The sequence below is a fragment of the Ruditapes philippinarum genome, unplaced genomic scaffold (assembly GCF_026571515.1).
Source record: "Ruditapes philippinarum isolate M1 unplaced genomic scaffold, ASM2657151v2 ctg3265_1_1_1_1, whole genome shotgun sequence".
Taxonomy (NCBI): Eukaryota; Metazoa; Mollusca; class Bivalvia; order Venerida; family Veneridae; genus Ruditapes; species Ruditapes philippinarum.
This window is the reverse complement of record NW_026855611.1, coordinates 260,382-332,470: the sequence shown is the minus strand read 5'-3', so window position 1 is coordinate 332,470 and position 72,089 is coordinate 260,382. Positions and strand designations below refer to the sequence as shown.

At 31.7% G+C, this 72,089-nt stretch overlaps 2 protein-coding genes across 2 annotated transcripts; both read right to left on the bottom strand.

Annotated features, from left to right (window-relative positions):
* Window positions 1–2,414: 2,414 nt before the first annotated feature.
* Window positions 2,415–14,988, bottom strand: LOC132743877 (heat shock 70 kDa protein 12A-like). Its single transcript, XM_060732456.1, has 7 exons — window positions 14,934–14,988; window positions 7,081–7,259; window positions 6,081–6,232; window positions 5,124–5,345; window positions 4,627–4,783; window positions 4,303–4,437; window positions 2,415–3,927 (listed from the first exon to the last, which is right to left on the bottom strand). The coding sequence occupies exons 2-7, from the start codon at window positions 7,217–7,219 to the stop codon at window positions 2,999–3,001; spliced, it is 1,734 nt and encodes a 577-aa protein (XP_060588439.1). The 5' UTR covers window positions 7,220–7,259; window positions 14,934–14,988; the 3' UTR covers window positions 2,415–2,998.
* Window positions 14,989–20,151: 5,163 nt separating this feature from the next.
* On the bottom strand, window positions 20,152–27,495 carry LOC132743876 (heat shock 70 kDa protein 12A-like). Its single transcript, XM_060732455.1, has 7 exons — window positions 27,404–27,495; window positions 26,290–26,431; window positions 25,046–25,194; window positions 24,322–24,543; window positions 22,932–23,076; window positions 22,634–22,771; window positions 20,152–21,524 (listed from the first exon to the last, which is right to left on the bottom strand). The coding sequence occupies exons 2-7, from the start codon at window positions 26,426–26,428 to the stop codon at window positions 20,590–20,592; spliced, it is 1,728 nt and encodes a 575-aa protein (XP_060588438.1). The 5' UTR covers window positions 26,429–26,431; window positions 27,404–27,495; the 3' UTR covers window positions 20,152–20,589.
* Window positions 27,496–72,089: the final 44,594 nt, after the last annotated feature.

Here is a 72,089-nt window from a genome sequence, read left to right as displayed (position 1 = left end):
ATGCTGTTACATGGATAAAGCATTTTCAAACTACTGAGGGAGGTGTGTTGTGTAGCAGAAAAACAGCAAAATTCTTTTAAAAAAATAACGAGTTGATATGCATGGAATTTACTTTTAGAATTGTTAGCATTATCTAAAAAGACTATATTTTTTAAAAGAATGTGTGAAATATCAAATACAGTCAAACGTGTTTCAAGCGACCGCGCAAGGGAAACACCAAAAATGGTCGCTTAATGAAACGGTCTCTTAAGACAAAGCATGATACAAAAAGTCAAATTTTGTACATGATATATTTCTTTTGCGGGCGGAATGTTTTTCAACTTCATTTATATAAATGTTTAATAATTAGAACGCTCCGATAATCTAAATGGATGCTAATATAAAAGATAACTCTCTGATGTTTATTGACAAAACTGTTTTAATCCATTACGTGAACATTTGACATTTTTCCAGAATTTTTAAACTTCTCCGTTGCTTTTTCCTTGTCTCCAACACGAAAACCATAATAAAAGAAGATGTTTTCTTTGTGCAGTTTTCATTCTAGATAAACAAACTACATTTAATTGTATGCTGATCAAGTTCAAGGTCAATTCAATGCAATCTAAATATCAACAGCGAAGCGTATACACAATCTCAGTACGAGCGACGCGTTGCATTGTTTTATCGATATTATTGGATAATACACGTCACGCGTATACTAAACTTCATTTGCATACTCTAAAACGTTTTGGAAATAGAGTTTGTCACACATTAATATATTGTGTTTTGATTGTTATCACGAGGTGGCGTTCTTTCTTTAACAACACAAACACCTGACAGGTAGAAGTGGTCCTTTAATGAAAATATTGATCTCAATTAGCTGTCTTCGCCGGTCGCGTTGAGCAAAGTCGCTTTATACATTAATGATATAGAAAGAAAATGATGGGGGTAATTTAAGACAAACGTCGCTTACTACACGTGGTCGCATGTACCAGTTTGTCTGTATGTTAAAGTTACAAATGCCTTATGTTTTTATAACATATGTCAAATTAATCATTATGTTACCGAAAGATTGAATGTGGCTTTTCCTCTGTGTCCAATTATTTGTGCTAAAAATGTTATTATATTTTGGTGATAATGTCAAATAAGCTGTCTGTTCTATTTAAATTATTAAACCTTATGACTGATGAAATGTCCAGGTGATTATTGTTGTTATAAATTCCATGTTGCTATGATACATTATTTTGTATTGTAACCTGATTGGCCATTTTGTTATTTAAAAAACAAACGTTTACATTCTATTGATCAGTGTAAAACGAAACCATTTTTAGAAATTTTGTAAAGAAAATTTGGACAGTTAGAATTTGGATTTCCAAGAGATAACTTTGTGGCTTTCTACTAACAATATATGTTACTGTTTATAATAGCTATTTGTTAACGACATGATAACCTGCGCATATGTTATATTTTATTTGTGGTACTCCATTAAGGAAGAACCATTAAACTATAAAACGTGATATTGTGTTCGTGATTCAATCCACCTTCGGTAAAACAAACTTAAGCGCATAAAAGTACACTTTGGATGATTATCCCGTCTCCTTTACAATAGGAAGCAAGAAAACTATTGATACAAATTTCAAAGTGCGCCGAGATGAAGTAGCAAAAAGCACTGTACACCGACTTTGGGGCCTAAGCGTTCGATACAGTTTAGTTGTGTTTGGAATTAAATTGAAATCAAATTAAAAGTCATGGGATCCTAATATCTTAATAAAAAAGATCTTCAAACAGTATAAAGCCGTAGATAAGAAGGTCCCATTTGGATTTTTGTCAGTTGATTTAACGCCGATTGTACCAAATATGTTGGCCGTATCTGGGCAGTAGATCCTCCTAAATAGCTTAACTGGATTTACAAATTTCTCCGCCAACGATCATTTAATAATTCGATAATATCCCGTGTGTATGTTGATTATTTAGCTTCGATTTTATGTCTTAAGAATAATAAACACTGCTGATACTAATTGTATTGTTAATCTCTCAAATTACAGAATCGTTCCAATTTTTATATCACTAGATACTTTAAGTTTTACGTATCGAACGAGTACAATACAATTATATAAATGTACGGGTAGCGATCGGAGTTCCCAAGACTAATGTCGAAAGATAATATTACTTTTTCAAAGGTCATAATTTTAAACACATATCCTGCTGGAACGGAAAATGAAAAGCCTTTAGCGAAACAAGCTACATATCCGTGCAGTTTGAACAGACTCTATACTGTTGGTACCTCAATTTTGTATTTTGATAATGAAACTCCCTTGGTATTCAAATGGACTGTTATTAATACAAAGCAGGGAAATCCTTTACACAAATTCAACAGGATAATTTAACTAAAAAATATTTTAAAGAAAGTACAACAGAAACAATCGTTTTCGGTGTTATTTTGCTTTTATTCACTACACATAATAATAAATTGATAGATAATTTGTGTTAGTTTGCACTCCTGATTAATACATAATATAAGACTTAAAATGAAAGCATATACTCTAGTACATAAGCAAATGTTGAATACAATTCAATCATACTAATGGAAAAATCATTCAGACAGAAATTCTGATCTTAAGCTTTAACTAAATAATTATAGCAATTTAAGAGTTAAAATAATGTAATCATTTAGTACATACATAATTTTTTAACCATTCAGTGCATTTTCTAACTTACAAGTATGATAATAAGAATAATTATAGTTATAGTAAGACTCATAGATGTCGCATTCAAATGCCATCAAAATGTTTATCGTCCACGACAATGCTTTACAAAATTAAGATATATAATATACAAAAAGCAATCTTAAGCAATATTATGAAAGAATTGTGATATTAACGCAATGTGCTTCAAGCTATAAAACAAAACAATAATTATGCTACATGTATCCAGTATATATGATTGATCTTACTCAACAAATTAAACAATAAAAGCTATATATGTCTGTTCAAGTGTTCTGATTTTGTTTGGTTATATTCTAACCAAGGAAATCGACAGATTTTAGCATAATTTCACCAGATTCCTTGTCAACGACTTTTACAACAATATCGGTCCCTCCAAAAATAAAACTTGTTCCAAATTCATGTTTTCTTCCAGAACTTGTGTCAGAAATAGGCACTGTTAATGTTCCAATGCGCTTACATCCATCTTCCGTTGTAAGTTGCGGATTAGTTGTAGAGGATGCATACACATTGACATTAATAGCAGTTTGATTATCGGTAATAGGTGTGCTGATCATTTCTGGTTGTTCTTCATCCACCTTGACGGACTGCCCTGCTTTAACATGAGTTTCAAAGATATCATAACATCGTAAGTCACCATTATCATCCTTTTCAACTCTTCCTTTTGCATGTTTGCAGCTTTCTCTGTATCTATGAGTTATTTTCTCCCCGTATGTTAACTTGCACACCCTTTCAGTTATTGCTGTGGGTTTGTGACCAAAGATGACAGCTCCTTTTAAGACTGCTAATCCTGCTTCGTCTGGAACGATTACTTTCAGGTGTTTGAATGTTGACTTAACATTCACTTGCAACACCGATGATTCAGAAAATCCACCAACCATTAGAATGGCATCACAACTATCAACTGAGGATTTTGTCAATATATTTTCAACATGACTTATTATTTTGCGAACGGTTGGTTCAAAAAACTCATTGAAGACATCACCATCGATTCTAAACTTATCTTTTAAAACCTGGACTTTGCTTTCAAATCTAGACTGTCGTACTAATTCCCTTAAATCCGTTTCTGTGAATTCATGACATAAGTCAGACAGGATAGCAGGGAAACGGATAGTCACGGATCTTGTAGATTGAATAGGTTTGCGTTTTTTGCTTTCAAATTCACGAAAAAATTCAATGTAGTCCTCTAAATGTAGACTTCTGAATTTTGAGATGACAACCGGTCCTGTAATACGATTGATTTGAAACCCTTACATCTGAGATATCATTTCTATTATATTGATATGGTATCAAGTACAAACTGAAACATATCTAAGTTCATACAAGGCTTAATCAAAAGATGAAAAGGTTATTCAAAAGAAGTCTGAGTTTACACCTCCGACAATTTATCCAAATTGAAAGTTCGTATTTGTTTTATTTTCATTTTCGCGATAAAGGGCATAAAACAAATTTAACGGAATGAGTAGGCAGCTTAATAATCTTTTGTGAAAATTTTCTCACTAAAATTTACAGTTACAATTACTGTTACATATTCACTTCTTATTTAAAGAAATATGGTTCATTGTCAAGTATTTTTGTGTGTCAAATATGAGTTACCTACCCACAATACTTGATAGAAACGCTTCAAATGCTAGATCTACTTGAGTTCCTCCCCATGCACCACCGCTTGCTTTATGGAGTTCCTTCAAGTTTCCATCGTCAGTTACTTCATGTACAGTTATATCAACTGTTCCGCCTGTTAAAGGAAACAAACAATTAACCATTCAAACATCTTTTACTCTTTAAAAGAAAATTAACAGGCATATTGCTCTCATTAAAAAAATACAAATGCTTTTTACATAAAACATGTATGCAAAAGTTTATAAAACTAGAAAACGGTTGGTGTTAGCGTTTCCATTTTTAGTAAAACATTTAAGAAGAATACCTCCTGCGTCAAGGACGAGATACTTTGTTCCTGATGACAACTGGGAAATAGATGCAACTTCTTGCTTGGTATTCTTTGTCACCGGAAGATGACGACAATAAATTGATGCGGCTTCAGGTTCAAGACATAAACGAAGGTTCTTTCCTGGAATCCCAGCCTATAAAATCAAAAGTTAAATTAGACTTGATAAAGTAAATATTCTAATGAGCTTAAATCATTAACATAATTATCGTATGAAAAGAAAAATACACACCTATATATCAATATAAGGCCGTAACAGGTCGCGACTTAATGCGGACAGTGATTGAATATAGATAATATATATTTAGTTTCCTTTATAAGTAGCGGTTCGAATTCAATTCAAAGTTTTTGAACTTTGTAATATACTTGTGTACATCTAAGGAAATTTATAGCGTTTAACTTACTATAACAGTTTAATCGCTTTGATTATAAACAAAAAACAGTTAATGTTGCAATATACTTTCACATTCATATACCTGTTGTGCTGCCTCCCTCATAAACTGTTTAGCTGCATCGTTCCATATTGCTGGAACAGTAAGAACCCAGTGTATATCAGATTCAAAATTTTTTGTATCAACATGACGGCTCAGAGTATCAAGGACATCCTTTCTTAAGAAATCAATAGCAAGCGAGAAAACCCTCATTGCCGGAAGTTTCTTACCAGTCTCATCTTCTAGTATATCACATCTTGTCATGCCCTAATACATTAGATAGAATAAAACTATGAAATGAGATGAACGTATATGTCCTTGTTTTGAAACTTCAATAGAAGATGAATATCATTTTATATCATTCTGTTATTTATATAATGATATACGCTGCCTATATATTTCAGAAAATTGCTACCAACATTTGATAAATTTTACCCCTGAATGTCTAACAACAATGCCATTTGAAACAATGCAATCCATTAGATAAAAAGCGACGTTATTTGAATATTTGTCAATAAATATTAAAATACTATTTTTGTTGATTATGTATACATGTCTGTATCACTCACTGTCTATGTTTTTTAATTATTTTGATTTTGTAAATGTTTTAGGGTCAGAGACCAAAAGACTTGCCAATAAAATTAAAATACCACGGTCATCAACTCATATGTACGTTTTATTTACATTTGATAACTTTCATATACGTGATTTCACTATAGATTACTTCTTGTAATCAAATTTACTCTTAGCTTTGAAATATGCAAAAAAAGTTTCACCTGTGTACGAAAGTAATTGTCTAGCAATAGACCAGTCAATTTGTCATGGTTAGAATAGTCACTTCACAAGAAATATTCTTTATAACTGATAAAGTGTTCCATTTTGTCCCGGTCTGTGCAGACAGGCAGGAAAATAGACATGGATGGATTGGATATATTTCTGCATACGTATGCGAGTTCATATGTTCGTATGCTTTATATATGTGGCATTCATGTTCATATATACCTTTACTCTAAAAAGCGTCATTTTAAATCTTCTGAAGAAGAACCACTGGTGTTGTTTCCTCTGCTCGCATATTTCAGCATAATTGTCCTCAGCATCATAGCCGAAAGAATGTGGCGTTTTTCCATCAGAATTTATAAGAATGCACGTTGGAACTGAAAACAATAGTTTTGATTGGGCATTATCAGAAACAAAATAAACTTTACAAATAGATTGACAAAGAATTTGTATAAGAATAACGACATTTGACTTAAAATTATTATATTGAGATTTTGATTTATAATGAAAATAGCCCGACATTATTCAAAATAAAAATAATAACAATGTAACTTTTATAGAACAAATTATTGACTTGAAAAGGAAAACGCTGTCTGAATATGTGATCTGAGTGTCGTTGTTTCAGAAAGAAACATCATAATTACGGTATTAGGAATAATCCGAAAACGTCATATTTAAATTGTCTTATTTTTGAAAAGTTATTTCCTACAGGTAATTAAAACGCTATTAGGCTGGAAGTATTGTGCGCTGCTTCTCATATTACACGTCATTTTTCTAGGAAAAATCGTCAAATAACGAGGGAGAAAATCATATTTTTTACATAACAACAGTTCTAAAATTGATATTCTAAAAGCTGATGTTATTGCGCGTTTTGTTAAACTTCCTCGCAGTTATACGCCTCTTAATGATTGATCTGACAAAACATAATAGCGCCCGCTCGTACATAGGACCAGCGAATAATATATTATTTAAATGCCCATTGACACTTATATTTCAAAGCTAAAGAAGGAATACATTTTTATAAGATATAATATTTGACAATATGTAACCTTCGCATTTGTCTTAAATGGTTTAATTCGCCCCAATTAAAAGTTCCTTAAACCTCATCCGACATACCATTACACATATAATATTAGTTTCATAATGAAAATTTTGTTTAAGACTGTAGTCATATTTCAGCATTTCTATATTCTAAATATATAAACTGAAGGTGGCAGTATTGTACCTTTAAGGGATAAAGTTGAGTGTGGAGTAGTCTTTGGTGTTATCTTCAGAGGATCTCGATCATAGTCAGTCTTGTATGAAAACGCCCATCCTGAGTATGTTGTCCCAAAATCAATGGCTACCACAACTAACAGGCTCATTGCATGTATGAACAAAATTTCTGTTACTCTACTCTATATCCTGTAATGACATTAACAACTGGTTTCAAAGGGGAAAAAAGAAAAAAGACGGCTAAATGAAACTAAAATTAATTAATGACGTTGAGGTTGATACCAATTTCATTTCCTATCGATTGCTAATCCCAACTCGAGAAATAGTTAGTTATATGATAATAATTTTGTCGCGGTTGATTGATCGATTACATGTGACATTCGTTCTCGATCAAACACGTTTATCAAATCGTTTCCGAATGTAACGATCGGACACAAGCATAAGGCATCGTTATAAAATGTCCATTGAGGAAGAGAAAGAACTTTATTAATCATGCGATTTGAGGAAGATAGCGAAGTACAGATACACTATTGTTCACCTGTATTTAATATTGATTATGTACTAAATCAAAATTATAGACATTATGTTATTAACATATTCTCAAGTTGCAAAATGAGAAAATGAATTCAAAAACGACAATGTGTTCGTATAAGATGCAATCGAGCAGGTAGAATTAAGTACAAGTGTGATGGCTACCCGTAATCATAATTTAAAAACAAGGTTTGGAAATAAAAATGAATGTAGAACGGTAACAACCTAAAAAATATTTATTTCGGAAATTACTAAACCCTTCATTATATTATTGTCATGACCCCTAAAATCATCAAAGAATTCACTTAAAAACAATTCTTTAAGTAGTGTGCTATTAGACAACGTTTCACCTTATTAATACTAACATACAATTGTATTTTTCAATAACGACCTCATGAAGATTGTTCTCTTTGAACATCTCGAAATTTATTTTTACTTTCTTCCAAGTATTTGTATCGAATGATAATATATGCAATTTACTTATGAAGACTAATGCATGTCAAGATAAATTACTTTCAGCATGAATGCATGTTATAACATGATTATCTGTTTTAATGTAAACCCCATTTTATGAATTTTACTAATTTACACATTATCTGGAAATAAGAGTATAAATGATCTCCGTGTGTAAACATATGAGATATTTAGTTAAGATAAAATTAATATAGTTTTAATGAACTCATAGATAAGTCGGTTTGTTTGCAAATACATACTTGTCAGCAAATGTCCCCGAGGCGCAATACCTCCCTTAATATTAAGAATTATCATTAATGTATAAAATGCTAAAATTTGTTCGAGTCGCGAATGAATTTGCGCTTTATTGTTAATTTTCTTGTACACATTTTTGTTTCTTGGATTAACTTCAAATCACTGGGCTATTTTTGATAAGCAAAGTAATTTTAAATTCCTTTTGGATTTTATAGATAATTCTATTTAATATATTTTTATCTATAAACACACACCAAACCAACCAGGGTAACAATCCTATAATACTGTTTATTATTATAGGACAGGGTCAATATAGGTTACTATTTGGTATTTTAGTTTATTTATTTAACTTTAATTAGTATAGACTCAGGAAGGAAAGAGGGAGTAAGAGAACACACAATAATTAATAAATACCAATAAATTATCAGTGAATCCAAGTACTCGTTGAGCAAACAAATTCAATCAGTGCACAACAGAATAAATATTGACACTAACAATTGTGTACTGGTCAATATATAAACAACTCTTTGTTTAACAAATACATACAATAAAACATACATTTAATAATATTATCAAAATTGATAAACATTTTATTTTCAAAAAATACAGTCGGCTAATTCTATCGTTTAAAACGATGAATGATATATATGTTTCAATGTTTAGAAACACAGGCAACTGTCAAAAAATGAAAACACTGGTAACTTCCGGTGATCCTCATTCCAGCTCGTTGTTGATAAGTTCACGGTTAATTCTAGGATTAATGAATCAAGGAAAGATTATGATATGTGCTATCAATTAACACTATATATTAAGGTGGCCGGCCAATAATAAATGTTTGAACTCTTTTAATTAAATGGGGCTGTGGTGTACCTGTCCTTTCTTTAGGATCTTTCGACGTTCTACAGACGTCCGTAAGACAAGCGGCAGCGTTGATCGTCATCATCTTTGTGGGTCCCTCGTTGGGCGCCAATGGTGATCTCGGCTATGAATTTCAATATAGCATGACGGGGGAGTATGCCACGGATCTTTCATTAATTAGATCACTCGTATATCTTATACCAGGACTTATTGATAAGACATGAGCTTCTTATTAAGGAGGGGATAATGATAATCTCTATTATACCCTGACCTTTTACGAATATGAACAAATCACTGGTATTATGTGTTCTGTTTATATCTAGGCAGTAGCTTATTAAAGTGAACAAAGCAACTAACTTTTGCAAAGTGGTCAAAGTTGTTCAAAGGCAGTGATTATAAATCTGGTTGTACTATCAGAAAAGATGAATTTTGACATTTGCAGTTTTAAAAATATTTTTTGCATGGTCCTATTACCTACTACTTTCTAACTCTGTCATGAAGGAATTTTTACTAAGCGGACTTTAAAGGATTATAGGCATATAAGTTTTAAAACGTTGTAGATACCACATTTCCTAGAAAAAGAAACTAAAATGATAATAATAAAACTCAACAGGCTACTTACTGCCTAAGGTTAAATATTTTTCAAGGAAGTAAAAACTATTGATAAGACTGTATTCAACGACAAATAAATTTTACTGAGGGTATTCCAATTTGCATAGGAATGAGTAACATTTACAGTTAAGCTGCTACCTTACCACTTTCGAATTTTCAAGTCAACATCTGATAGAGATTTTGATACGACTAATTACTAATACAGACCAAATAATGGCTGTTGTCTTTCCTAGTAATAGCATTTACTATTACATTAGTAACATTAATTCTAGCGTATGACTTGATAAGAAAAAACCTTTAACAATTATAATAGTAAAATTATAATCAAAGTTGTATGTACCCTTTTTATTTTTACCATACTTTATAGATATATTTTCCCATTTATACCAATTTGTTTTTCAATAATAATATTTAAATGAGTCCAAAGGTATATATGTTTATTATCAATGTATGTAATGTCTATACCTTGTTTATTTTATCTCTTAGAAGGTCATCACTTACAAAACTTAATAAATATTCTGTGTAGTATTTCATGTACATGTAATAGTTCTCTGCTTTTGATCAGATAGACAGCAAGTCTAGGTAACAGCTATTGGCAGCATGTATAAACAGATTTTAGAGTTGCTATTGATTTAGTTCAATGCATAAAAAGACCTTAACCTATGTCACCTTACATATGATTAATAATAAAAGGCTAAATCACATCCTATGACTCAAAATACCTCCCAATGAAGGTAAACAACAGAGATGCTAGGATACACTGAATATTTATTTCAACAGTAAAATGGTACAAATTCACAAGTTTTTAGTTATACAACGGAATTATCGATAGTAAACTTTGAATTGTTTCGTGGTTATACACATGGTCAAAAATATGTGTTTTTCTACAACCCGACATAGTCTTTTAAAGAAAGAAGGCACATGCTAACAGTTCAGTTCCCTTTATTCGTGTTGCCAAAAGTGACTTCCATGTACCGCACTCTAGTACTATTTGCTGAATGTAAAAGATATGTGCACGAGCAATATCGTGTGACGTTTGAAGGCACACAAACCCTATCGTTCAAATCAATATATTGTGGTGTGTGTCATTATATATGGGAATCATTCCCCTATGTTAATTCACCAACTTAGTTTTTGCATATTATTGTGCTCTTTATCAGTATAAACGTTGTAACATTGTTACATTATATCTTAATCAATTTTGCATTACTAGAATATCCTGTACTAGAATACGTTTTTACAGAATCAGAGGATGTTCAAAGTCAACTGTAATGCAGCTGATGTATGTGAAATATTTTTGTACCAGCAAGAGTTACCTCTCTTTATATTCTGCTTTCGCGAAAATTGGCTCCGCCTATTAATTTTCATCTATTTCCTTGATAATTCCATATATGGAAGTTGCAAAATCGTTTACAAATGTTAATCGCGTTATAATGTAAAAGGAAAGTGTGGTGTTGTAAACCTGAGTGTGTCAAGTTGATGCAGTTACATTTCAACGTCATGATGCACAGCATTAAACGTATTGTGTACGTTCTATCGTTTACATTGCTACATGACGCAAAATTGAAGTTATACAATTATAAATACAGTTTTCAATTTATATAAGTTGCATGTTTACAGCTTCCATTTTATCAAATCGAGACAATCAAAAAGCTTAATACCAGTGCAGTATGTAACTCTCGGATCGACAATTAGATTTTTACTAATCTGTTTAGTAGAACCGAAGTATGCATTGTCAAGTTTCAAAAGCTGGATTTTTGGCAACGAATAGCCTCCATAGGATTTTGCGACCGATACACGAGTATATATTCAATCTACTTTACGAACGGAGATAGAATAGATATGTAAAATGTCCAATTGCACTTTCGATTTTTGCAATTTATAATTCTTAGTGGTAAAACACAACCTCGGTCATCTATTTTTATGACAGTTTGGAGACCTTTTTATTGAAAAGGTGTCAGACCTTAATGGTATATTCATACATGCACAGTGCGTTAACTGGAGTGCAACACTCTTGATACCACAGTGTCTGTCATGAATAACATAGAGCATGCTGGATTTTTTTTCTTCTAGGGTTTACTTATTATGACGACAGGGACATCAATAAAACGTCATTTTCAGAAACACGTTCATTGGTTACTTTTTCTGGGGTTTCGTATTGTGATGGCAGGGAACATGTTTTTACCTATTTGCCTATTATACAAAAGAGAATTAAAACACTCGGCAATCGTGTTTCGATACTCTTTCTATTATGTATCATGTTTGAAACAGGGACCCTTTCATGATCGTTGAATGCCTACAATCATACGCCCAACATAAATATTTTTTGTCATGTGATACTTAATAAGGAAGTAAATTTTAGATTGTTTTCGACGAAATCAAAGTTGGCGTGTACCCAATATTAGATTTAATACACATTGATGATAAAGATAAAGAATGTGAAGAAAATAAATACTTAACAAAAATGAAGAAATGACAAATAATATATTTGGTCAAATTAACTAATACTAAGTGATGAAATTCGCCAAACTCGTAACCGGCGGAACCGATTGTTGGCATTTCCTAATCGTGTCTACCCAAGTAATTAATGTTATCTATCGCCCAGGAACAGTTCTTAAGTTTGACAAAATTGTATTCAAGTAAGTCATGGAAGTGAAGACTCTCCCTAGAGACAGTATGTCTTAAATTATGTTTGAAGTTTAGAACAGTAATATAAATACAAGCGCTTAGTATAGTCCAATCAAACGCGGGAATTAAATCAATAAAATATTTTCAAAGGTGGTAAATTTTATTTGCATGTACTTGTAAACTGTTTCCTGAAAACAACTTTATTTCTAAGTATTACGTTTCTAAAAGTATTCTTTACAAAATAACCATTATGCATTTTCGAATATAAGTGTTTACTATAATATATAGATATGTAATTTCAAATCATGTTTTTCGCAGCTACCATCTCTCCAGCAAGTCATGTCTAGAGGTATGGTGATATATGTCATTTGCGTAATTTGCGAATTGCAGAGGCCCATAAGGTTTTAAATTGACTGTTGTACAGCTGACAAGTTTTGGAAATAATTTGGCACAAATGATCACCGTTATGACTAAATTAGCAGAGCAAACCAATAATGTAAGACTATAACCAATAATTAAAGACAATAATCAATGTTAATATAAAAATATGTATATCTCATCTGATCATTTCATATTAAAACAAGAGTGTTTGAAAAATACAATTACCCCCACCCAGATTCATTTCAGTAACTTTTTTTCAAAAAAGGATTATCCATCCATTCACTAAGATATGGGGAGTAAAATGCCAAACAAATGTTAACACAATTATATGATTTGACAGAGTAATGAAGTTTGTTATTGTGCAAAATATAAGTTGACATGTCATTGCTATTTAATAACGTAGATAACGTATATTCAACTAACCAATAAATATTTATCAAATATATATAAATGCAAGACCTTGACTTCAACCCATTGACCACCAACTCCTTCCAAACTTTAAGGACCACCTTTGGTATATTCCTTGTAAATATGAGACACTGGTAAAAAAAATACAAGGACTGTATAAAACAAAGAAAAAAAATGTAAGTAAAAGTGAACTTGACCTTGTAACTCCTAAAACTTGACCTTCAAAAGAAGAACAACATCAGTCTATCAAGCCTTCATAAGCAAATTTTTTGTACCCCTAATGCTTACCCACCGAATCTTTACTCAAACCAAAGGAAGACAACCATGTCGGATATCTTCCCTCTAAATATGCAAGGAATGTATCTAAAAATAAAGGTTGTACGGGCAAAATTGTAAATATCTTTAGCAATAGTTACATGAATCCAAATAACCCCTAACTCATTATAAAGGAAGAAAGCTATGCAAGTTATCTCACTATCAAATATGAAAAAAATCTGTCAATAAATAAAGGCTGTATGGGCAAAAGTGTACAAATCTATTTTTAGCACTGATGATTTGATCCAACTCAATTCGAAGGATGGAGACCACACAAGTTATCATTCAACCAAAGTATAAAAACCTTCGTAAAAAAACGACTGTATATTTAGATGTTTAGAAATCAATTATCGGCAAGCTTTACTTTGATCAAATGACCCTAACCAAATCAAAAGGAATAATATATCATGCAAGTTAGCTACCTGAAAAACATCTGTCAATACATAAAGGCTGTATGAGCAAAAGTGTAGGTTCTATTTTTAACACTATTGAACATGACCAAACTGACCAAATGTATAAGACTTCTTAATTTTATTTTCCTACCAAATATAAATACATCTGCAAACAGATTACACTGTAAATTTGTAAAAAATCTATTTCTGATATTGGTGACATTGACCTTAACTCAAATGACTCCTAACTTAATCAAAAGGGGAGGACCTCCCTAGAAATATCCGTATGAAACATAAAAGAAATCGATTTCAAAATAAAGACGTTATGGGCTCAATTGTTTAATTTTTTTCTACAACAACGATCTTTATTCCTCATATTGTTATAGGACAATTTAAGGTATCTACCTACCAAATATGGAAGATTAACCATTCAAGGCCCTATTTCCAAAGTGATAAAAGTCAAATAATTTGGAAAAATTGATGTCACAATTATATAATTTGGCGAAAACATGAACATTGTATTGTTAAGTGATTGTGTATATTACGAAGCGATTAGTATAGATAGAATTTAAGATATATAGCAAACTTGCCGGTTAATGTTAACCATATCCATTTTCGAAATGGTTTAAATAATTTGGAAAAATGGAAGTCTTAGTCATGTTACTTGCACAGATCCTAAAATTTGTATAGAATGGTAAGTGTGTAAAATATGAAGCCATTGGTACAGGTAGAGGTAGAACCTTAGATAAATCCAACTTGCCTGTTTAGATTAACCTTGTACGAATGTTCTTACAGGCTACATTTAGGATTTCCTTTTTAACTTTTTTTTATCCTTTTTCAACCCCATAATAACATTTTCAACCCCAGAGTACATTATAAAATTACAGTTTGTTCGAAATTAATCTCGCCACATAATGTCAGGTTGTAAAAACCCTTATGTCTTCTTGGTTTGCCCGGACAGACGGACGGACTATATGTCCGGGGCATATCTTCATTTGAAACATAGGTTATCCAATATGTATATACTCACATTGCTATCAGGTCCGCCTAATCCGAAAGTTTGAAATAAAGTGTAAAAATATTTATCTTGACTTATACATGCATTTGTTATCTAGGATGAGGCAAAGATTAAATTCCTATCATGATTTATCGCACGGTTTATCTTAAAAATTTCAAGTGAATGTCATATGTATTTGCAAACCATATTTTTAAAAAGGAAACTGGTACAACAAAACTACATAATAAGTGTTGTCCCTCTTACCTAATTGCATTGCAGAAGCTTAGTGTATATAAAACAATATAAACAATCCGGCCAGAATGTAAAAAACAGGTGAATATATTAAGTTAAATGTAAAACAAAAATAAAACTTCAACACATATTCACACCTTTGGGAAGTAGTGTAACGCTTTTTCGGACGAAGTCCGTCTGAGAACTCTGAGAGACCGGTAGGGACTTTTCTCATTCCCAATTTCATCGTGAAGTTTTAAAGTTGAAATCCTCAATTCGTGAAGTGGAAATCATGAATAATTATTCAAGAAGCTGGAATCGGGAATTCATTAAGTTGAAATGTCTCCGACAGTATTTCGTAGAGAACAGTTTGAATGCTTGTAAAATTTACAGAGGAAATTTCGATATTATAGATAGATAAACTTTATTCATACAAAGGCAATATGCCCATCAGTACACAGTAATAATACAATCAGCAGTTATATATATTTGTTTATTGATAAAGCATATATTAATGTGTACATGAATACGTATGTGTACGATGTACTTTCGGAATCACAACAGTTACATTTAGAAACATAAAATGCAGTGTTTCCTTGATCTAACATTACATATTATTATTACAAAAATCTTAAATAACATGTGGAAGTAAAATACATTTATGTCGTCTGGGTTAACTTTTAAAGAGACATATTGTTTAAATTTAATAAGAAACAGACCTCTACCATTTCTTTCTTAGAATACCTTAATTATGTTTTCTTGCATATCAGACTGGCGTTTCCGTGAGTTTTACCCATGCCGGGAATTTCATCTGGCAGGGGGGGGGGGTGCCAGATGAGTCGCGTGCTGCTCAATGTCACGCTTGGGATGACGTCATTTTACCGTTATGAATGAAGTTGTAATTCATACGCTGTTGTAAGAAAGTAGTTACGGTTGTAATGATATAAATTTCCATTGAAATTAAAGATAAAGAATTTAAAATATAATTGAATATGGTAGAATATGCAAGAAAAAATATCTGACATATGTTTGCGGTTCGGATCGGAATATCCTTCCCGGTAAATTGTCCACAGCGTTCAACAATATATCAAAAATTAATGTCGAAAAATATGCTATGATTAGTTAATTCTGTTTAATAAAGAACACTTCAACCGTCCATTTTTTTTGGCATATTTAATGCCAGAAGAATCGTTTAGATGATTACTTTGAATAATAGCGCAGTTAAATAAATGTATAATTTGTCTTAACCATTATTTGTATTGTTATATAGGGCCGTTGATATAATATCTTATTGCATTGGATTTATATGATGTTGTTTAAAATTTGTCTTTAGTTTTTCAATCAAATTGGGAAATATGATGAAAGTCGTTGACATTTTTATTCCTTCTAATGGTTTCTTCTTCTGTAGGTATAGTTTCACGTGTTTTAAATGACCGGGATTGTCTAACATGACCAGACCTGTGAATGTTCAAAAGAAAGATACCCCATACATGTCACTCTCATAAAAGTGTTTTCTTTTATTTTAACAAGTCTCGCTGGAAAAGATGGATCGACATAATTTGACATTTTTATGAATAGTTGACATTTATATGTTCTTAAAACAATGTGTAGTTAGAACTGGTAAAGCAACCAATCTCCATATATGAGTAAGATAATAGTCAGCCAGTATAGTTGACTAAAAGTAATACAAAGAAGTGCTACACTTTAACTTAAACATAATAATTGATAACAGTGAAGATAATATGCATTTACGGATATTATCAAGTTAAAACGCTCAACGTTATGCGTGACTCAGGGCACAATGGACAATTTTCTTACTTCAAAGAAGTCCCTAGTACTAGTTTCATTTAAAAAGAAAAAGTGTTAATGTACCTTTTGTCGTACATATAAATCTGCAGAAGCTCCACCCCCGCGAACATATATAGTTCATCGCCCTGAATCTCCGGCTCTAAATATGTCCATGTGCTTTGTAGTTGTAAATGCAAGTCTTTTTTAGAAACAGATGCATTTTCCCTTTATTATTGAAGAGAAATATGTACTTAATTTTTTCACATTAAATTTGATTAAAAAAGCAGTATGTATATACGCTATATAAAGAAGACAAGGAGATTGTGATGATGTTTTTCCTTCCTTTCAAAGATAACAACTACGAAATGTAACTGATATAGATAGATATATAATGCTCTAAATCTATCACCAACATCTATTCAATTTCAATTTTCTTTCGTGAGTTGCAAATGACCAGTTTGAATACAAAATGTATGTTTGATATTGCAGTATAAAGAAATAAGATTGCTTATATAAAGGTAATTTCAACACGTTAATCGTAACATATATTATTAAGTTACATTTATTTTTATATTTTATTAATTGTTTCCGACGAGATATAACAAAAATGGTCCTAAAATTATCGAGAGACACATACACACCAAAGTCTTATAATTCTCATAATCGAATTGTCTTTCAGTCTTTGAAGCAGACTTCGGCTTTAGCCAAAATACATAATATAAAGAGATAAAAAAGTTCACAACACGGCGAAACTAAAAATAAAGTAGGCTAGGTTTGTATATATATATGGACTATGGTCGGTAATAGTAAATGCAATATGGTGCTCATTCCCCCTAACACCGCTTTTTAAAGAATTTATCATATTTTATGATGTGCTCGTAGGGTTAAATACCATTATCATATAGGATCATAAGGCGATGATCGCGCGGAATCATTCTCTTTATCATGAAACTAGAAATGTGTCCATAGGACACGTATGCCCCCACATTCAACTGTCTTATCAGTCTACTGGACAGTATGAAAGACAGACAGACAGACAGACAAAGGAATTTATTTACGACTCCCCATACCCCTGAGTAGTCTGGGCATAAAAATGACATTTTACCCATTATTAGGCTGCAAGAACTTCAAATCTCAATTTTGTCTCCTAACATATGCTGAAAAGAAATAAATATCAATAAAACCTCCATAGACAAGGGCTATAATTGAATTAATCCCACATTCGAAATCCCCGTTACACTACTTCTGATTAACACGCCTTTAAAGTGTTTTGCCTCTAATTCAAGCAAGTTTAGAGGTACATGTGACATAATATTTTGGACGGTTTGCACTAAGTCAATGGCTAATATTACAATTAATGAAAAATAAATAAATATACAAACAAACACTCGGTACACATGCCGACCAACTTTTCTATACAAGTTACATGACTCTAGGCTAATTACTTTTTGAGCTTCGCACGACTCAAACTGAAAATTGCAAAATTGTACTAAGTCAAGGGCAATAACTCAATCCTACCTGAATTAATCCACACGCAAAATCTCAGATGCACAACATTGCATGCTGATAGACATTTCTGTAAAGTTTGTTGACTCCATCGCAAGTATTTTTGGAGCTATACATGTCACAACAATTTGGAACGAACGGGCGCATGGACGCACGGACGAACATAAAAGGCCAAATCTTAAGCCCCCCATCCCCCACCCCAAGAAGGGAAATAAAATGCTGATGGTGTTGATTTGCGTTTGGGTACATATAAAAAGACTTTGCAAAAATAATAATAACATACATTATTTTCCTGTGCTCTTTCTGTGCACACTTAACCACTTACATTGATATTATATATAACGCCTTCCCAATTATATTGTTCAGCTTATTTGAAAAGTCTTAAATATTTTTGTTTCCTTTATCAGTTAAAACATTTTTGTCAGTTGACGGTATTCTATATATTCTTCAAAGTGTAGGCAATGCATTAGGAGGGTTCTGATCTAATTTTCTGACAATCGATAATTGTGGTAAATTATCAGAATTATTCATTGAAAATACCATTTTGACGCGTTTTAAACCATTTGAAATTTCGAATACAAGTTCAGGTGAAAACGGATACTCAAATAATTAAAGGAAATGCATCTGAGCTCTTCTTTCCCCCACCGGAAATGTTGGAAAATCGCCATATGACCTTTGCAGTGTTCAATAGGAAACATTGATTTCCACGCTAACCCCGCCCTAATAAAATAAGCCCCCTCCCGAAAAAACTGGTGAATAGCCTTAGCAATATTGAACTGTTTTCATTTCATTCAAATTTATGCAAGGGCCTTTTCATGAAAAGCTTAGTCATAAGTCTAAATGAGGGTTGACACCGCCTAGGTGAGCTATCGCACTCATCAATATGCAGCATTTTGTAAACTTTAAATGAAATGAGTCAATGAAATGCCTTTAGTTATTGAGTTTCAAAGATGAGTCGTAGTTTATACCACATCTGCCAATATCTGGTTCCGCCAAATTATTTTAAAATGATAAACCTTTGCCACTAGCACACGGTCAGTCCAGCTAACACATCTATACAGTCTGACCAGGTTCTATGCTATTGTTTAGGGGCGTCACGTTTATCCGTTTAATCGGGTTTGGTCGGATTTTAGCCAAAAATCTGTTAGAATATATCCAGTATTCGGTAACCGAGGTAAGTATATTACCAATGGCCAAAGAAGTTTTAAAAAATTACATCACTATGACAAAATAAGACATGTTGTGTTTAGTTACGATGCGCATACAAGTGATTTTCTAATTGCATGCTTTCTTTTTGTGTACAGTTCGGTACGGCTATTGAGGCAAATAATAGCTTTTTAATAGGATATCTTTTGTAATCTTGTTGAGCACAACATGTCATATCTAAAAAATGAAGACTAAAGGTTGTTTAAGATCTAAGTGTTCTTTTTTTTTGTACGGACGGTGAAACGTTTATCACGTTTATAAGGTCGCCGTTTAAACGGATATAATATTTGCTGACCATGACACCTCAACTATAATATGCTAAAATTTAATATTGATATCCTTTTATATTCAAATGGGCTGCTGGAGAAATCCATTACATAAATTCAGGAGGATAAAAGCTTGTCTTATTTCTTTTTAAAATAGTGAAATCAGGATTACCTACTCATTTAAACAAATTAAATTTTGAGTAGAAAACAAAAGCAATTGTTTCGTGTTATTTCCCTGTAATTCGCTATATTTAATTTTCTAATGAAAGCAAATATTTTGTGCTTCTTTACACTTCTGATTATACATATGCATTTGGAAATATTGATTTCAATAAAGTCATAATAAATGGCAAAACATGCTTGCATAGTGTTTTGCATCAATTGCAGTTCACAAAGTTCGACAATGGTTCCTTAGAAAAGTGTACATCGTTTAAGACAGAGGAAAATTCATTTCTCACGTGAACACAGTCCTAAACAAAACTGAAAGTACCTGATATATGTGTTGTTTGTTGCAAGTTAATATTTCAAGCTTGTTTCACAAAATTAGTTGATATTGAAGCAGTGTGCCGTAAAAGAGAGAACCACGTCAATACAAGGAAAAACTTTACGATCAGCGATCAATCATACCGTCACATAAAGCAATCAGAAGTAAATAAAACTTCTGAAAGTGTTCTTCTTCAACCTATAATATTTCATCCAAGAAAATCGACGGATTTCAACATCACTTCACCGGACTCTTTGTCAACGACTTTCACGACAATCTCCGTGCCGCCAAATATAAAAATAATTCCAAATTCATGTTTTCGTCCAGAGCTTGTGTCCGGAATGGGAATAGTTAGTTTTCCAATCAGGCTGCATCCGTCTTCTGTTGTAAGATGTGGATCTGTCGAAGAGGATGAATATACCTCGAGTCCAATATTTGGTTGATTATCGGTAATAGGTTTCAATATTTTCTCTGGTTGTTCCTCATTCAATTTGACGGACTGGCCTGCTTTAACATGAATGTCAAACAAGTCGTAACATCTTAAGTCCCCATTATCATCCTTTTCAACTCTTCCCTTTCGATGTTTGCAGCTTTCTCTATACCTATGGGTAATATTTTTCCCATATGTAAACTTGCATATTCTTTCAGTTATTGTTGCAGGTTGATGTCCGAAGATGACAGCTCCTTTTAAGACTGCTAATCCTGCTTCGTCTGGAATTACTACTTTCAGATCTTGGAATGTGGACCTAACATTCTGCTGCAACATCGGGGATTCAGAAAATCCCCCAACCATTAGAATGGCAGCACAGCCTTGAACTGCAGGTTTGGACAATAGATCTTCTACGTGACTTATGATGTTGAGAACGGTTGGTTTAAAAAAGTCAAAGTAGACTTCAGTGCTAATTCGTATCTTATCGCCAGTAACTGTGCCTTTGCTGTTGAATTTTGACTGAAGAAATAAGTCCTTCAGGCAATTTCCTCTCATTTCTTCACAAAGTTGAGACAGGGAAGGTATCATGCGGATTGTCACTTTTCCATCTGGTTTTGTCGGAGAAATGTGCCGTTTATCGCCGTCAAAGCTGTGACAAAATTCAATATAGTCCTCCATATGTTGCCTTTTGAATTCTGAGACAACCTCAGGACCTAAAACATATTATTTAAGTGCACGTTTTTACCGTGATATTTAATTTCTATTGAAACACAAAACAAGCGAATGTTAAGGTAGACCATGGGTAATGGGCACCATAAGGAACTGTAAAATTGACAACATAGGACAGTTATATGTCTTCAAGGTCACCTGTATGCAAAATTTAAATAAAATTTACCGTGTGGTTTATGAGTTATGGATATATTTCTGAACTAAGACTTTGCCGTTAGAAGGGCTTATTTTCAGAAATGATAAAACTGTAAATAATCTGTAATATCATCATTATAAAAAATGTTTTTCTATTGCTCATTGTTAAGAAACAAATAATAACATTCAGGTAACACATTACACAAGCAAAATGTTTGTTTCTAAACAAAATATTCTTAATATGTATAAAAATGTTTCCCTACCCCACCCACTTTTAACACTAATTTTACCATTTCCCTATCTAAAATGCCTTATTCAAAATATCCCTAAAATTTACCGAAATGAGGGTCTGTTTTCAAAGTTTGCCTAAATTTTCTTAAAGGTATATTAGTTGATCATGCGAAATATAAAATACTTTTACCGTGTAGTTTTACTTTTATCGAACTTTGAAAATATCTGGTATCATATTTGCTATAAATTTTGGCATTATTTAACAAAAAAAAAACCTTAAAATAATTATATAATTTAAATAAAACTTTTTTTCTTCCATAGGGGATCAGAGAGATACTTAAATAATGTTAAAAAGAAAAAAAGAAAGGAAAAAAAATTGTCCCTTCTGGGGTTTGAACCCACGCCCTTCAATTTCAATGTAGTTTACAAGCGATTCTAGCCTATTTGAATACTCTTCAAAGTGGAGGTAATGCATTACCCATGGTCTACCTTTAACTCAATGTAACAGAGGTTAAACATCAAAGAAAATGATAAAAAAACATTGCATCCACAGTTAATAATTTCAATTGGCATTCAAAAAGTCACTTGAATTGATTAGTTCATTTAACTTCAGAGTGAAATTCTATATAACATATTTCAAACACTTATACTATCTACCCAAATAGCTAGGTACATAATAAATGTCTTCAGGAACATGAAATATATGTATAAAATATTCAGATCTTACCAACAATATTAGCTAAGAGACCTTCTTCATATGCTTTGTCTACTTGAGTTCCTCCCCATGCACCACCGCTTGCTTTATGGAGTTCTCTCAACTTTCCACTGTCAGAAACTTCATGCACAGTTATATCAACTGTTCCTCCTAAAGAAAAATAGAAAAGAACAGATTGACCCATTAAAGAGTCTCTATAACTTAAGGAGAGAAGTTTAACCTCGTATAATAATAATTCAATTTTCTAGTTAAAATATCGAAGGTCAAGAAGATTTTAAGATTTTTAAGTGATTGCATTCATCAGTTATACCTCCTGCATCTAGGACTAGATACTTTGTTCCAGATGAAAACTGGGAAATTGATGTAGCTTCTTTGGACACCTGAAGATGACGACAGTAAATAGAAGCGGCTTCTGGTTCAAGACATAAAAGTAAGTTCTTTTCTGGAATTCCTGCCTATGAAAGAAAAAAAATGATATAGTTTTACTGTTTTCAGCGAAAAAGTATTTTTCAAACTATGTAACTTTTTTAGACAGACAAAATGCAAGTTTTAGAATATCTTAGACGAGAATGTTGCGCACAAGTCTTCCAAGGTTAAGATTTATGTATGGTTATTTTGTTCAACTGGACCGGGTTGTTCAAAACATTGGTTAAAATTAACCAATGGATAGTTTATCCACTGGTTAAAACCTTAACCAGCGGCCAGCTATCCAGTGGATAAAATTTCACTGTTCGACATTTGGATAGTACCCTGGCTACCTTACCTGTGGATTGCGTATTTATCCGCTGGTTAAGTACCACAATGCAACAGGGCCGGTTAGTGATTCTGGAAACAAAATGGCTGATTTATTGATGAGTAATAATATTCTAATAGTCAGGAAGCTCCCAAAGACTTAATTTTGAATGTTTTGTGCTTTCATGTTTTTGGAATAAAGCAAATTTAAAGTATATCAAAGGCCTAAAAGTATCGATAGATCTATTTTTCCCTTAGACACACTGTATAGGTAAAAAATTCAAAAACAATTTTTTTCCAAATTTTGAATTGAATTACTTCCATTAGATGGGTAATGTTCTAACTAAGAAAATGAGTACTGACACTTGTATGTTTTATTAAAAAATAAGAAAGTTAAGACTGTTTAACTGAATTTTCTGAACTACAACAACAACAAATTTAGGTTGAAAAAGGGTTCTAAAGGCACTTTTTCAGAAATGTTTCAATTTAATCCTATGCATTTCATATGAAATGTTCTAGTTAAAACAAAATAAACATATATTTGTAAGAAAAATCTGGTTTCAAACAAGTTTTTATGGTTTAGACTGTTTTAATGATGATGGCTAACCACTGGTTAAGATGTTGAAGACGGACGGGGAAGGAAGGGGTGGGTTGCGTCAGTAATATATACTAAAGTCTTACAAAACACGACATATATTCAAGTTGATGGGTGACTTTCTTTTCATCTGTGGAACGGTTCTCCAGAATTTTCAAGTTCTAGTTCAATATCCGGCTGCATTTTTTATACCATGTTTAATCATGTGTTTTTATTTTTATAAGTCAAGTAGTTAAGATTGAACTTAAGATTTTGTGATTGATGCTTCCGAGGGATCACTTTGTTTCCAGAATTTTATTATATACTACAACAATTTGTTGGTAAAAACTAGTAATGAACATTGTAACTGCGTTATTTTCTAATATGGATATACCTCCTGTGCTGCCTCCCTCATAAACTGTTTAGCGGCATCGTTCCATATTGCAGGAACAGTGAGAACCCAGCGTACGTCGGTGACATCTATATCACCGGCAACGTGGTTGCTTAGTGTAAATAAAACATCCTTCTTTAAGTACTCAATAGCTAGAGAGAAAACCTTCATTGCCGGTAGCTTCTTACCACTCACATCCTCTAGTGTGTCACGCCTTGTTATGGCCTAATTTACAATAATAAATAATGGGTCTCAATTTGCAAATGTTGCCAAATTGTAAATTTTTCTTAGAAAATCTAGTTAAAGTCATTTGCAAAATGTAGGCTTTATGCACAAGATTTATTGTATAAACGTATATTTACCAGTATAATAACAAGGGATTTCAATTAAGAAAAATGGTTTATGACATGCTTGCACAACTTGCCATCAGCAAATAGATATTGTTATATTTGTTTCGTTTATTTGCCTATTTTATACGTATATTTAACGTTTTTTGGTCTTATATCGGCAGTTGGAAAATTTAATTGGATTTGCTGGATAACCATCCAGTAGTTACCATTTTCTCCGAAAGTGACGTCTACTTATTCCAAATTATTCCAAATAATATTTGAATGAGCGGTGAGAGCTGTCAAGGAGTAATTTGGTCTTCACAGGATAGTTCTTATCAGGGGGGGTGGCTTGCTTCAGTGATTTTTGTGTATGAGTATTTGACGTGTTTATTACATACCTTATTGTTAAAAAGGATCATTTTGAATAGTTTGAAGAAAAACCATTGATCCTGTTTATTCTCTCCGCATATTTCGGCATATTTCTTTTCAGCTTCATAACCAAAAGAATCTGTTTTGAGGTCAGAATTGATAAGAATGCAGGTTGGGGCTGAAAACATAATTGCATTTGAGCATGAGAACATTGGACATTACTTACTATAAACTCGAAAAATCTGATATGCATCTAAATTGATTTTTTTAATTCTTTAGGTCACGGAAACCGTTTACACAAATTGCAACATCATCATGATGAGCACTTCATTTTCGGCTCAACAACTGTACCTTTTAGCTTATTTAAGTCTCATCCATTACATGCACATATAATACAAATACAGTTATAATAACACTTAAAATACATGTATATGTTTATTCTTATAAAAATTATAGGAAACTATATGTATCTTGTCACAAACATGTTACAAAATCTTAAAACAAAGTTATCCTTCGAAAGCATTAATCACAATAAGTATCATAATATACAATTTACTGTAACATTTAGTCATCTGTTAAATACGTTACATGCAAAGCAATTCTATTTTTGACTTTACTATTTGAGTGTTACATCCCAGTTACATTATTTATGTACGATACGGCAAATTATACTAGTTTTCTGCTCTCACTACATTTTTAAAGGATTTACGTTTAACTTTAAATTTAAGTATTAATTCAACTAAATAAAGCAAGGTTTAAAAATCTTCTGATTTCTGTTGAACTTTTATTGACCTGGTCACATGCATATTATGTGGTACAAAATCGGACATTGAATGCTTTCTTGATTCTAATACAGAAATTAATATAAAAAAATATATTTTATCTTAATTGATTTTCGGATAGATATGTCTTCCTTTACTGCGTCCAGTATTTTTTTAAAATAGTTTGGGACCTATTCCCTCTGAAAGCTCTTAATAAAAACTGCCCTGATGGTTTAATATTTTTCTATCTATTGTTTTAAAGAATAGTACCGGGGTCAGAAGTTACTGTACCAGCAAAATTGTTCATTACGCTGCCTACACATTTATGATAAAGCATTTATTGTCGAAGAAGATCAAGCAAAGATTCCTCTGCTTAAGAAGTTAACACTTTCTACTGACAATGATCAAAATGCGACAAAAGTCAAACGTCCATTGATGACGTATAGTAAAGTTACTACAATTTTCTAGCTAAAGCGCACACTAATCGATATACTGAAAGAAACAAAGTTTACCTTTAAGTGATGAAGTGGCTCCTGGAAACCTCTTTGCTGATATTTTGAGAGGATTCATTTCATACTCGGTTTTGTACGAAAACGCCCATCCTGAATATGTTGTCCCGAAATCAATGGCTACAGCAGCTAACCAATCCATTGTCTTGTTTGTACAAACATAAAGATATCAATAAGTATTTCATTCTGTAGTGAGTTTAACACAATGTCTGTTAGCCCCACCAAGTCAAATTCTTAACAATTTGTTCATGACATATTCAACAGTTACATAATTGTGCCATAAAGTTTCATAGCAAGAAACAAGACAATATGTTTACTGATCTGATGCCAACATTATTTAGTAAAAGGTGTTAATCCATTTTGTTTAACTATTTAAAAAATAGACCCATTGCAGCGGAAACAACAAAAAAAACAAAGGAAAAAAAACGATTTTAATTCAACTTTGTTATGGTCAGTTATTCTTAACATTTAAATTCATTCGAGTACAAAGTAAACAGAGAAATCATGAAAATACGTTTTCTTTTTTTTCGATTATTCATACTCTGCGATAATGTATAATTAATTTTAAATATTTATGTACGCTATTACATTTTATCTACGCTACTACATTTTATCAAAGGGAATAAAAAGAACAGCAAAGTCCAGCGATATCTCTCCTCTTTGTGAATCATGGCAAAATTACAAAATATGTTTAAACCAAATTTCAGTGAATACAGAATCCGTTATTAGATGCCCTATCATAATTTTAATTTCAACGACAATAATTACGAAAAATGATATATACAACTCACTATTTAGCGTGAAATATTAAATTTTGTATGTTTCAAAAGTGATACGGTTTTGTTAAAAGTTTACAACTATTCGGTTTAAAGCATTAAATAAATAGAAAAAATAATACAAAACTTACAAATTAATTAAGAGTAGTTGAAATTTTAAAATTTTGCTTGGAACATATTCAAAATGTAATTAGAACAATTAAGCTAAGAAATACTAAAACGTAATTATGCTGGAACTAAATTAAAATCAGTCAAATTCAATTTTAAAGATTTATTTATTAGAGAGAAATCTTTATAATTATTTTAAAGTATCAAAGCAATTTAAAGAATGTTTCACTTACTAGAAGTTTGATCCGCCGGAGCTCAAATGCTCAAGTGACGCGCTCAGCATTTGTGTGTACCCATATATATAGGTAGTTTTGAAATGGAAAAACACCGGTTGATTTAATTTCTGGTATTTGGTTTTTTAGCTGTAGCTTTTAATTAATTTTATCCTTCTCGGAAACAAGTTAAAATGTCTGAAAACTTACATAAATAAATGCTTAATCATTTTTATATAAAACGCTATACTGTACAAGCATTAGAATAAGTGAACTTTAAATAGTATATATTTCAGACATTAAACGCTTTATAACATAATGTAGATCGCCTATTTACTGGTTTCTAGGTATTAGGCCCCAAATTTGAAATATTCTTACTTTTTTATAAAAGCAAAGAAGGGAATTTTCAACATGCGGTGAAAATTCTCTTAAATTTTGTATGTTTAAAAAGAATGAGGATTGAACCTGTATAATTTAAAGTTAATTATATAGGTACGGAATTAATTAAATCAAACATACAATAGCAACTTTTTACCGTTGTTAATGCAGAAAGCATGTATTAATGAAAATTGATCAATTAACTAATTAAACATATAAATACAATTGTTCATTTCTTGTTTCAAATGACGACAGTTTCCAGGCATACATAATCGTTAGAATCTGCATATTATAATAAATGTTAATAGTGGAACAGGAAAACTGTAACATCTACATGGTATTTCTAAGCATCATATGTTGTAACTATTATATAAACGACAGATAAGTTTAGGTTATTAAAACACGGCTATTATAATTCATTTAACCATGTATTATGACAAGAGTTAGAGCCGTAGAACGTTTTGATAATTTTGCATTGACAAATATTGCAAAAAGTGCAGACAGGATTGCAGTATAAAACCATCCTCAAATAATCGAAATATTATCTTCCTCGTTTAAAATAATGACAACACATCACTATTGAAGTTGTAATATTAATCCCCACAATAGTACCGATAAAATAACCAGGATTTATTCACGGATTTGCCTTACTTAATAATGAAGGCTGTAATTGTACTCTATTAATACCGAAATACGCAGCCTGGTATTTCACCTTGTCTTCGCTAGTAATAGCTAACTTAAGCTTTATACTTAAACACGTTACCTTTATCAAATATTTAAATGGTCTACATATTTTACGTTTCGTTTAACGCCTTCTTCTTTAAAAGAGAGTACTACTTGGAAAAGAGTTACAATCCTCGATATCGTGGAAATCAATATCGGTTACTTCGTAAAAATAAATTACTGTATTGGTTGTTTCAAAGAAGTAAGTCTGGTTTGCTTAAAAGAAATCATTTTTGTTTGCCTATGACGAGTCAGTCTGGTTTGCTTAAAAAAAACAACAAAAAAACAAAAAACTCGATTGTAATAAATCAATTGTTGCACAATCCAAACATGAATTGAATGACAGCGTAATTTGTTGTTGTTTTTGCAGTAAGACAGTGATTGTTTATGTTTGTAACATGATTGATATATAAAGAAGCATAAAAGTGAGCTTGATAGCAAACGGGTTTCCTTTTTTTTACAAATGTCTACATAAGTGCATGATTTAACCGGCATAATAACTTTGTTTTAATTAAGAGACAATAATTTTAGTTAAAATTCTGGATTGAAACTGTACCGTATGGAAACGTAGAATGTTTTAATGAAATAAAATCTTTCGAGGAAATCATCAAAGTAGTATAGCGTCATTAAAAATGACTCACTTATCAAGTATTTTACAAATATGGAACTGCTTTTTTCGATCTGCCTTTTTTCTAAAAGGAAAACATTTTACCTTTCAATAGTCGGAAGGATTGCATTAATCTTGTACTACGGTTTATAATATTTGGAATACCGAAATATTCTCAGAAAGATGAGATTTTTTTTTTAGAAAAAAAAAAACGTGAAACTTAACACAGAATAGGCTATTTATGCATATTTTGACCACTTTTTGGTGATTTACGTGGTTCGTAGATGCCATTAATAATGTGTAAAATGCTTTCTTTTAGTTGATTAAGAATATAACACAGTCAAATGCACTTTCATAAAAATTTTCATCCTTTGTTTTACATTTAAACACCTAAAAAAAGATAACATAAAAAGTTATACTGGACTTCCATTGTGACCAAGAATTAAACTGATAACCATTAACGTATAGTTTTTTTCAGACTTATGTATCGCCCGTGTTCAATGACCTTAAAATCTCAAATACAGGTGCAGATCAGTCGAATAAGGTCACCTATAATTATATATGCTTAAACTATTATTGTTACCGTATTGTTATATATCATTCAAAATTTCAATAAATCGTACTTTACAGTTTCTACAAGTATTCTGTCGATCTGTCTTTGAGGACATTGTTGTCACAAACAGAAAATAATGACCGAAAGAAACCAAAAGATTTTTTTCAACGTTGTTTTGGAAATATGGAAACACTTTTAAATGTTACGCAAATACACCATTTATTGATTTCTTATTACTACAACACTTAAATCAAAGCACAAAGTGCGCTGAATTTGTTTGGGTCTCAGAATGCCAGAAAGATGAAGGGTGTAAGATTATAGACCAATTTGTTTTTGTATAGTGCCACAAATGCTGTTTCCTGTGTTGTAACTGTAGTTAATTGGCAATAAGGCATATTGCAATGTTTATTTGGCTTAAAAATTTAAAAATTAAAAATAAAAAAAGTTGCCTTAGCTTTGAACTCTAGACCTCTCACTTCGTAAGCGATCGTGTAACCCCTCAACCACTAGGAAATAATAAGATACCAGCCTGAAGGAAATCACATTATTCTAAATTAGGGTTTGTAACCCTTGTTAATTTCGAGGTAAACCTGTTGTTTTTCACTGATGTAAATAATCATGGAGCTTAATATAAGCATATATATCTGTAAAGAATGACACAATATTAGAAATCTTCTACCAATCGGAATCTTTTTTTTCTTTTCCATTGAAGGCTTGAAAAATAATGCGCCTGTCATTTGACAATCTTAACGAATTGATCTCCCCTTAATTTTTCGGCGTTATTGTACTTATAAAGTGAAGTAACCGCTTCGGGGAGTTTGGACTACTTTCGGTTTTTGCAAATAAGCGTATCAGGGTCTGAAATTTCGCTACCATTATTTGTTTAGTCTGACGACCCAAACAAATATAAAAGAGCTGTGCCTTTAAAAGATTTAATAATTTAAGGAAAAAAAATAATGTGTGGTGTAAAGTATGAATATAAATATATACAAAATGTTGTGAGTAAACTGTACGTAAATTTAATTTACTTTATTTTTCATCAACGACCCAATAATAATCATTTAATATTTATCATTATTATTATTAATTTATCAAGTTGCTGAAACATATAAACTTTTGTACATATTTATCGTGAATTCGTTTATAAATTAAATTAAATATTATCCTTTTCTTGCAAAGAGTCAATTAAATCAGTTTGTTTTATATATCTTACAGGAAACAAACATTTTACAAGTTCATTTGTACGGAAGAGTATACTGACCCCCCTTATATATTTTTTATGCCTTCAAGAAAAGAAAACCTTTGTATAATACATATTGTTCAGGATTCAGAAAACCAAGTAAGAAATGCGCTGCAATCTTGTAATTTCGTTTATTTCACATCTACAAAGTTCATATAATTGTAGCTATGCGTAGCGTAGCGATTCTCAACAATGGTGTCCTGTCAATTTAACTAATTTCTTCAATCCTGAATATTTACTGTAATAATAATATTTTACATCAAATATCGCTACCGTTAATGTCTTCAAAAATAAACTTGTTTGTAATCTTTTTATGTAACTTCCGGAAAACTCTGCCGTCCATGACGTCGCTAAAAAGGCGGCGACGTTAACGTGACGCGAGAGCTTTTAGCGCCAAAAAGTGAACAAATTAAAATTTTAAGAATGTTAATAATTCTTACAGTGCCCTCCATGAAATGTCTTAATTTCATCAAATAAGAATAGCACTTAAGCAAATTTTGTTTTCTCAAAATATCAATAATTTACTTATCAAATATATATGATTTGAAAATAATGTAGAAGAAAAACTAGTAAAAAAAAAAATTAATACTAAAACGTTGTCTATATGTATCAAAAAATGTATAAATCTACATACTTAATATTTTTTGTAAATGAAAATAAAAATAAATATTTAAAAAACAACCAATACTCATATATACGTAATTATTTTGAAAAATGTATTACATGACACAAATATAAATATCATCAAAGATTGCAATTTTTAAATTTTGCAATTATTATAATTTACAACCGCCATCTAGTCATGGTAAGAACATGCTCTTGCAAGAAGTACAATACATATGATAGTATATCAAATTCTTTTTTGGGTTGTTAAAATGTCTAATCCACGCGTAAAAAAAAAATAAATAAATAAAATTAAATTAAAGAAGGCTTTTGTACATCAGTAAATGTATTTTGACAAAAAATGTCAACGCAACTATTATTTACTCTGTGCCTTCTAAAAGACATAATTTGTTATTGGTCTGAGGACATTTGAATTTCTTATACGGACAAGGCATTTGTGTACAAGCCCATCCCTACCCTTAAAAACCTCAGTTACTCTGCCAAGTGGCCACTGCCCTCGTGGAATGGTAATCGTCTGCTACAAGTACGATGTCGTTCACTTTCATGTTTCTTGTTTCTCTCTGCCATTTTTGTCGGTTCTGAAGAGAAGGTAGGTACTCTTTGATCCATCTTTTCCAGAATACGTCACTCAAATATTGTATCTGTTTCCACCATTTTTTACTGTATACATCTTCTTTTTCAAAAACACCTCTTGGAATACTCGCATTACTTTTCATTAAAAGAAGCATATTTGGTGTGAGCGCTGGAAGATCTCTAGGGTCGCTACTCACGGAAGTGATTGGTCTATCATTTAGAATTCTTTCTGTTTCTGCGATGAAAGTGAGTAATTTCTCGTCTGTTAAAAGTTGTTCCTTGGCAAGAGCTTTCAAAATGGTGCGTGTAGATCTTATCATTCTCTCCCATGCTCCACCCATATTGCTCGCGTATGGTGGATTAAAGTGCCAAGTCTACCTTATTCTGTAACAGATATCTGCCGATCTTAGACTGGTTCCACTCTTCTAAGGATTTCTTAAGTTTCTTTGTCTCCACTAACTAAGTTGGTACCGTTGTCACTAAACATTTTCTCTGGTTGTCCACGTCTGCATGTAAAACGCTGGTAGGCAGCTATGAATGAATTTGTTGTCAAACTATGGGCTACTTCTATATGCACTGCTCTCGTTGTCAAGCAAGAAAACAGACAACCATATCTTTTAACGCTAGATCGACCTAATTTTACTATCAATGGTCCAAAGTAGTCCACTCCGACAAATGTAAACGGTGGTTTGCAAGGTGTCGTCTGCTCTGGGATAAGTGGCGCCATCTGTTGAGCGAGTAATGGACCTCTCTGTCGTTTACAAGCAATGCATTTTCCTATGGTCTTTTTAACAGCACTAGGACCACGTAAAATCCAAAATTTTGACCGTATTTCTGCTAGAACGTGTTGCCATCCTACATGTCCATTGCTGCTATGGCTATTGTGAATTATCAGCTCTGTCACGTGATCATTGTGGGGAAGAATTATAGGGGCTTTTTCATAGTCGGTGTAAATTTGTCTTCCAGACATTCGGATGAGTCCACTTTTTATCACAGGTTTAAGCATAGCTAATCTGCTATTCTTTTTTACGGGGTTTCCTTTCAATAAGTCTTTTATTTCTTGTTGAAAATTGATTTTCTGTACATACCGAACAATTTCATGAGTAGCATTTTGTATCTCAGCTAGTTTGAGGTCTTCACAATTTTGTTCATTTTTATTTTGACTTCTGCAGTATGTCACAAACCTCTGTAACCAAGCAAACGCTCTTAGTAGCCTGTTCCAGTCTGAATAATGGTTGATAATGTCTCCTATAGTCAGCCCATTGTATACCCCAGTGGTATTTATTGCTACGTCTCTTTTAATTTCGGAGTCGTCGTCGGCGATATCGTTTATGTTTACAAATTTAGGCCAAGTAGACTCGTCCTGCGCCAGATAGTCTGGTCCATTTAGCCAGAAAGAAATGCTAGTTTTATCGCCAGGATCTATGCCTCTTGATGCTATGTCAGCGGGATTCGAACTGGAGTCGATATAGTGCCACTGTTCTGGACTCGTCATTTCATGAATATAACTAATTCTATTCCCGACGAAAGTCTTAAACGTCTTGAAGTGTTATTTATGTATCCAAGAATGATCATTGAATCTGTCCAGAAAACAACTTTGTCAATTTTCAAATCAAGTTCTTCTTTCAGCATGGCATACAGGCGGCATGACACAACAGCTCACACACAGTTCGAGTCTCGGTATCGAAGCTTGTTTTATCGGGCGAGTCGGGACTTGCCAAGCACTAAACACAACATGCAGTATTATCATTTTTCGTCAGTAATGCGTAAATATGCGCATGCGCCGTAACCCGTTCTCAGAACCATCGCTGAACACGTGTAACTGTATATTTTTTTAAGTACTGAAATATTTTGGTTGAAAACAACGGCTTATTCGAACGTTTTCCAAACAAGGTAAGTTTAATATCCAACGTTGCCATTCATCGTGATCAAATTTGCGGAATTGCTTCATCCCAACCAAATTTCCTTCTACACAAGCTTTGAACGATAGCCTTTGCTCGTAATGTCACTGGTGCTAAAAGTCCTAGTGGATCAAATATCGCACTAACTATGGAAAGCATTCCGCGTCTAGTTACAGGTTTATTTGTTTTCTTGATTTTGAATGTGATGAAATCGTCATTAACGTTCCAATTAATGCCTAATACACGATCATAAGGAAGTTCATCTTTGGGACTGAGGCTAACAATCGTTGGTGCACGTTCATAATCGGGAATTGTATCAATGACTGACCTACTGTTACTGATCCACTTTGTAAGTCTAAAACCTCCCATTTTCATCAGTGACTGTAAATCCGCTGCTAACTTTGTCGCTTTCTCTTCTGAATCTACAGATTTCAGGCAATCATCGACATAGAAGTTTCTTTTAACAGTTTCTATAACTTCATCTGGAAATTTATTCGCGTTGTCACTGGCTGTTCTTCTTAATGCATAAGCTGCACAGCTAGGAGATGAATGTGGCACCGAACAGATGCACCTGCATACAGTAAGTTTTAGGAAGTACAGACATGTCCCCATCAGGCCACCATAGGAGCCGGAGTGCGTGACAGTCTTCTTCAATCACATGAACTTGATGGGAACATAGCCTCTATATCAGCAGACAGAGCTATCTTTTTCTCACGAAATCTTAAAAGTACCCTACTTTAACTGTTCATTAAATCTGGACCTTGAAGGCAGCTGGCTATTCAATGAAGTATCGTTGTATTTCGCGGCACAGTCAAATACCACACGAACCTTTCCTGGTTTGTTAACGTGCATCACAGGGTGGTGGGGTAAGTACCATAATGCGCTTAGAGTTTGTTACCGTTATTATCTACCTCTTTTGCATAACCTTTATTAATGTACTCACTAACCGTTTTGGTGTACATTTCATGTAAATATTTATCACGAGACAATTTGTGTTTAAGTTGATTCAAACGTGCATAGGCTAAATGCTAAATTATTTGGTAAGTTTATATCGTCTGCACGCCAAGGTAATCCCATCTTATAGTGACCATCTACATATGAAAGGGATGATTCCATAATGTCCAACGCTCTTTTTTATCTTCAATGGACATTGACTCTTTATCGCAGAATTTAACATCGTTGAAGTCAGACGTCCACATACGCTCGAGCTGTTGTTGCAGTATTATGTCATTTGAATGACCAAAGTTTATATTTGCTCTGTTATGTTTTGTTCTGTTCTGTTTCTACAAAAGGACGAGGGGACTGGCCCAATCGAACTGCCCAACCCAAGTCGTGTCCTTATAGCATATGGCTGATGACTGCTTCCAGAACGCACTTCAAGTGGAATATGTGCTTCGGGGCGAAATCTGTACCAATTAAAATCCGGACTTCATTAGCCTTTACTTTGGGAATTTGTAAAATCGGACAAGTATGGAACGCCAATGTAATGTCATCACTTGTCACTGCAGAGCGGGTAGAGATAGGTACACTGTTTAAACCGTCCAAACATTGTTAAGGTGAATTTCACCATTTCCAGAAACTGGGCAAACGCTGAGGATCAACTTCCTGTCCACAAGTTGTACTTCCGGTCGAGCTAATGGTCGATATCTGGAAGGTGACAGGCCGGCTGGTCAGATGCAACTGCTGTATAAGACTTTCATCACAAAGCGTTTTGTCTGCTTCCATCGTCGAGCAGAGCATAAGTTTGGCAAGAGGTAACCGTTCCACCCTTTACAGTTTATAGGTATGATCCCTAGACAGGTTTTAGCAAATGAAGCCATTAACTGCCGCACACATTAACAGAAGGTTGGGTTATTGAAGTTATCGGGACGCTTTGGGGACCAATTGTGTAAAAGAAAATGGTGTTTAGTGGTACAATCAGACACAGTGCATAATTTATTCCGCCTACATTTGCGTGACATATGATTGGGTTTGAGGCAATTGAAAACACAATTTAGATTTTATGACAAACCTGTTCCTATCTTCTAAAGACAATTTTTCTAATTTATATCACATAAAGATAAATTCGAACATGTACCTGAACAACAAAAACATTTGGGTCTACTGTATTTTGACGTTTGGTTTTCTGTGTATGTAGACAGAGTAGTTATTTTACCTTTTGTGGGTATTTCCTGACGCAGACGCTTTATTTTCTCGGACATTTTCTTTTACAAAACATCAATGCCGTAAACTGAACTAAGCAACACGTGACCTTTCATGCAATAAATTTGGTCAATTCAAAGAAATTAGGTTTCTCCCAGACTCAAAAATAGAGTGGGCTACCTCTGCCCATCTTTTGATCTCAAATGCATAGGGAGACGTCTTACATATGCGCCTTAAATTCTCAGAGTTATCTACGTCAGAAACAAACCCAAGTTGTGAAAGTGTCATTTTTGAGCATTTTTGCATATCTAAAGCTAATTGAGACAATCCTTTAACATCAGATGCATTAATATTAGGCCAAGCAACAATTTATCAATATGACTTCTCGCAACAACATGTGGCCTACCATAACGAGATTGGGCAAAAATTGATTTAGCTCGGTTATACCCTACATTTGAATCCAATAACACAAAATCTTCTATGCAAGATTTTGCCTCACCAGTGCAATATTGTATTAGATAACTTAATCTTAACCTATTGTCACTTACTTTGCACTCAATGTTTGGTCTCAAAATTTTTAATGAACTTACAATAATCAAGCGCAGAACCGTTGAATGTCAGTAACTCTGGTTTTGGTAAATTAAATCCTTCTTGAATGATTGATGCAAGTCGTTCCACTTCTAAACCGGAAGCGCTATTTTCCGCCATCTTGCTGCGTTACATCTTCGAACTTACGTGCGTCCTGCAAGCCTCGGGATCTTTACCGGGACAAGCACGAGAATAACGTGCCGTATTGCTATCGGCTACATTATCATTTCGATAAGTATGTCCAAAATCCATAGTTTTCTGCACAATATGCCCATCTTCTAATATGTCGTCTGCTTCTATCACGGTGCTTTCGTCTGCCCACATTGACTCCTCCAGCCTCGCTTCCATCACAGCACTTTCTTGATCCAGTAGTTTGCGATTTATCTTTGAGCTCCTTCTGTATTGCCTCTAATCGCAGTTTCTCCTTCTCCAAAGCTTGTTTTTCTTTAAGAGTCTTAAGTTTTTGTTCAGCTATCAGACGCTTAACTTTTGCGTTTCTTAGCCGAGTTGTTGATGAAACTGCACTACTGGGCATTGATGCTACGGGATTCCATTCGGCATATCTTTCCTTGAATTCTATAAAGTTCGCTCGGCAACTTTCAAAGTTCTTCTTTAGTGTTTCTATAGTTTTAGGATCGTCACAAAAGTCTAAACATTCAAAGTGTGTTGTTTTAAATTTTTCGTATCTTTCGCACAGTCGATTAAACAATTCTTTTACTTTTTGCTCATTTTCAGTGCTTTACATCAACTCTTCAAGTTCTCTATAAATCTTGGTTAACTGTGCCAAATGCGCTGTCCGCGATTTCCGTGCAGTATCGTAGTCCATTATTTTCTTTTAGCGATATATAGTCGACAATGTTGAGAATTGTTCAGGATTCAGAAAACCAAGTAAGAAATGCGCTGCAATCTTGTAATTTCGTTTATTTCACATCTACAAAGTTCATATAATTGTAGCTATGCGTAGCGTAGCGATTCTCAACAATGGTGTCCTGTCAATTTAATTAATTTCTTCAATCCTGAATATTTACTGTAATAATAATATTTTACATCAAATATCGCTACCGTTAATGTCTTCAAAAATAAACTTGTTTGTAATCTTTTTATGTAACTTCCGGAAAACTCTGCCGTCCATGACGTCGCTAAAAAGGCGGCGACGTTAACGTGACGCGAGAGCTTTTAGCGCCAAAAAGTGAACAAATTAAAATTTTAAGAATGTTAATAATTCTTACACATATCTTTAAAGAATTGACAAGTTATATGATATCTAAAATAGATCTTGCAGAGTTTTATCTGTTATTATACACCATAAATCACAAATATGCATTGTTTCTTCGATGATATTTGGAAATTTAAGAGAACAGAATGTTCTTCTTAACATACAGTAGTTGTACACTTTAGCCTTTATCATATGAATCTCATGAAAAAATATGTATGAATTTATAAATTAAATTAGATTCTCTTGGTATAATAAGTCGCATCTATTATTATAATATTAAATGGCCCTTTTCTCGTTTTGATATAAAAAAACATGTATAATCATTGAAAAAGATGTAAGAAATATTTATAGTATAAGTTACTCAAAGTTTCAATACCATTTTAAAAATAATATATATATATATCAGTTAAATTATAATATTTTATATAATACTTGTGTACCGCAAGCGTGTTATCATAACGATCAACCTATTTGCGAAACATATAAAACATCATCTAAGCTAAAAACTCAGGTAAAGAATATATATATTATATATGATTATATCATCTCTATATCTGTCAAACAAATAATGCCTCGAAAACATACTGTTTTCAAATAAATAAAAGCGTTTACTCGAAGAAAACGTCTGCTTCTTGAGGTAGAATTTCAATGAAAAGAAGAAAAAACATATTTCTTATAAATAAAAGTAAGGTCTTAAGGAAGACTTAAGTTTATAATACGTATCTTTAACAGTATAGTAGCCAAAAAACAGAAAAGATCAATATGAACTATATATATATATAACTTTTAAAAAACCATTACGAACTATGTTGTTATCATGTATCGTCGTATTTTAAACAGGCATATAAAATATATAAGGGGGGTCAGTATACTCTTCCGTACATTTGCACAAACATGTTTCAGCGAAATATTTTATCTGATGACATGTTAAAGAATGTGTGTAAAACATACCACCGAAACCTGTAAATAACCGACTTCGTTTACAATCAATGTTCTTTCTTGTTTTGCGATTTCCTCATAAAAGCTAGCTTTACATTAATTTCTTGGATTTCGGATTTATATAGAAATAATTCTTTTTGTCAAATTAAAAGTAAGAATGTAATACAAATCATTGCAAATTACCGTCGATTTTCAGTAAATTTTATACGTTAACCTCATAATGAATAAAAAGGACTCTGTGTGTGTGTTTGTTGGTGTGTGTGTGTGTGCGTAGGCGCGCGCGTAGGTACGGGCGTGATTGCATATTCCAATCGTTATGGACATAAACATGCAAATTCTGTATGCGTGCGTTGGAGTGTGTGCGCGTGAGTGTGCGCGAGGGGTTGTAGAAGAGGAGAGAGTCTAAACTAGAGACTATTCATTTAACTTTAATTATCATTATACTGGTGGCGTACGTGCAGAATTTTCCATTATTTAGTGGATGGGAAGAACATATTCAACCTGAAAGTCATCACTGCTTTAAATACTTATTAAAGGTAGTTTAAATAGCTACACAAAATGTTTGAAATGTTTAAAACTCTTTAATAATTATTTCCTTTTTGTTTATTTTTGCATTGATAAATTGACTCAAAGAAAGCGAAGTAATAAATTCCTGTTCAGAGTTTCTTTTCAGCGAAAATTAATTTGTCTAAAAGATATAAGTTATAGCGATCTAATTTAGGTTGTATTTAAACATTTGAAAGTAGTAATTCTAGTCTAAATGTCGTAACAAACTGCTTTGCATTAAAACAAACAAAAATCACTTCTTTAAAAGTTAATCATATCGAACAGAAAATATATCAATAATGCTTTTATAGGTGCTAATATGTGACCATGCCACGTGGATCATTTAGTCAATACTATTATTATTAAAGGTAGGGTCTCCATAAAAATGATTCAAGATTTAATCAATTGATCTATTTGCAATAGTTTACAGAATTAAAGACCGGCTGATCCTTAAACGGGCCATTCTATGCGAAGCTCTGGTGTACATTTTAGTTTGGTTAAAGCAATATGTCTTAAATTTCTGTAAAGATGAACCCAAGTAAAGTCATTGTCTTATCAACAAAGGATTCACACAAATGGTGTTCTAACAGTTGGTTCCTGCAAAAGGTGCTTTTCACTTTTTATATACAGGAAGAAAAAAATCGCACATCAAATACTAAAGCAACGACAATGTAGCCTCTCGAGGCTGTCTACTTTGGGTACAGGTTTGTCACTTACATTGACGTAAAGCTTACACATTGAATAATGCGCAACGGAATCAGCCAAATGGTGTCTAAACGGTTGATTTAAGAAAATGATGTTTCTTTTTTGATATACAGACTTTTAATATACAGAAAGCTGACCGGTGTCGCTTTTACAATTCATTTTAAAACTTGAGAGTTAAAGAAGGCTAAAACCTTTCTCATTATATTTTATTATTACAACGATACCATTCATTGCTGATCGTTTTTTTTCATCTAAGAAAAATGTTGTGATCCATTGATAAGTCTTTCTACTTTAAACGCACACAATGCTTCAGAAATGCTTTCATTTGAGTTTCTCAAGTTTTTTTAAATTTATTTTGGCATTCTTTCATAGAATCATAAAAGCTACTCCTAAACCATCTTTTACAGTTGTTGATTCTTTGGCAATAAGTACAATAATTATTATAGTAATTTAGTATTTTGTATGGAAATCAATATACCACTTTGTTTCCATATTGCTACTTTTATAACAAATTATTTCTCATTTATCGCTGTTTTTTCAGTATCTTAGAAGCATCCAACATTCTCTTGAAACATGAAATTCATGTTTGATCTGTCTTTAGAAGAATTTATTTTTCGAGGCATAGTGTGCCTTTAAAACATTTGTGCTCCGGTGCGTCTATTTTTCCTGCTTATAATATATATATTAAATATCATTCCTGGTATAACTAAGGCGAATGAATTATTTTAATAATCTGTACAAAGTCTTGTATTTAGTGTTGAATTGTTTTGCCCAATAAAGATTGCATCATTTTAAATGCGTTTTAACACATTTATTTTGGTGAATCTATATTAAACGATTTTACCTACTAATCAAACTTATAAATCTAATGAAATAATTGCATTAGTACAAATTTAAGCATTTACGTAATTGATTTGTCGGGCGGCTGCGCAAATCACTTAATAGGTCATGTTGCGCTTCATTGCGACTACTTTACCTCATTTGATTTTTCAATTATTAATACAATTATACATTCTGATTATGTTTCGGCAGTTTCTTTTTCATTTAGCATAACGCTATATTATAAATTCTTTATGATTAATTATCATTATTTCTTATTTCTTTCCGTGAACTAACATTTTCCGATAAATCATATGATACATGGTTTATCTGTAAACAACAACTGTTGTTAATGAAATGACCGCACAAATGTTGAAAAAAGACAAGATATTATTTTTCTTTTTACTATTAACCTATGGGTCTGCTTTGCATTTATGCATATATCATGTCGTCAACAAAATACTCATCTCTGATGGGACGTTAAGACGTCTCGGGGCGACCACATATATCCAATATTAGGCTACCAGATAATTTAAGGCAAGGCAAACACGTACATGGCCTCCAGAATTGAATAGTAGATTCAACAGCGAATTCATAGATTGTACTTACTGAATGATGATGTAGTAGGAAGTTTTGCTTTTTGTTTGTTTGTTTCATTTTACGCCTCCTTTCCTCAACAGTATTTCAGTCATATAGGCGGGTAGTTTCCTAACCATTGTTCCTAGAGAGTTAAACCAGTACAAAACTACCTTCCTCCGCAGTAAACTACGGGATCGAATCCACGCAAGAAAGGTAACTGGATTGGAAGTCATCGACTCTAACCCCTCGACCACGGAGGTAGTATGCGTGTATAATAGTTACAGAATAATTGAATGACCTAATATGGAATATACGTTTTTGTGGAAAGCCATATCGGAACCCAGCAATCAGTCCCGTGCCGTTATGGTTTTTGCAAAAAATCGTTACGTCGTATCGGGTCAGTAACTTACTTTTTAACTAATAGCATTAACTCTAAAATTCCATTGAAAATTTGTAACTTGACATAATCGCGGTGGAATATTGTTTTGTCAATGAATGTTATATTTCCTATACATTATATATCTTTATCTGAGGTTGCAGGCATACACTCAACATTGAAGTCATTAAAAAGTAACCACATTTTAAATGATGTTATTCATCCAGCCTGATTATCGGGATTCATACCGAGGTGATACAATATAAAGATAAGGACTACCACAGCATGACCGGCCGACCTTCTTATAAAACTAGCGGCGATTAATACTGCGCAAATACAAGTCAAGTCAATACGAAGGTGAATTAACAAATACACATCTCACAAAATGACACCATTTCAGAGCAGTAAGTAATTTCCCTGAAATAATAAAGCTTATAATCTTGCTAATAAAAGAAAATTAACCACAGCTTAACCTAAAATAAAATACTTGTAAAATATACATGAAGGCGACGCAAATCAGATGCAAACTTCAAAAATAGCTTAAATCATGTGAAATGTTTCAAATAATTCAAAACAAATATGAACAAAATTTAACTAATTACGTATACGAAAATAAAAACCATAAAATACCTAGCACGAGCTTAAATACAGAAGTCCAACAATAATTTTTAAAGAGAACTTTATATTAATAACGTATTTATAGACTACAAAAAAGCTTTTTATTAGTACCAAAATTGTTCCTAGAGTTCATTATTTCATAAAAGTTTGATGTTAAACTAAATAAAGAGATGTATCTTAAGTAATTCACAGATACACGATAAAATAGGTTTAATATTTTGCTCACAAAATACACCAAGGTCGGTCGAAATCCAAAATGTCGGACATTTCATCATTTTTACCGCATTGATAAAGCACACTTTAAAACGTATGGTAAACAAATTTATAAACATTGTACCTGGATAACGGGACTCGCAATATTTGCGACATTCTTACTCAATTTTTCTCTTCCACGGGTCCCGTGGTCATATATTTCAAAGCACTTGCCCCTTACTGTTGAAGGTTCAAAATCCGCTACCGACGTTTAAATCTTTAATAATTTGGTAGTTATCCATGTAGCACACGGAAGGTCGGTGGTTCTACCTAAAAACTGGAGTAATGAACGAAGAATCATCTGATATCTTCCTTCGCCAGTTAAGCTGAAAAATCGCCAAATTACAGTGTCTGTGTAACCTTAAATCATTGAACTTCAATTTTGCAATCAAAACTGATCCAAATTTCAAATTTCATACAAATAATTACACTTTCAAGTGTGTCAAAGTCAAGATAAACAACACAACAAAGAAACGGAACGATTCTGACATTGATGGCCCCTGTGACCTTGACTTTGACCTAGTAACCATAAAATCAAGGGGTCACCTACTAGTTATGACCGATCAGTATGTGAAATATGAAGACTTTGAGATGAATACTTTTCAAGATAATCAGCGGAAACCATCTTGACATTTAATGCCTCTGTGACCCTGTCCTTTGACCTCAAAAATCAATTAAATGGATAGTTTGATAAAAATTTATGACAACTGATATCACATGGTGCCATGATTTGCACAATCAAGGTTAAGGTTCATTAGACAATGTCTAAATATCTAAGGTCATGACACTTTTGTATAAGCCAAGTTTTTGCTTTAGTTTTGCTATAATATGTTGTTGTTTTTGCAGTAAGACATTGATTGTTCATGTTTGTACCATGGCTGATATATAATGAAGCATAAAAGTGAAATTGATAGCATACGGGTTTCCTCTGTTTTACAAATGTCTACATAAGGGCATGATTTAACCGGCATTATTGCATTGTTTTAATTAAAGGACAGAAACCTTATGTAAAATTTTGACTTTAAACTACCGTGTGGAAACGTAGAATGTAGAATGAATCATAGTAGTACTACGTTATTGAAAATGAATCACTTATCAAGTATTTACAAAATATGGGATTGCTTTCTTCGATTTTTTTTTCTAAAAGAAAAACATTTTACCTTTCAAAAGTCGGAAAGATTGCATTGATTTTGCTTTACGGTTTAAAATATCTGGAATACCGAAATATTCTCAGAAAAATGAGAAAAATTTTTTTTTGAACAAAAAACGCGAAATTTTAAGCTGAAATCTAGTCTGAGCATGACTGCAAAAAAGAATAAAAGGACTGAAACCTTCTCAAAATTACTTACTTTTGATGTTTTTCTTTTGGGCAGTTCAGAAACTATACCAGGAAACTCCCATCACAATGTCGTCTTATAAGTAAATTATCTGAAAGATTGTTGTGTGCAGGGAAGGTTTTCCGAAAAGCCACATGCCTCCAGATGAGTAAAAATATTTCAATAAAATCAAACTTGAGAAAAATGTACTAAAATGTTAGGAAAAGTAAAATGTTTCAAGATTTAAGCAATTATTTACATATTAATGCGATTAATGACTGATTTTTCAGTATTTACAACATTATTTCTACTGCAGTATGGGCTATTTATGCATATTTTAACCACATTTTTGTAATTTACGTGGTTCGTAGATGCCATTGAAATGCTTCCTTTTGGTTAAATCACAATATTACACAGTCAAATACATTTTCAAAAATTTCATAAACATTAGCATGAATCTTTTGCTTTACATTTAAAAAATTTAAAAAGTTAACAAAAAAAGTTATACTGGACTTCCATTTAATTTTGTATTGTGACCAAGAATAAAATGATTGGGATAAACTTACAATAAATTGTTAGACTTATGTATCGGCGTGTTCAATTACCTTTAAAAATTCAAATACAGGTGCTGATCACTCGAATAAGGTCACCAATAATTATATTTGCTGAAAATGTTTTTTACCGTATTGTTATATCATTCAAAGTTTAAATGAGCCGCATCATGACAAAACCAACATAACGTGTTTGCGACCAGCATGGATCCAGACCAGCCTGCGTATCCGCTAAGTCTGATCAGGATCCATGCTATTCGCTATCAGTTTCTCTACCTGTAATAGGGTTTGTAAGCGAACAGCATGGATCCTGATCAGACTGCGCAGGCTGGTCAGGATCAATGCTGGTCTTAAACCCATAATGTTAGTTTCTCATGACGCGGCTCAAATAAATCGTACACAAGTATGTCTATGTGTCTTTGAGAACATTGTTGTCACAAACAGAAAATAATGACCGAAAGAAACCAAACGATTTGTTTCAACTTTGTTATAGAAATATGGAAATAATTCTTAATGTTATACAAATACACCATTTATTGATTTTTTATTACTTAATTTACTGAAAACAACACTAAAAAATATGCTTTTAAAGGTTTTAATGATTTTAGAAAACATATAATAGTTTAAAATGTGGTGTAAAATGTAAAGTATGAATATAAGATATACAAAATGTTGTGAAAAAACTGTACGTAAATTTATTAACTTTATTTTTTGCAACATCAGCGACCTAATTAATCATTTTTTTATTAACAAGTTGTTAAAGCAAATAAACGTTTGTACATATTTATCGTGAATTCGTATATTACTATTATTATTATAATTTTAATATATTATTATTATTATTATTATTATATTATTATTATTATTATTATTATTATTATTATTATTATTATTATTATTATTATTATTATTATTATTATATTATTTATTATAATTATTATCACTATTATTAGTATTATATTATATTATTATTATTATTTATATATTATCATTATTATAATTATTATTATTATTATTTTCATTATTATAATTATAATTATTATTATTATTATAATTATTATTATCCTTTTCTTGCAAAGAGTCTATAAAATCAGTTTGTTTTATATATTTTACAGGAAACAAACATTTGACGAGTTCATGGGCACAAACGTGTTTCAGCGAAATATTTTATCTGGTGATATGTTAAAGAATGCGTGTAAAACAATCCACCCAAATCTGTAAATAACCGACTTCGGTTACAAGCAATGTTCTTGTTTTGCCTTTTCCTAATAAAAACTAGCTTTACATTAATTTCTTGGATTTCGGATAAATATAGAAATAATTATTTTTGTCAATTTAAAAGTAAAACTATAATACAAATAATTGCAAATTACCGTCGATTTTCAGTTTACCTTATAATGAATAAAAACAACTGTGTGTATGTGTGTTTGTGCGCGCGCGTAGGTACGGGCGTGTCATAGACATAAACATGCCTATTCTGTATGCGTGCGTCGGCGTGTGTGCGTTTGAGTGTACGCGAGAGGTTAGAGAAGAGGAAAAACTCTAAACTAGAGACTATTCATTTAATTTTAATAATCATTATACTGGTTGCGTACATGCAGAATTTCCCATTTTTAGTAAATTAAAGTTGGAAAAACATGTTAAACCCGAAAGTCAATACTGCTTTCAATACCTGTATTTAAGGCAATTTTGATAGTTTCATTAAAATGTTAGACCGAAACTCCTCAATTGATTTTTTTAGCTTTTTAAATTAGTGGTTTTTGCACTAATATATTTATTAATAGCGAAATAAAAAAGGCCTGTTCAGTTTTTAATTTAAAAACAATTTGTCCAAAATATAAAAAAGGATAGAAAACAAAGTAATAATTGAAAACATGTGTGTCACGCTGCGTCTTTTTTTTTCCTGTTTCGTAATTATAATTAATGTATTAAATATCAGTCTTGGTACAACTTTGGCGAATAAATTGTTTGAATAATCCATACCTGTATTATGTGTTTGAATTGTATTCGCCCAATAAAGTTTGCATAATTTTAAATGAGTTGTAACACATTTGTTTTGGTAAATCTATATTTAACGCTTTTACCTGCTAATCAAACTTATAAATCTAATAAAATAATTGCATAAGTACAAGTTTAAGCATTTACGAAATTAATTTGTCGGGCGGCTGCGCAAAATCACTTTATTCGCCATGTTGTGCTTCATTGTGTCTACTTTACCTCATGTTTTAATTTATGTTTATCTTCATGAAATTAATATGATTTATACATTTTAATTATGTCTCGGCAGTTTCTTTTTAATTAAGCATAACGTTATTTTATGAATTCATTATGATTCGGATGCAGAAAAATTATTTATATCCGTGAAATCAGATATCCCGATAAATTAATATATGTGTAAACAACAACTGTTGTAAATGAAATGACCACACAAATGTTGAGACGAGACAAAATATCATTTTCTTTAAATTTATTTACCTATGGGTCTGCTTTGCATTTATGCATATATCATGTCGTCTACAAAATACTCCTCTCTGACTGGACGTTTAATAGACGTCTCGGGGCGACCCCATATATCTAATATTAGGCTATCAGGTAATATAAGGCAATGTAACGTGAATGGCCTCCAGAATTGAATAGAAGATTCAACAGCAAATTCATAGATTGTCCTTACTGAATGATGATGTAGTAGGTATTTTTTTTTTTGTTTGTTTGTTTCATTTTACGCCTTTTCGCAACAGCATTTCAGTCATATAGGCGGGTAGTTTCCTGACCATCGTTCCTGGAGAATTAACCAGTACTAGACTACCTTCCTCCGCAGTAAACTACCAAAGCATCTCCCGGGGATCGAATCCACACCAGAAAGGTAACTGGATTAGAAGTCACCGACTCTAACCACTCGACCACTGAGGTATTATGCGTGTATAATAGTTACAGAATAATTGAATGACCTAATATGGAATAAACGTTTTTGTGGAAAGCCATATCGGAGCCCAGCAATCAGTCTCGAGCCGTTATGGTTTTTGCACAAAATCGTTATGTCGTATCGGGTCAGTAACTTACTTTTTTAACTAATATCATTAACTCTGAAATTTCATTGAAAATTTGCAACTTGACATAATCGCGGTGGAATATTGTTTTGTCAATGAATAATATAGTTTTTATAAATTGATTACCTTTATCTGAGGTTGCAGGCAAACACGCAACCTTTGAAGTCATTAAAAAGTTACCACATGATTATTGGGATTCATACCGAGGTGATACAATATTAAGAAAACGACTGACACAGCATATCCGGCCGGCCTACTGATAAAACTATTGGCGGTTAATACTGCGCAAATACAAGTCCTGTTAATATGAAGGGGAATTTACAAAAATACACCACACGTTGCTGATCATCGCATAATAGACACCATTTCAAAGCTATTAATGACTTCCCTGAAATAAGTAGTCATATATCTTATAATCTAGCTACAAAAAGCAAATTTATACGCGGAAAATTTCCATAAATATCATTAACCACAGCTTAACCTAAAATGAAATACTTTAAAATATACATGAAAGCTATGTTAATCAGATGCGTAACTTCAAAAATAGCTTAAATCATGTGGAATGTATCAAATTATTTAAAACAAATATGAGCAAAAATTAACTTAACAAGTATTTGTAAAACACCCATAAAATACCTAGTAATAGCTTAAACGCAGAAGGAAAACAACATTTTCAAAAAGAAATTAATATTGAAAACGTATTTTCAGACTTCAAAAGACCTTTATCGTAATTGATGTAATGGAAGATGGAGACTGTCATTCCTTAAAATAATTGATTTTTTCACTGCGTCCAATTTACATTTTATCAGTACCTACATTTTTCATTGACTACATTATTTCATTAAAATATGATTTATTTAACTAAAGATATTTACTTTAAAAAATCATAGATATACGATTAAACGGTTATGATATTTTGCTTTAAAAATGCAGAAAGGTCCAAAATGTCGGAAGTTTCATTATTTTACCGCATTGGTAAGCACGACCATTGGACATCATGCAACGTACGATATACACAATTATAAACATTGAAGCTTGTAAGGATAACGGTTTTCAAAATGTGTACGACATTCTCCTCCCTGTTCTCTCTCCCACGGACCTCCGTTGTCGTAGACTTCAAAGCACTTGCCCGTCACAGTTGTAGGTTCGAATCCCTCTAGGGACCTGAAATCTGTTGTAATGTACAAATGATCGCCCAAGATCTTCCTTCACCAGTTAAGCTGAAAAGTCGCCAAATGACTTTTATAGTATCGAGGTAACCTTAGAAAAAGAAAAAAAAGAATCAAAATAAAAAAAAAACAATAAAAAAACAACAACAACCACAACAACAAAAAAAACAAAACAAAAAACAAAAACAAAACAACAACAATGTGGGTCATTAGATAAAAAAGGTATGACAAGTAATATCAAGTGGTGTCATTTGAACAATCAAGGTTATGGTCTATCAGACAATGCCAAATACCAAATACTAACGGTCATGGCATTATGGTTTTAGATAAATGTTTCTCTTAAAAATAAACCCCGTATGTCCCTATATAACGTGCTAGTAAGAAAGCTGTCAACCAGTACATTTTACTGAAGGAGAAGTCAAACCTGTTTAAACAAACTAAATAAATGATGAATGAATGTGTTTTAAAGTTAAAGTTTAACGTATATATTAAGGCATTTTTTTTCAAACCTAAAACTATTTTTAAAACAAGCCTTCCTAATACCCCAATATTAACACAGATTTCTAATATCAAACTTCTACAGACATATTAACGCATCGGATAAAGTAAACCATGTTTTTAACCTATCAGTAATAGATACTGTCTTGCAATTTCTTTAGCTTTATTTCATAATTCAGTGCATTGAACAGTTAACACACATCCTTTTGAATGTAAATTTTACTTAATAGTCGATAACAAATATAATCGAATAAATCAACTTAACAATCGTTTTAATTTACTAATTTATTTTGTTTCATCATCAAATAACATATAAAAGTTCCGAATTTATAGCCAAACTTTCCTGTATGACATGAAAAGCATGTTAAATAGGAGCACACCAATATCCCGTGCACAATAATTTACAACAACAATTGGTTTAGTATTTGCACGTGGACGTGAGCTAACACTCTGTCTCTTTTATCTTTCATCTTGGTCTAAATAACTAGTATATTACACCTGTCCCTATTTGAAGTTAATTCCACCCAGTCTGGTATTGTCCATTTACTGTAATAAATCCTATATTACCCCATATATTATATATCCAACAATTATTTCATATCCTATCCTAATAACTTATTGTAGCTAATTAGTATTACTTACTGTACCTATCTTTATTATTATTATTTATTTAAAGCAAAACTTGCTTAAACCAAACATAGTACATGCTGACAAAACACGTTCAAAATGTTACTACAATATTACTGTCGGATACCATTAAAAAGAAGTTTAAAACATACACTAATAGCATGTAACTTAAGCTTATTAAGGAAAAGATTTTTATAACAAATAAAATTTTACCAAGATATATGTATATTGCAATGTCTGTGACTGATGATATATCATAAAATCTAATGCTGACGAAAGGAGAAACTTTAAAATACCCAAAATAAGCTTGAGGATTTTCACTGAGCATGCTTAGAAAAAACACGAATCTCTTATCAAATCAGTATAAATTAAATACTTATTAATGTCTTGAATAATTGTCAAATATATTGTGCAAATAAAAATGATAGTATAATGATGTTAGAAAAGGTCCTGACAAATATTGATATTAGCTCAAGTATGGGAGACAAATCTTTCAAAACCGTGAAACAAACTTGTAACATATTCGTTTCCCTTCCAATAATAACATTCAGAGAAAACACGTTTTTATCATTTAAAGTGAATTTATGCTCATCTGATCTTTGTCAAGTTGAGCTGAGTTGAATTGACTATAAATTTCAAAAGAAAGACTAATTTAAATGATGATTGACCAAATTGCGAATGTTAAAAGACAATTTGAAGTATAACATAGAAAATGACTTAACGAGTACCTAACATTTAAACCAATAAACATGATATGCATAGATGTGCTTGCATTCTTAATGCACAGCATGGTAATTTGTATTTTGTACGAATGCGTTCTTTGTTATTTTGCGTTTATGAAAAAAATGAGTCGCGTCATGACAAAACCAACATAGTGCGTTTGGATCCAGACCAGGCTGTGCATCCGCGCGGTCTGATCAGGATCCAAGGGGCAGGACGTGAAGTGGTTGCACACTTGGTTCAAGCGAGCGAATTGGTTGCAAACTTGACAAAATGGCGAAAACGGCGTGATTTTTTGAAACGGGTGAACGAATTTTTGCCAGGCAAGTGGGTTTCTTTGTTATTTTGAAGTTCATTAGTATGTCTATTCCATAATGCAATATATATGCCACACTCGGTTAAAGTTTTCAGCATCCTAGATTCTGTTTTGACGAAGTTATTGAAGATATAAAATGATCATGTAGATATTTTGAAATTTTACAAATGACTGCTCTGGCCGGTTTTTCTCCTAATTTATTCAAATTTGGAAGTTTTGAACTGCATTTAACAATAACAAAATATGTTTCTGTCAATGCTGTACAAACGGTTTAGTTCGCAAGTCCGAAGATAACGTTCAATACACAAAATTATCTTGTTCAAGCACATTTTGGTTGCAGACTTATACTTATTCTATTGAAATCCATAGTAAAACTTTGCAAAAGGTGTGTAGAAGGTTATATCTATTAACCTATTTTCAATGGCAATTATTGACATTTATGTTCTGTTACTTCTTTTTGTTATAAATGTTATTTATACATTCTTCAACAATTATGCACTTTATGTTTCAAATTACATGGTTCTCAGTTCAATACTATAATCATCAGTAAAAGCCTGCAAACAAAATAATAGCATATTATAGAAAAATATTTATTGATACTTCAATTCTAAAATATATCATCATATGTAAAATGCAAATGAAAACTACATACAAAACAAACGTATACACGCGAGAGAACTGTTGTATTTAAGTGAATTATTTTCATCATTAACATAAGGACATGTGCACACATACGATGTTACTCGGCAAAATTTCCAAAGTTTATCAAAACCACAAGAAATTTTAATTAGTTTGTTTCGTATGTAAAGATCGGCAGTTGCTTTAGACATGTACTTAACCAAAAGTTAAAATGACGTACATGCTTGTTTACAATATTTCGGATTTGATGTACATCATATGTCCATTTGTATTCTAAAGATGATTTTGATTATTAGATCATAATATAAATGATATACGATTGGTTATTTACATTGACTGAACATTATGTTACAACACTACTTAAAGTCATTGTTCGAGTTAGGGAATTTGGAAAAATATCGATTGGTCAATGATAAGGAACAATTTAAAGAAACATGTGAATAATGCCCTTGTGTCAATGTTAATATAGTTTTTATCTACTATATAATCAAATTTATTTCAAATCTCAAATAAGAACTATAATGAAAGCTGTTTGTTGCTATTTTTTTCTTCTTTTCCTTTACAGTTAGTCATGCTAAGATACAAAAAAGTCCTAAGACTTTGTAAAAAGAAAAGAAGTATATCGAGGAGAAAAATGATGAAGATAAACACAACTGAACTTCAATTTAGCATACTGTGTTATATATCTATTTGAAAGACCCTGTGTTAGGATATATCTGCACGCATGCACAATTTGAATATATATTTGTTATTAGATGAACCGGTATAATTGCCATAATATTGCTAATTATTTAAAAAAAAAAATGATTCCTCGCTAAAAATATGCATGCCACATTATTGACACAAAAGTTTGCAACCCAAAATGCTTGAAGTATAAGTCTGCAACCAAAATGTGCTTGAACAAGATATTTTTGTGTATTGAACGTTATCTTCGGACTTGCGAACTAAACCGTTTGTACAGCATTGACAGAAACATATTTTGTTATTGTTAAATGCAGTTCAAAACTTACAAATTCGAATAAATTAGGAGAAAACCCGGCCAGAACCGTCATATGTCAAATTTCAAAATATCTACATGATCAGTTTATATCTTCAATAACTTCGTCAAAACAGAATCTAGGATGCTGAAACCTTTAACTGAGTGTGGCATATATATTGCATTATGGAATAGACACACTTATGAACTTCAAAATAACAATGAAACCCACTTGCCTGGCAATAACTCGTTCACCCGTTTCAAAAAATCACGCCGTTTTCGCCATTTTGTCAAGTTTGCAACCAATTCGCTCGCTTGAACCAAGTGTGCAACCACTTCACGTCCTGCCCATTGAGGATCCATGCTGTTCGTTTACAAACCCTATAAAAAGTAGAGAAACTGATAGCGAACAACATGGATCCTGATCAGACTGCGCGGATGCTCAGACTGGTCTGGATCCATGCTGGTCTCAAACGCACTATGTTGGTTTTGTCATGACGCGGCTCAAATAAAACATTTAAAAAACCAAGAATCAGCTTTAATTTTACAGATTGCCCTTAAACCGTCGGGATATTCCCGCTTGTGTCTTGGTTAGTGTTAAGATTCGTTTACTTGTAGTGTCATTTTTAAATTTGATTAATTCATTGAAATAAGTGCAAAACATTGAGTCAGACGTAAGCATTGTTTATTAACTTTTCAGTTGATGGTAATTTATGCAAAATAAGCATGTAAATAAGAAGACGAGTGGACAACAATATCTCGGATCTGTTCGAGCGTTCTCTGTCGCTTCTTCCAAATTTCACGGACCTTAGGCGATAACAATAAACAAATAATGATATCAAAATACATTTGAGCCGCGTCACGACAAAACCAACATAATGGGTTTGCGACCAGCATGGATCCAGACCAGCCTGCGCATTCGCGCAGTCTGATCAGGATCCATGCTGTTCGCTTACAAACCCTATAACAAGTAGATAAACTGATAGCGAACAGCATGGATCCTGATCAGACTGCGCGGAACCCATTATGTTGGTTTTGTCGAGACGCGGCTCAGTTTTAATTCAAATAGAGCCAGAGAAGTATCTTCATTTTTTGAAGTGTTTGTTCTCTGACATTTGAACTACTTGTTATTGCAAATTAAGAACAATCACCCCTTTACTCAGACATTTTCTTAGTTTTATTGCACATTGTAACACTTTATTGCTCCGTAGGGTATAATAGTAACCGCTAATTCTACCATACATATCAATATTTGGTGGCTATATTTTGCAGGCATAACATAATAATGATTCTCTTCTAGAGAAGAAACAAAAAAAAAATAAAAAAGCAAAAATTCAGAACTTCAATTTTTGACAATCGTATAATATGATTATATCAATTCTTTGGGTGTATTGTTTTTATTACTTTTACCTTATTAACTTCCAAAATAGACAATATACCTTCTGCATACCCACGAATTAATAATCTAGTTATGAACAAAAGGTATTTTATCTTTTCTTATTTTAGTTCAAACGAAATCGTAAAAGTCGAGAAAGAATATGTATGCACCAATTAAATGGAAATCTATTTAATACAGAGTCATACATATAGTAAAGTTTACAAATAATCAAACACATATTTGTATTTTACACTAATTACAATAAACGCATTTTCAGACAAAAGTTGCATTTTGTTTTCATAGAAGTTGTATCAGGTAGATTTTTTATTTATCAAATTATATATTTTCAAAGCAACAAAGCAAATATATTGTCATAAACTATGCTTACCAAAATGCTGAAACAATTCGTGTAGTCTAAAAATTAATATGACATTTTTATCAATTACAAATATTTCCCCAAACTATATTTGTACTATTTCTTTCAAAAATACTTTCTATGAATAGAAGCAAAATCACAATAATCTCGAAAGGTTGCTTCAACAAGACAAGGCAGTTTTCAGTTTTGTAAACAATTAATTTGTTATACTTAAAAATTAAAAATGTTTAGTAAAGGCATTTCATTAATGATTTTAACTCAAAATGAGATCTCGCGCCAATGTAAGACTTCAGTTTATGCAATAAAAATGGAAATGGGTTGTAAAAGGTAGGTCAGAATAGAGATTAAATATAATTATCTATTTATTGCTACTAAAGTTTCTTACATCTTTTTTTCTAGTTAATAAAAAGTGTTTAGATAATGTTTAGATAATTCTTTTACCTGAAAGAAAAGGATGATTAAAGTCCACCTTTAAGACAAAGCGATATATGTTTTTATTTTGTAGTTATACAACAGTTTCAATTGAGCAAATAAAGGTTGTTGATTTTATAGATGGCCTCAATTTCCTAAACTTTGATGATAATATCGTTTTCCGTATCTCGTATTTGATTTATTGATATTAGCCTTGCAACGGCATAAAATACCAATATAAGCTTCAATTTGTTTGAAGATATCAAGAATGAGTTTTGTATGTGTTATTTCCTAAAGAGTAATTCAACAATTTACGATAAGTGAAACAGACACATAAACTTTAAAATGAAACATAAATTTAACAACTGTCTCCAAGGAGCCTCAGAGAATAATTGAAAGTAAACATATATAATATATATTGCAGTTTTAAAGTCTTAGTGTTTGGCATTCAGCCAATTTCAACACATAATCATATTTGTAAGTATTTTGATGGTTATTGCAGTCTGAAAATTCAAATAATAATTTGTTTTTTGGTTAGAAAAAAAATTATACTGCTTACATATTGTTAACAACAAAAAGAATAATTGATGGCAGCCACAAGTCTTACAGCGTATTTCTTAGCAAAATAAGCCGGACCAATTAAACATGTCATTTATCTTATACATGTTATTTCTCTACCGCTCAAAGAGAGTTAATTTGTATCCGATAAGAAAACTAGCTGTTGTTACAAATAAAACTCGACAAATAATCATAGTTATCATCATGTTATGTAACATGAATAAGTTTATGGAGTTCATAGAAAACGTTATCGACCAAACCACGGTTAAGCGATTCCAAGTAGTTATCATACCTAACTAAATGAAAAAGTCTTTCTTAATATCGAGAGTTTTTCCAGGTTACAAGTCACGTTATTTCATGTAACATTTGATTTATTTTGGCAATGATTTAGTGAGTAAAATATATATATAATGTCTCAATTATGATGTCAACCAATTTGTTTGCTATCTTCCTTTTTCTTTGTTTGACTATGGGTATCATACATATTTTCTGTTGATAAATTGTGTATAAGATTATGTCATGTTGATAACTTTTATTGTATCATTTTATGTATATGTTTGTGTAGCAAACGTTATGTTTATGTTACCAAATAAACTATTATAAATATCTTGATAAAATGGCGTCACCGATTGTACGCGCTAATTTCCAGTTGTTTGTTATATCATAATTTCATATCATATCATATTCCTGGTTAAATCAAATTAACATTAGAAAGAAAGATCATAGACTTTTTGTATGTTCAACGTTGATGATAAAGCAAAAGAAAAATCACAACTGTACGAAGTTAAAAACAATGTGTAGATTATAGTTTCTCTAGAGGCGTTCGAAATCATTTTAAATCTGAATATATCCGACAAATCTGTAACACTAAGTAAGTTTTATAAGGAAAAGTAAAGAGTAGATTTCATAATGTAGGATGGAATAGAAAAATGGAGATTATATGCATTATAAAATATACTTTATTTGCTACAAACGCATGCTAACTTTTTCTAATTTCTTTTAGGTATTTTAATGTTTCAATTTCTTTTTTATTTCATTTTTATGAATGTATTTTTCTATGAATGTAAACAAAACCTTGATACTTACGTAAGAATCACTTTCTTCAGTAGTATTTTTCCGGTTTAAAATAAGGTGAAATAATGTACACATTTACTACCTGCACATTCATTCCCGCACTGTCTTCAAATACTTATAAATACTGAAAACATATATTAATATTAAATGGGTTTAAAGTTTTAATTGAAGCGATGTCAAAGAATATTTCTCAATTAATCATATTGAACACATCAAACAGATTAATTGGATACCGTCAAATATATGACTCAATAGAGGAACTATGTTTATTGAAACGGAATAAAAATAAATTTAAACAAATGATATATCTCGTATTACGATCATTTAATTATCATAGTTCAAGTTTGTTCAGTCATTGTTATATACAGTGGTATAAAACTAAAACCATCCAAATTCTTATAGTTTCAGTACCATCATCGCTATTTATACCATGATAATGAAAATTGATAAACGACCCCCTTGTCATCATGAACTTAATTATGATGATAAACGTCAATGTGGGCCTAATCAACGCACCAATCTTATTGATTTACTTTCCCCAGAAGATGCTGCCCTGCAAAGTATAGTTCATTGTTTTCTATTTATAGCCGAAGCAATATTTGGAATGGTTAAAGAATCTCCGAAATAGAACTTTAAATAATTTGTAGATGTTCTTTCACATATGTTTTCAACAACGAAGCAAGTAATGACCTGTTTTTGACGATTTATGGGTAAAAAGACTAAATTTATTGCAAATAAGTTACATAATATTATTCCAAAATAATGAAATTTTAAAATTAAGAAAAAAATAAATCACATGACTAGTACCTTCTAATAATTGTACTTGTTGCATACACTATATGAAACTTGAGTAGAGTCTCGTCTAATTTAGATTTGACAGCTGTGTACTCGTCTAATAGCATTCAGTATTGTACATAACACTGTATAATGAATAGCCTGACAATATTAGTCATATGTTTACAACGTTCAAAGAATTTACTAAGTAAGATTCCATATGATTGTGTAAATATGAGTATAAAAATCAAAACCATTGTCTATCACTTCCGAAATAATACTATATGTATCCGCATGCTTTATATTTAGTTTCAAATATCCTGATAAAGCACAATCATTGTATTTTTATTCTGAAAAAAGCAACCTTAATTCAGTTAATTTCCTTGTTCAATAATTCTTTGAAACAAATTATGCATTTTGGCTTAAAATGTTAATTTAGTTTATTACCAACTTGGTGTGGTAATTATGATAAACAATCGGCGTATCTTTTTAACATTTTAGTTTAATGGTTGTACAGAAAATATATAAAATGTTCTCAAAATCTGAAAGAATATTCTATTTTCAATGATTCAAACAAGTTAAATAATTACATTCGCATACCATTAGCTAAAAAGAGACCTTCAAGCGATATAAACTAAACAAAATATTGCAAATAAAGTTAAAAAATCGGCATGTTTTGCAGTCTCTCCTTATAATTACTTTATCTTTTTGACATTTGCACAAATTATATCTGCAAATCGAGAAGAATCACCCCCTATGGGATTGAATCTCCCGATTTTTATGGCAAACTGTAACGTATTGTTGCACAGTTTGGAAAAAGAGCAATGCTAATTTTACAATAAACATATATTTTGTTAGCGAAAGTTTACAACATTAACAGTCAAATATGTCATGGGAATGCCATATCTTGCAAAGAATGTATACTATGGTGTTAAAAAAATCTTAACTAAGAAGTACACGTAAAAATCTTTTAAAGCAATGACTCACAAGAGCTGTCAAGAACACCGTGCTTGACTATTTCAGTGCTTGATACATGTAGTATATAAGAAAGAAAATCTAGAACGTTCTTAGTTCAAAAAGGGGTATAATTATGTCAAACGTTAAGTTAGAGTTATCGGCTGTAGAAAGTGACCTCTTTTTATGCTTTCATAGATGTGTTTTCAGGAGTTTTGGAGATACCAACTTGCACGCAAAAACTTATTAATAAGCAAAGTGTGATGTCCTACTCCCACGCCTTGGTGAGTAAAAAATTTTACACCTTTTCTTCGAAAAGTCAAGCTAAACCGGTTATGGATTTTTGATATAGACCAATAATGTCTGAGCAACACTAATATTAATCTTAAGCAACAAAGAAAACAAGAAAACAAAGCAGTGTTTCACATATTTAATGTCAAAATATATGTAATTTATACTGTCATGGAATCTCCCAAGATCTCTCAAATCATATTCAATCGAAAGTTATTTGACATCTTTGTGACTTTAAGAATGTTATAAAGTCAAGATTTCAGACAGTTTTTCAAAATAAGCAATAGATGTCGGCTTCCGAATGGAATCCAAGTTATACGAGTTTACATGATACTAATGTTTATAACATTTTGAAAAAAATATTTCATTGCAAATCATATTTTAGTTAAGATAGTCTTTGTCGTTACCGAAAGAAGTGTAGATTTCTGAATAAAATTTTAAGTTAAAGAATATGAAAAAATGTGTCTACAAGGAATGGCACATATGAAGATTTAGAATCGAAAATAAAATGAAACAAACATTTGAAACATCTCTTTTCAGTACATGCTTACTTTTCAGTAGACGTTTTTTCAAGATGTTTTTGCATTATTGTGTTACCGTTTTCGTGTAGCTATGTTTAATTCTGCATAGGGGCGTGGACCGTGACTTGCACTTTCCAGTACCATCCATGAAAGGCTGAATCAAACCGAGCCTGGAACATTTTTATATTGGTTGTAATTCGGGATTTCATTTTTCTCTATTTTACAGTGTCGGTGCGACGTAACACCATCCGTCCCTTCCCTTAAAAATAATAATAAAAAAAAAATACCATATTGACATAAAACTGTAAAGGTAGTAACAAATTTTAAGAAGCATAATGCAAACGTTTTGTTGAAAAAATTTATCCAGAAAATAATTTTCTGTAGAGTCCAGACATAATAAATTCTTTAATAACTAATTCACGATAACCGAATTGCACTACTTTGGCGTTGATTACGGACATGCAATTCTATAATGATTCTGAAACAAAAAAACAACAAGAAAACTTATCAAAATCGTTAATTATGCATTGTTTTAATCTGCAAATTGCATCCAGATAAAGAAACAATATGACCGTAGGTATTGATAAAACATTCACAAGACATCTGGACCTTTATTTCATGTAAATCTACTGACACATTTAAAATTGACAGATGCAAGCTTTTTCATTAGTTCAAAACAAATGGTAGTATCTATACAATGCCTGGCGTCTCTTTCAAATCTGAATAATACAGATATCAGGTTCTTTATTTATCCAAGTATAAGCTGTCACACTATTCTTCGGTAACTGTCAATCAGTTATCTGAAACGTTATCAATGAAATCAAGATCAACAATGTCTCAAATGGTATAGTTTTGCTTCATAGTTTCTTGGAATGCTTGAGGCTTGCAGAAAGGGTGTGCAACTTCTTTTTACTATAACATTTCAAGTCATACGTCGAAAAACACAATAAACATGTGTTTGCCCACCAATCTTCTGGCACGAGCTTTCTTCGGCGGCGGGAAATATGCGTTCTTCCACTGGCTACTCTGTTGTTTCGTTTCTGGATCGTAATAATATAGCAAAGTTTCGTCAGTCGTTATTATTCTATCAAGGCATTGCTATCCTTGCCGTCTGTACCGTTTCAGGAACCGCTGGCTGTGAGCAAGTCTTGTTGCCATCTCGTCCGCCGTTAATAAACGCGGTACCCATGTCGAACTCAATCGCCGCATAGCTAGGTCTACAGTTAATATCTTCTGAACAGCGAGTCGCTCATTTCTCGAATTGTTCTCCTTCTAACCTCGTTGACTGATATCACTCTCAAAACGTTCGTATCGCCACAAGTTTCGGTTGGGCTACCGCATCTCTTATCATCCTGAAATTCTTCTCTGCCCTCACGGAAGCTTTTGTGCCACTTGTAAACTAACGAACGGGACACGTTTTTTGTTTCAGATGCAATTTCCATGATTTCTTTAGTTTGCCGTGGCGTCATACCAAGATTTACACAAAACTTAATTACTGCCCTCTGCTCCAACAGCGTCGCGCTCCTCTCTGGCGTACACACCCTTGTCTCCATTGACATCTCTAATAAACAATATAAATCGTAGCGATGCTTGTTCTTTTCAAATGTTCTATAAACGTTTTGAAACAACGATGACGTCATTTTTGTATTATAAAGAAGCGCGCCAAAATGGACAATTTTTTTTTTAAAATGGTAAGTTATAACTTTTTTAATCTGCGGCGTTCGTACGGCATAGGGTTTCTTATGGCGATAAATATAATAAAAAAAATATATAAATCACAATATATTTGTAATTGTTCTAAATTCTTCTCCTAAATAGCGAAAAATTCATTACAATATCTTGATTAATTATTAAGTTATTAAAAGTGTTCACGAATATATTGATCAACCCTCGTATATGTTACGTTAATATGATATCTTTAATAATTAACTGTATTTAGTTTATTATTATTTTGGTGTGTATGTAAGTGTGTGATTTTGGTGCATTTTCTTGAAATGATAAATAAAGTGTGGTATATCATCTCTTTGAATATGTATATGCTTTACATTGTCTGTGTCATTTTGTTCTCATAAACCATTTGCTGCAGTGGAATATTAGAAAATAAGCGCAGTCTATATTCAGTGACTGCTTGATTTATTGTCCTCTTAAATTCTTAATCGCATTGTCCAACGTGATTGATAATAATGTTTATAAACAATCAGTTTCGTGCCATAGTTCTCTCTAAACATGTTCACTCTATTCGGCTGATAATTCGTTTTGCATAGAATTGAAGTATGAGCCGTTTTGCCATTTTCGTTTACTTTTGTGCAGTATATGACAACTTTATCTATTATTTTATTAATTTTACGAGTAAAAAGTTCAATAAATGCTATAATCATTTCGTCTTCTTTTGATTGATATCTTTCTGTTTCTAGTAATTCAAAGATCTCGATAACTTAATCATTACAAATTCAGGAGTGAATTATATCAGAACGCCACCTTTAAAAAAAATAAAAACAAAAAAAACCTATTAAACTTAGCACATTCACCCTAAAATATTTTAGTACCCTTCTTTCTTAAAAACTTTTAATTTTTGGTGTCCTGTGAGTAATTGAGCCAGCTTCTTTTGCATGTTGCGAAAATGTCCAATTATAGGGATTTTTGACCTTTGGTTATATTTTTTTGAAGAACAAAGCACCATACACGCAAGACCTAAAGTCATTTCTTAGACATCATAAAACCAAGCTTTCCATTTCTACAGGATGAAAAATCAACAACTTGTTATGGCTGAATGTGCTTTTAATTTTGCATTTAAAAATAATTTTGGTAAATTTTGACTAAATTTATGTTAAGCTCGCAACTTCAATGGAAGTCCTTTCATCGAAGTGCTTTAGTGATAGTGAAAATGTTAAACTATCCCGTTTTACCTATATTTCTAGAAGTTGAAATGACATGAGATTAGAAATTACAGTTAGTAAAAAAAATGTCATTTCGTGTCTAGTAGAACCATGTTTTGAATGACAAAACATAAGTTTTTGATAAGTAGGTCCTGTAATTTCGTCATTGCTAGACCAAATATAACTTTTGTATCTTTAATTGTGGTAATGGGGTAAGATTTAATGATTTGTTACGACATATAAATAGTTATTTACCTAGTACAACATAAAATTATTGATCCTTTTGCGTCTAGGTCGTTGGACAATTTTGACAATATGCTTGTTATATTTGAGTTGTTTACAATCATTCCTCCCATTGTTTGCATTCGAGTGCCAAAGTTGGCACTTAAACAATAATAATATCATTGTATTTTACCGTCATGGGAATTAAACAGATGTTGTTAGCAAGTAACGGGGAAATGATCTGTTTGCGACTGCACTTCCTATCTGATATATTTAATTCGAACTTAATCCTAATCAAACAACTATGGGATATATAACTATACTTTCTATGTAAAAAAAACACGTTTAATGGCATAGTAACAAATAAAGTGCTAAACGTAATTATAGTTTCTGTTAACGGACTTATTTGACTTTGGACTCTTATGAAAAAAACAGCATTACATCCATCCGTTGCAGGCTCGGTTTGGTTGAGCCTGTTCATGTAAATTGTCTGGTGAAATTAAAGTGATCATTGTGAAGTAATTTTCTTCAAATTCCAAACAGTTGTTTACCTGAAGTGACTTCAGATCCGGAATGAACGGAACAACTATGCTTTTTTTCTTACGTTTTAAATCAGTGTTTGTCACGTGACAGTCTTTAATGTCATTCATTTGTCACTCCATACAGCAATTAGAAAACTTTGATATCGTGTTTCGAGTAATTCAAACCACAATACCGTCGTTAATTCTGCTTGTCTGTTTTTTCATGATACTTAATAATTTACAGTTAGGTTTATATTGTTTGTGAAATAACAACTTAGTACGATTCTATTTCATTTTGTCGCCCATTGTTTTCTCGTTTAGGACATAAGCAATGTTACCATATGCCGCTTATGAAATGGTACTGACGTGTCGCTTAAATTGTTCCATGATGATCGCCATATGAACAAGAGATGTTATTAATTCAGAGTTTTATAATTTTATGTTTAAATGTTGTATTCTGCTTCCGTCGTTGCTAAGGGCATGAATGGAACCTTGCAATTACCTACTTTTTATATTAACTGACTCGATCAAACTGAGCCGGCAACATTTAATATTTGCCGTTTTTAACGTTCTTTACATGGAACAAGTATATTTAAATCATGAGAATAAAACGTCTGTTAATAAATTTGCGAGGAAACGTAAATTTAAAATCCAAATTAATAAAAAATGCATCAATTCAAATTGAAAAAAAAACGTTTGGTAATACCTACTTTCTTTTGGGTGACAAATCTACTTATCTACTGATTAGCAAACAAAATCTTCTTGATCATATAATAATTTCTAATGGTATGAGTAAATGTTTATTAATTTACAAAGGAGATAAAAACGTTTCATGTGAATATATATCTTGTATGATTTATAACTTATATTTGTGTGTGTTAAATCTACCAATTTAATTCGATATGATTTAACGTCATGTTGGAGAATGCTGAGGTTCTTTTGTCCGACTTGTTGCCATTGCCTCTCCCTTTTACTCCCGATTTTGGTTTGACGCCTTCTATGTGCCCTGCTTGGGTGTGTCGGGTGTGTGGGGGGGGGGGGTAGCGTTCTGTGAACGTTGCCTTTGCCTTGTTGATTTTTATTCTCGTTGTTTTTGTTCTCGTTAATACACAAAATATTACAGATAAATGTCAATTTAAATGTCTCGTGATCGAACTTTGAGAACATACGTAAGGCTCAAGCAAGTGCTTGTGGGCGTGAGTGATGTTAAACCCTTTTATTTTCCCTCATGTACAGGCTCAATCAAGCCGACTCTTAAATTTTCATGTAATTCATTCTGTAATTAATGCTTCTGAGGGATCACACTTTATCCAGATTTTAATACTGATTATAAAAAAACGATACATTATATGACATTTATGCCATTGATATCCATCTATTTAATTAATATAACCCCGAATGCCATTGATAAGTACCAAGCATCTTCATACACTTTGCTCGGCCGATTAATGAAGTTTCAATGTTAGAGGAAAATTGCTATAGTTGTGAACAGAAATAAAAATATGAACTACGTGTATTTAATGCATAGTTGTTCAGATATATATGTCGACAAATTACTTTCATTATATTACAATGTCTCAGACATGACATTTAATAGTTATAAATCATAAAAGTCAAACCTATTATCTGTATAGATTTAATTTGTTATAACTATCTAAATATAAAATCACTTTAGTTTGAGAGCTATCCATAAACCATGCATATCAATTTTTTATCTCAGAGTGAAGATATGTGAGAACATAAACTTAACATTAACAGGAAATAAAACATTTAAAGTATGCACTCTCTTGAAATTTGTAGTGTAATAAGTGATACATCAAAATATCTTTAGATGAAGTCACAATTAAAGACGTCTATTGACGATTAATATTTATTATCATATCGAAATTTATATAAAATATGATTCAATTAAGCTATCCCATGACGTAATTGCTCACATTTTCAATAATCAGACTAGGTACAATAAAATTAACAAATTCAGATAATGGAATTATATTTTTTAAAATTGTCATAGTGAAAGAATTGTACAAGATGTTGCACAACCGATTTTAAATTACATGAAATGATATTAAATGTCAGCAATTCAAGTTGCAGAACTTCATATATTTTCCAATGTTCTGATATAAGTCAAAGTGTGTAATAGTACTAATTTGTTAGCATTTAAAGGTTTCAAGGAATCATTTTTTTCTATTATATGCTGACTTTTTAATGTAAAGTATCTAATCAAAAAATTTGTTTGCAATATTTATCTAAACATTGATGGAAATGGAGCTTTTATTAAAGGCTTACTGTAATGGCAAAATTGAAAATGAAGGATATCAATTTTTTAAATTTATTTTGTGTTTTTATTTCAGACGCATTTATTGGTAATTTGGTTAAATACTTAATGCTTGAATAATAACAGAGAAATATAAAAAAAAAACCCAGGCAAGTATATGCTTTTTCAACCTCGTAGAAGCTTTCACCCATATTGCTTTTAATGTGAATATGTGTCGACACTACATACCTTGATAAAAATATACAGTGTCTACAAAAACCTTGTTGTGCATTTTGTTTGGGCGACCTTATTGATAGGGACAAAGCATCTTGCTTCATTGGAAAAGTTTGATATTTCGTTTAATCTTACATTCATTTAATTAAAATTTGCTTAATTTTTAAAATATAATTTCAGATTTCAAACTGAATAATTCATTATGTTTTTTATTCATTAATGCGATTTTAAGGGGAAACATGACAACTGTGCAATATTTTCAATCTTTGGCAAAGGCACCAAAACCACTACTGGAAGGTTGAACCTACCATAATAAATAACATATTTATACATTTTAGTAAGCAGACTGATAAAAATGTGTTCTAAACAAATAAATGTCGATTCTGTTTCGTTTATATTTTAATAAGCAAGGCCAGAACTTTGTGTTGATTATATGTAGAGCTCTCTTAACATGCTCCAGAATGTCATGTACAGTGTATATGCGTTCATAAAAATCCAAATATTTCCAACCACAGACTGAGGCATTCACACTTTCGTTATTAATGAAAATAGATGTCAATCAGTTTTCTGGGAAACCTAATTAGCAAAATCAACATACGTTGAAACCTAATTGCCCATTTTTTAGTGTCGACAAAGAATCTATTCTTTTCTAGGAACATTTAAGATTTCTAAGAAAATTTTATGTTCCTTGCTGGACCAGTAGTAAACTTTAAACATTTTATAATTGTTCTTTAGGAAGTGGAGTTGTGTTAAAGAAAGCATTAAACATCAATACATCTCTTTTTTAGAAATTGTCCAACGATTTCAATTATAATCACTCCATTTAGATGTCAATAACAAGTTGTTAAACATGAAAATAACACAACAGCAAATAAAAAGACGTTGTATTAAGAATATTTCCCCCAATTTAGTGAATTGTGCACTAAATCCTAAAGTTACAAGACTATTTATTTTATCAGACAGCGGACCACTATTTATTGGACTTTAATGTTAATGCTATTTTTTTATCTAAGATTGACCAAGAAAAAAAGTAATTATTCATGCTTCTCAATGAAAAGCCTTTATTCCTTTTTAATTATTTTTAATCGAACCGACATTTATTTTAATTACGTTATTTCAATTGTATTACCTACATGTATAATTGTCTTCCGAATATCGTAGATTAAACAATTTATGTATGAATAGCTAATGTTTAAGCAAATTTATTTATTAAAATAAATGTTATTGCAAATCGTACATTAAAATAATAAAAAAAGATTGAATTCAGCATAATTATATGATTGGATGAATGCGTTCATTTCTGTAAAATAGCATACGAGTCAAACTCGATCTCAGGTAAGATTTTTGTCAATGAAGTTAAATATACGAAACAGGATTATGGAATACAATTGTAAAAGTTAAAGACATAATTTAAGTTCTAAAGTGTCATCATCAAATTGAAGACTTTAAGATATTCGTACCGGTGTAAGTTTCAAATAATTCTTTATAAACAACAAAATAGAATCGAAACAGTGAGTTATCTAGGATGTAAGATATTATTTTTATTATTTTATTGTTGTTTTGGTCATAGGATACTCGTATTTCAATTGTACGTGCAATTTTCCATGGAGTAGAAATGACAGATGTCAAATGTTGAAGAAAGTAAAGGCATTTACTAAATAGTGAATATGATGTTTTTCTCGAAAATGACATAGAGAAAGAAGAAATCGCCGGTGCAAAAAATGACCAAGCCACGTGGATGTACATAATTGAATTTGCATTGGAATTGGTCAAATGCTTTATGAACGGTAGGCTCGTAAAATTTATGTTTTTTTTCCGAAAATTATATAAAGAAAGAACAATTCGCCGGTGCAAAAAATGACCAAGCCGCGCGAAAATCTCCTGGACATATAACTTGGCCTTATAATGTTCAAAAGGACCCTCCAAAGATGTACAAAATCGAATTTGCAACGATATTGGCGATATTGGTCGAATGGTTTTTCAACAGTTGACACGAGAAAATGATGCGTTTTTTACGAAATTTCTTAAGACTTTATATAAATAAAAACCAAATCGCAGGTCCGAATATCGACTATTGAACGTGGAGTAGTTGCTCTTTTTCCTTGAAGTAAATCTCTGTGCCTTTAAGCTTTATATAGCAGTGAAGTAGATCCTCTTAACTAAGTTACTTTTTTTAAGTACGTAGCGTTCATTTTGCAATGGCTAACTGTACATGAGATACATTCCTGCAAGATCAAACGCGCTCAAGCGCGTTTTTGTCACACACCCCAACACTGATTTATATTTATATGAAGTCAAGAGACCACTGTATGAACGGTTGGTTTTCTCGAAAAATTAGTATACTCTTTATATACAAAAAGTGCAAATCGCCGGAACATGACCTACCCATACGGAAATCTCCTGGACATGTTACTTGAGTTAGAGCTTTAAGCCTTTTTAAGTGCAAAGAAGACTCTCTCAAGTTGTACAAAATCAAATTTGCAACGGAATTGAATAATTGGTTTTTGAATGGTAGGCTCGTGAAAATGATGTTTTTTTTCGAAATTTACATAGAGAAAGAACAAATCGCCGGTGCAAAAAATTACGTTTTTTTACGAAATTTCTTAAGACTTTTTATAAATAAAGAACAAATAAATCGCAGGTCCGAATAGCGACTTTTGAATTGTAGTAGTTGCTCTTATTTTCCTTGAAGTAAATCTCTGCCTTTAAGACTTATATATACCTGGATGAAAACGATATCTATTTATTTACGTTCTCGTACACTCGTAAATGATGTTGTCATGTGATAAAACAATTTTGAGCTTTTCAGCAATGATTTAGAAGGGAATAAACTATTTTTAAGAACGACTTTAATTATTATTTATACATTAGAACGCTAAAGTACATGTCAGTTTTCCTGATATTGCTTTTCGTTCGGTTTAAGATGTAATAATTAAAATAATATTCTAGTATATTTTGAATATTGACTGTGTCCAAAAAATATTGAAGGAATTGATTTAAGTGCCCCTTTTTGATAAATGTTGTTTATGATAGTACAAAAGAAATCGCAATGGCAACAGGAATGAAACAAATGGAACGTTTCCACAAGGACTTCCAGCCACAGTAACATTCTCAAAGTAATTATATTATGCTCTAAAAATGTACACACGCACCATTCGTAGAAAGCACTCTTTCAATATTGTAATGCATGATATTTGAACGGTGTAATATATTGGGACTTTTTGTCTTTATCATATTATTATTATTTTTATTTTAATTTAAGTTAACAAATCCATGTCTTTAGCCCGATTGACCTGCATCCGAAGTTTCTAATAATGTCAAATCGTTTGTAAACATATTTTATGTTACTTAGATATAAATGAGGTAGACACTTTTTTCAATATTGTTTTAAACCTGTTTTTTTTTGTATTACATTTTATGTGTTTATATTTCAAGGAATAGGAAAGAATCCAACAGTGCACCGCGTTATTATTTCCATGAACATTTCTTTTTATAAACCGTCTGTCTTATTCATCACCGTCAAACTTACCAACTTACTTTTATGTCATTACGTAAGACATTTCAAAGATTTTGTCATGAAGATAAACTGTATTTATTAAACATTACATTGTTACTTTAAGCTTGAAGAAGGAATTTCAAAGACGAATTTCTATGCAGCTGAATCATCTTCGAAAATCAATAACATTGTTTGAATTAAGTTGACGTAAACGGCCGGCTAATACGATTTTCACGGACGTTGATTTCCCTAATTACATCTTAAAAACTGCTGGTAGACATATCTCTATTTTCATTATTGAATCTTTGTTGAGGCTCATATCCACTGAGAATAAAACAAACGTTGAAAAGTAACGCCTTATTGTCAGATCTTTTTGTGTACACAACTACCATTAAGAAAATAAGCGCTCATTGTCTCTCAAAATGTAATCACAAAATATATGTCTTACTGCATTGCTTATCTATAGTCTTGAACTATCAGCAGTAATAAATATTAAATCGAATACAGGTTTTATTACTGTTTTGATTAGTTTGGTTTATACGAGTTTTATTTTAGTTAGATGAAGTTGGAAGCTATAATTATAACTGTTTTACCACAAGAACTAGATGATATTCTGGGCATCTGTTGTATTCTGACCACTCTAAATTAATAATTACATTATTTACAGGAGTGAATGAATCCACTTAAGATTGAATAAAATATGGCAATAAACAAATATCCATCACACGCCTTGTCTCAATGTATTGTCAATCATATTCAACATTAACTTGGTGTGATATCAAATGATTTTCAATCGACCATTCTACCATGATCAAATTCTAACGAAGTTGATGACTGTAAAGGAAGGCGTGGATTACAATTATCATAGATACATCGACGGTGAAGGTCTCTCGGGAGAACATATGTAGAGGAAGATGTTCATGTTGTTATTGAATCTCTTGAATATATAAGGAGTATATGCTGAACTTGTTGTAGATGACGACAGTTCCATTACTGATTTCACAAGTCAATTACTGACATTTTTAGCCTTCAAAAGACACAATATTAAATATTTACTCCAGTTCTAATAAATATTCATTTATGATAGCATATACCATATTTGTTTCGCTTAACTTTTATATTTCATGAGGTCATTCGGTACTTTTGTTTTATAATTATGAACTTTACGGACATTTGCAAAATGAATACAGTGTACACATCGAAATGAAATAGTTTGGTGTGTAAATCTTTCTGATCTGTTATATGTTAATAATGTTTTTCTTGACAAAATTGCATAATCCAATCTCAGCTACTTATATAACTTCTTACGATTCAGATTATTTACATTGCTTTAATGTAGTCATGGTTCATCTTAATAACCTTACTTTTTAGAAGGAGTATTTGAAATCATCATTATTCATTACAAAACAATACATTAAATGAGAAATATAATGAGGCAGTCTGTGTATATACCGTTCAATGCAGCACAAACCACTGACTTTCCGATTTTATTTTTATAAGCATTTCAAAATGTGCCTTAAAATTTGGTGACTGTTTTTGTCAAGTCATGGACATGTCACTGGATGTAACATTTTGCATGAATCACCACTTTAAGTAGAGCATAATATTTTCTTTTTGCATTGCATTGATATTTAAAGTTATTGAATTAATGATATCACACGCATTTACATGCAATAACACTCCTGATAAAAATCTACGTTAACAAACATGCAAAACGAATATATCCTTGCACAAAAATGCAATGTAAATATCATATAAAGGTTGTGACTAAAAAGACCAGATACTTTGTATCAATTTGCACTGAAACCTTAATTGCTTTCATCTCTTTTAAAGGTCAATGAAAGCTAATATAAATAAACAAACACGCAAGTGGTGTCCTTAAATCAATTCATGATTCATAGATAGTTGAAAATTGTGATAGGATCATTAAGGCCGTTTTTAAACATATTTCACCTACAAATTATGTTTTATATAATATATATCATAAGATTATATTTTCAAAATGAACTAATTTTCTGTATTTATTTCCACAAATCTACGTCAGAGTGTAGCTAAAAGCTTGATTTAAATATTTATAGCTTGAAAAAGAACAAACTATTGAATAAATATTTCGTTGATGCTATTTTGAATTTCATCATACTCTCCTAACCATATTTACATTTATAATTAATATTATTTAAAAAGCCTCTTGCTAGCCTTTGTATGTGAACGCTTATTTGAGCTACTGTGTAACCTGGTAATTCCATAATCTGTGCTTATTTTACTTAAATACCCGCCATCGTCCAGTTAATATATAAATATACTTTAATTTTGAGATTAGTTTTATTATTTTACAAATTATATACATATGTGTACAAACACATAAAATGCACACATGTTTGTATTTCAATTGACATACTGTCAATTATTTTGCAAAAAGACATTCTGCATCATTTTGATACATCTCGTTGTGTTTAAAACTGCTTGTTTTATTTTAATATGTATAAAGTACATGTATTTTAGGGTAAAGCGTTCTTCTTCATTAAACGCAATCGAATTTGGAACACTCAATTTATATAAAATTTGACAGTTAAGATTTTTTCAATAATTGGATAATGCAGGTAGAATTTCACCATGGGAAAATTTATGTTTTTTATTTCAATCAAATTGTAATTGAGATTGTAACGAAATTCCGTAAGGATCTTGTGACAATATGTGAAGAAAGACGGTATTTGCTGCAGCTAAATGATCAAGCTGTAATCAAGAACACTTTTTGCGTTTCAAATGTACGTATTTGAATACTTCTCACATCTGAGATGCAGAAAAAAACAACAACTATAAACAGTCATTCAATTATATGAAACTCTCAACAAATAAAGTAAATCACTGATGTAGTCGTTTTAGATAATGATGAAATGTGTAAATCTAATAAATTTTGTTAACTAAAGGATTAATTTTTTCTTTGACTTGACAACACGGAACGATTAAGTCACAAAATGTTTACATTATATACACAATTCAATAGTTATGGGTAAAGTGCAAACAATTCGTGCGCCTGCAGTTTGTTAACTCAAATTGCATAAACATAAGTGACATTAATGAAATTTAGATTGCAATCCCAAGAATAATTTTACTTTGTCGTATAGCAGTTGTTCAACTTTTGAAATGCCAATCTTTTGATATCTACAACGTAACAATTTTAAAACGATGCATTAAGAAAAAAATGTTTTTGACACATTTCAATGGTGCATTATAGAAAGAAATTGATTTGGTCATATTTGCAGTTTTCTTTTAATTTTTAACTTCATGTTAAATCTTAAACTGTTTAATATAGGATTTATAAACCAGAGTCGTTAACGAACGGAATTATTTCGTATTGCAAAAAAATTATTTGCTAGATAACATGAATATAACATTTCATCATTTCAGTACTATATAACGAAAAATCGTTATTATTAAGCGTATTTTAACCGGATTTATCGTAAGAATTTTAACCTCGTGAAAGCCATGGAGCAATCATCAGTTTTCTATACTCTTTGCTACATAT

Excerpts from the sequence above, each read along its gene's own strand:
- LOC132743877 (XM_060732456.1), bottom strand. The coding sequence starts at position 7,219 with ATGAGCCTGTTAGTTGTGGTAGCCATTGATTTTGGGACAACATACTCA. Across the intron at positions 4,784-5,123 it reads TGAGGGAGGCAGCACAACAG|GCTGGGATTCCAGGAAAGAA; the intron begins GTATATGAATGT and ends TTGATTTTATAG. Across the intron at positions 3,928-4,302 it reads GTTTCTATCAAGTATTGTGG|GACCGGTTGTCATCTCAAAA; the intron begins GTAGGTAACTCA and ends ATCGTATTACAG.
- LOC132743876 (XM_060732455.1), bottom strand. The coding sequence starts at position 26,428 with ATGGATTGGTTAGCTGCTGTAGCCATTGATTTCGGGACAACATATTCA. Across the intron at positions 23,077-24,321 it reads TGAGGGAGGCAGCACAGGAG|GCAGGAATTCCAGAAAAGAA; the intron begins GTATATCCATAT and ends TTTCTTTCATAG. Across the intron at positions 22,772-22,931 it reads TCTAGTCCTAGATGCAGGAG|GAGGAACAGTTGATATAACT; the intron begins GTATAACTGATG and ends ATTTTTCTTTAG.